The 72,089-nt window shown below is 41.9% G+C and overlaps 2 protein-coding genes across 2 annotated transcripts in view; both read right to left on the bottom strand.

Moving 5' to 3' along the window:
- Positions 1-3,716, bottom strand: part of diablob (diablo, IAP-binding mitochondrial protein b) — a 10,098-nt gene extending 6,382 nt beyond the window's left edge. The window contains exons 1-3 of the mRNA XM_029700773.1: positions 3,593-3,716; positions 3,149-3,281; positions 2,865-2,990 (exon numbers count right to left, since the gene is read on the bottom strand). Of these exons, the coding sequence (XP_029556633.1) occupies positions 2,865-2,990; positions 3,149-3,281; positions 3,593-3,633 (300 nt within the window). The 5' untranslated portion in view covers positions 3,634-3,716. The remainder of the gene's footprint in view (positions 1-2,864; positions 2,991-3,148; positions 3,282-3,592) is intronic.
- A 38,439-nt stretch (positions 3,717-42,155) lies between these two features.
- Positions 42,156-68,841, bottom strand: LOC115154498 (protein phosphatase methylesterase 1). Its single transcript, XM_029700771.1, has 14 exons — positions 68,546-68,841; positions 67,886-67,979; positions 60,063-60,155; positions 57,447-57,504; positions 57,288-57,339; positions 56,636-56,790; positions 56,330-56,420; positions 56,157-56,222; positions 55,957-56,086; positions 52,433-52,562; positions 52,270-52,314; positions 52,022-52,086; positions 43,122-43,189; positions 42,156-42,611 (listed from the first exon to the last, which is right to left on the bottom strand). Exons 1-14 carry the CDS (start codon positions 68,629-68,631, stop codon positions 42,608-42,610), a joined length of 1,137 nt encoding a protein of 378 aa, XP_029556631.1. The 5' UTR covers positions 68,632-68,841; the 3' UTR covers positions 42,156-42,607.
- Between the last annotated feature and the right edge of the window lie 3,248 nt (positions 68,842-72,089).

The following is a 72,089-nucleotide window of genomic DNA, read 5'->3' as shown; positions in this document are numbered from 1 at the left end:
TTCCATGGCCAAGCAGCCGCACACAAGCCTAAGATCACCATGCACAGTGTCAAGCTAGGCTCCTTAGTTCAAGTGAAGGGAAATCTTAACGCTACAGCATACAATTACATTCTAGGCGATTCTGTGCTTTAACTTTGTGGCAAAAGTTTAGGGAAGGCCCTTTCCTATTTCAGCATGACAATGCCCCTGTGCACAAAGCAAGGTCCATACAGAAATGGTTTGTCGAGATCGGTGTGGAAGAACTTGACTGGGCTGCACAGAGCCCTGCCCTCAACCCCATCGAACACCTTTGGGATGAATTGGAACGCAGACTGTGAGCCAGGCCTAATCACCCAACATCAGTGCCGACCTCACTAATGTGCGTGGCTGAATGGAAGCAAGCCCCTGCAGCAATGTTCCAACATCTAGTGGAAAGCCCTCCCAGAAGAGTGGAAGCTGTTATAGCAGCAAGGGGGTGACCAACTCCATTAATAATGCCCATGATTTTGGAATGAAATGTCCGACGAGCAGGTGCCCGCATACTTTTGGTCATGTAGTGCATGTCAAAAAAATGTAAAATGATTTTCACAAAGTCAAACGAATGTACTGTGTTATAGGTTTCATGATGCCTGTATCTAAACCAAAGTAGATAGAGATCCCAACTGATGAAGAAAACTATAAGCCACAATATGAGGTCCTAAACCTATCATGAAAGTGCATCCTGGTAGCTGTATGGGCTAATAGTAAAAATGCTTGCCTGGGGGTAAGTTGAGCCAAAGGCCACCATTCAAATTATGATTATATTTTGTCTGTTTTATGCATAATATTTTTGCAATGAACTCAAGATTTGCATTGTTACAGAGCAAACATCAGGCCCCATGTATACTGAAGTAAAACAAGCCCCCTTCAAGGTTCTTGAGAGAGCAGCCAAAGAAGTGCAGGTAGTCCACTTGAGCAGCAGCAAGATCACTTTTACTGAATGACACAGATAAATTGACAATAAAACATGTACTTTGCGAAAGAGGCTATGACAGTAGCACACAAGGTCTTATCCGATGCCATGGAGCTTGCTAATCCTATCAAGAATCTCACATGGGCTTAGAAAAATGTAGATTAATTTCCTATGAATTGGCACATCCCTGTCCCAGACAACTGGTCAAGAAATGTAAGCGAAAATGATATTGAACAGCGAGATCTATATCTGAATGTAGGCATACATTTAAGATATACAATATATCACACCGACATTCCATTAATTAAACTGACCTACCAGCACCCTCACTCACTTATCCCAATGCGGCTCAACTTACCCTGTCCCTATGCTTAACTTACTTACCCGGGGTAGGTTGTGCCAAGAGACCATATGTTTCAGAAAGGATACACAACATCCTGAAAAATATGTAGATAGCTTTGTTCGAAAGAATTCTATACTTTCCTTGACTTAGTGATGTTGAATGTAAATGGCTAAACATACTTCACTGTATTAGGGGAGAGTGGGGTATGCTGAACACTGGCCTATGAGAATCACTTTTGTGACATATGAAGGGGGTTAGGTGACAAACAATGGACAATATGAAAGAACTTTACAAAAATATCAATGTGATAGTTAAGACAAAAAAATATTTTGATAACATTGTGGCAGTTGCTACCCATGACAAAAAAAATCCCAATACTGCACATTATGATATTTACACGATATGAGCCCAAATGTAAAGCAAGTGCCGTGCTAAGGACTTTCAAATCTGTTTTGTGAAACCCACGAAATTGGTGAGTTAATATTTGCGATGTGTATTCCTCAACCTGTCATTCAGATGTTTTCAGAGATGTATGGGTTGTCAGGGATTGGTCCAAATTCACCTTTAGCCACCCTCATTTTTATGACAAGTGCCAGCTGCGTGGGAGTGCCTGACGCCGTTGGCTGAGGCAACAAGCCGGGTAAGAGGCAGAGTCGTGTGGCATTGGCTGTATTGTGATGGTTTTATTCTTTAAAGTAAAAACTACCAGAATTCAGTAGCAAAGCCCTACAATCGATAAAAACATAGCTAAATGCCAGTGAATTGAAAATGTGTCCTATCTACATTATCTTACTGTGAAGCTGGCTGTCGCTTCTGTGCCTAGGCAAATTATTTGCTGCAGTTAAACCTCCCATGACCAAGAGTAACTCAAACACCAAAAATAACATTACGATGTAACCCAACAGGTAGGCCTACCTTAGAAGTAAGCTTTTAGACTAGTGGCCTTCTGTGTTGAAGTTCAGACTTAGTGAGAAGTGTGCATCTGTTAGGCTGTGTGTGAGATGGTGTTTGTGTAGGTGCTGTGTGGTGTGTGTATTAAGTAACTCATTTCCATAAATGTGTACAAAAAGTTGTATTCTAATTTCATGAATTGTTTCAAATTGTTACAAACTCAGGTTTGCATAAAGCATTCAGATGTTAATATTACCACCCTACTTTAAATTACTGAGCTTAAATTACTGTAAATACGTATTCCATACGGACTAATTTCTATATTACATGTCTAACTTGAATAAAATACAATTTCAATAAATTATACTTTTATTTGAATCATCCCTGCTCTACATCAGCCCTGAAAATGTAATTACAATATGACCACGGTATATTGAAAAAAGATGTGTTGAATTTAAGAATCCAGACAGGTGATTTGGAGCCACAATTAACTAAGGATTAACATCGACCTGTCCATGACCTTATTGAACTTTTCTGATAACTTGAAAATAAGATCTCAGCTATGGTAAGTCCTATCCTAATGAATCAACGTGTTTTATGTTCCTGCAAAGTTTCTATATAGCATGGGATAACAAAGTATAACATCAGAACCAAAGTTTAATTGTCTCCTAACACATGGGAATGTGAAAAAGTGGTTACCTTAACGTACTGTGTGAATGAGTCTACGAGTGCCAGGGTGGTCTGAGAGAGAAAGGTGTTGGTGCTATCTGTGACCAAAGAGGATGCCCTGCGGACCAAGGCCTCATGAGACAGGTTGTCTTGTTTCTAGAAGAGGGCATAGAGATGGATGGTTAGCTTAGCTAGTCTTATTTTTGGTTTAGTTTTCCACTGAATTGGAACATGCAACTGATGAAGGAATCTACAACTGGCTTACAAGTCTGCATGACTAGCTAACTGTATATCGTTTAAATGTGTAAAACAACCTGTGAGAAGGGCACTGCACATAGGCCACCAATAGCAGACAGAGATATCCAGTTCTTCCGGATCACAGTGGGGAATTTCATGACTTGTCGGCGCACCAACGCCCCACTGAGTCTCCCCAGGTTTGAGGCATAGCTAGAGGACAGAGAGAAAAACATGTAAATCACGAAGTGAATTGCCATTTCAAGATACCACAACCTACGTGTAATTTAGTAGCCACGACAAGTAACGTTAGTTAGCTAAGAACAGTAACATTAGCTAAACAATCATATCTAGCTAATGTTAGCTAGCTCGCATAGCTAGTTTTGTTTCGACATATCCAAACGCTAATTAACGTGAACCCTTTGGAAATACACCGGCCTTACATAGCCTAGCTGTTTATATTAGGTCAAACTTGACACACTTATAATTTACTACGTGAATTAGCTAATAGCTCGGCAACTTACCTCAAACCAATACAAAAAACCCCTCTCCTGAACGCCGACATATTGGTCTGACGCAAGAGGAAGTTATTCTGTCTTCTATGGTATTTTGACGATTGCACAATTTAATGTGCATTTGCCACCTACTGTGCGGGAAGGAAACAGGATTCCCCAAAATACCAACCAAAACTATAAAAAAAACGACAAAAAAAATCTACTTAACTAAACAAGAAAATATACATAATAAAAAAATCTGATCCCTACACAAGCTCAAGGAAAACCGGAAGGGCGGGTCTTCCGGCGCAAGTAACCCCGTTTGCAAGTCTTCAGGTGTAAAATCCCCAAAACTGTTCTGCCGCAGACACAATAATATCCAGTTTCTTAGATTTATTTGAGACTTGTGCCGTACAGTTTATAACTGTGGCAATGAACGCCACAAAATCCACCTTTTTAACACAGAGGGTATCATTTGACTGGCAGCAAACATTTACTACAGGCTCTGGTGCGCCCACAACCATATCTTCACTAGTTTTCGCAATTCTTTTAAATCAACTCTGCATAGGAGATTCGATTGACGGCTCTAACTTTTGCCACCTCAATCTCCTTCACCCTTACAGGGCACTCCAGGAAACTTAGGAATTTGTAGAAGATGGAGCCAGAGAGGATGGCTGCCGTTTTATGGGCTCTTAACCAACCGTGTTATTTTGTTTGTAACTTATTTTGTACATAATGTTGCTGCTACAGTCTCTTATGACCGAAAAGAGCTTCTGGACATCAGAACAACGATTATTCACCTTGAACTGGACCAATAATCTTTCTTTAATGAGTCAGACGAGAGGGATTTACTCCAGTCACCCAACAAGGCCCTCATCCCTGTCATTCGCAGGAGAAAGAGACAGAGATATTGGGGTGCCTTGTAAGGATCCGGCAATGAGTAGCAAATCTGCTTGTGCCATCAGTATTATTCAGAGGTGTGGACTTGTCACATGACTTGGACTCGAGTCACAAATATGATGACTTGCAACTCGACTTTGACTTTAACACCAATGACTCGTGATTTGACTTGGACTTGAGCCTTATGACTCGACCTGACTTGATACCCTCCCCAAGCCCAAATATAAAAAATGATGCTATTAAAAAAAGTGTGCAGCGCATCAACTCTTCATTTAACGGATTACAATTTGAGCCAATCAAATTGTGCCAGCTGAGAAAAAGTTGTGCGTGGCAGTGCAGAGGAACGTCGGCAGCTGAAAAAAGGATTGCAACTTGCAAAACATGCGGGACGAAAATTACAGACGGAGGTGCAACAATTTCCAACTTTGTTCGACATTTGAAGCTGCACAAAGAACGATAAGTCGTGTCTAATATAGCCGACAGCTATATATTTTATTACTTTATTAGTGTATCATGTAGGCTAACGTAACGTTAAATCAATGAGCCTCCACACAGTCAGTCAGTCAGTGCGGAAACGTGATCATTGCACAAAAAGATTGAGCTACAACTGGCTAGGCAGTTGGTAGCCTGGCTGCCTGATGTTTCTGCTGTTGAGAGAGAGAGAGAGAGAGAGAGAGAGAGAGAGATGGGCAATTGTATACAAGCCTACATTGCCCGATTGCGATAGTTGATCACTATTGGGGGTGGGGGGTCTTTCTCATGGCTACCCATGTATTTCCATGGAAATATAACATTTATTTGGAAAGTAATAAATATATAGATATTTTTAAAAGCATTCATGATTTGCGTAATTGTAATATACTATTACTCTTGTTAAATATGAAATGGTATTACATTTGGTGAAGAGCACATTATGACTTATTTAGGACTCAAAACTCAAAGTTTAGGACTTGAGACTTGACTTGATACTCGACGGTCTTGACTTGAGACTTGACTCGGGCTTGCCTGTCTTGACTTGGGACTTGATTGCTAAGACTTGAGACTTACTTGTGACTTGTAAAACAAGGACTTGGTTCCACCTCTGGTATTATTGGCCAACGTACTATCATTGGATAATAAAGTGGACAAACTACAAGCATGTATATCCTACCAACGGGACATTAAAAACTGTAATATCTTATGTTTCACGGAGTCATGGCTGAATGACAACATGAATAACATACTGCTGGGGTGTTATACACTGTATCGGCAGGATAGAACAGCAGCCTCTGGTAAGACAAGGGGTGTCAGTCTATTTATATTTGTAAACAACAGCTGGTGCACGATATCTAAGGAAGTCTCAAGGTTTTGCTCACCTGAGGTAGAGTATCTCATGATAACCTGTAGACCACACTATCTACCAAGAGAGTTTTCATCTATACTCTTCGTAGCTGTCTATTTACCACCACAAACTGATGCTGGCACTAAGACCGCACTCAATGAGTTGTATACGGTCATAAGCAAACAGGAAAACTCGCATCCAGAGAGAAACTTAAATCTGTTTTACCACATTTCTACCAGCATGTTAAATGTGCAACCAAAGGGAAAAAAATTCTAGACTATCTTTACTCCACACACAGAGTACAAAACTCTCCCTCGCCCTCCATTTGGCAAATCTGACCATAATTTTATCCTCCTAATTCCTGCTTACAAAGCAGGAAGCTCCAGTGAAAATAAAAATGGTCAGATGAAGCGGATGTTAAGCTACAGGACTGTTTTGCTAGCACAGCCTGGAATATGTTCCGGGATTCTTCTGATGGCATTGAGGAGTACACCTCATCAGTCACTGGCTCAATTAATACGTGCATCAATGACATCGTCCCTCACAGTGACTGTACATACATGCCCCAACCAGAAACCATGGATTACAGGCAACATCCGCACTGAGCTAAAGGGTAGAGCTGCCACTTTCAAGGAGCGGGACTATAACCCGGAAGCTTATAAGAAATCCCGCTATGCCCTCCGATGAACCATCAAACAGGCAAATCGTCAAAACAGGACTAAGAACGAATCGTACTACAGCGGCTCCGACGCTCGTCGGATGTGGCAGGGCTTGCAAACTATTGGACTACAAAGGGAAGCACAGCTGCGAGCTGCCCAGTGACACGAGCCTACCAGATGAGCTAAATTACTTCTATGCTCACTTCGAGGCAAGTAACACAAACATGCATGAGAGTATCAGCTGTTCCGGATGACTGTGTGATCACGCTCTCCGTATCAGATGTGAGTAAGACCTTTAAACAGGTCAACATTCACAAGGGCGGATTACCAGGACGTGTACTCCGAGCATGCGCTGACTAACTGGTAAGTGTTTTCACTGACATTTTCAAGCTCTCCCTGTCTGTAATACCAACATTTTTCCAGCAGACCACCATAGCCCCATGTACCCATGACCACTAAGGTAACCTGCCTAAATGACTACTGACCCGTAGCACTCACGTCTATAGCCATGAAGTTCTTTGAAAGGCTGGTCATGGCTCACATCAACACCATTATCCCAGAAATCCTAGACCCACTCCAATTTGCATACCACCCCAACAGATCCACAGATGATGCAATCTCTATTGCACTGCACGCTGCCCTTTCCCACCTGGACAAAAGGAACAGCTATGTGAGAATGCTATTCATTGACTACGGCTCAGCGTTCAACACCATAGTACCCTCAAAGCTCATCACTTTTATTTTATTTTTATTTCACCTTTATTTAAGCAGGTTGGCCAGTTGAGAACAAGTTCTCATTTACAACTGCGATAAGATAAAGCAAAGCAGTGCAACACAAACAACAACACAGAGTTACACATGGAATAAATAAACATACAGTCAATAACACAGTAGAAAAGTCTATATACAGTGTGTGCAAATGAGGTTAGATAAGGGAGGTAAGGCAATAAATAGGCCACAGTGGCAAAATAATTACAATTTAGTAATTAAACACTGGAGTGATAGATATGCAGAAGATGAATGTGCAAGTAGAGATACTGGGGTGCAAAGGAGAAAAAAAATAACAGTATGGGGATGAGGGAGTTGGATGGGTTATTTACAGATGGGCTATGTACAGGTGCAGTGATCTGTGAGCTGCTCTGACAGCTGGTGCTTAAAGTTAGAGAGGGAGATATGAGTCTCCAGCTTCAGGGATTTTTGCACTTCATTCCAGTCATTGGCAGCAGAGAACTGGAAGGAAAGGCGGCCAAAGGAGGAGTTGGCTTTGGGGGTGACCAGTGAAATATACCTGCTGGAGCACGTGCTACGGGTGGGTGCTGCTATGGTGACCAGTGAGCTGAGATAAGGCGAGGCTTAACCTAGCAAATACTTATAGATGACCTGGAGCCAGTGGGTTTGGCTACGAATATGAAGTGAGGGCCAGCCAACGAGAGCATACAGGTCGCAGTGGTGGGTAGTATATGGGGCTTTGATGACAAAACGGATGGCACTGTGATAGACTGCATCCAATTTGCTGAGTAGAGTGTTGGAGGCTATTTTGTAAATGACATCGCCGAAGTCAAGCATCGGGAGGATAGTTTTACAATGGGATGTTTGGCAGCATGAGTGAAGGATGCATTGTTGCGAAATAGGAAGCCGATTCTAGATTTAATTTTGGATTGGTGATGCTTAATGTGAGTCTGGAAGGAGAGTTTACAATCTAACCCGATACCTAGGTATTTGTAGTTGTCCACATATTCTAAGTCAGAACCGTCCAGAGTAGTGATGCTGGACGGGCAGGCAGGTGCGGGCAGCGATTGGTTGAAAAGCATGCATTTAGTTTTACTTGCATTTAAGAGCAGTTGGAGGCCACGGAAGGAGAGTTGTATGGCATTTAAGCTCGTTTGGAGGTTAGTTAACACAGTGTCCAAAGAAGGGCCAGAAATATACAGAATGGTGTTGTCTACATAGAGGTGGATCAGAGAATCTCCAGTAGCAAGAGCGACATCATTGATGTATACAGAAAAAGAGTCGGCCTGAGAATTGAACCCCGTGGCACCCCCATAGAGACTGCCAGAGGTCCGGACAACAGGCCCTCCGATTTGACACACTGAACTCTGTCTGAGAAATAGTTGGTGAACCAGGCGAGGCAGTCATGTGAGAAAGCAAGGCTGTTGAGTCTGCCGATAAGAATGTGGTGATTGACAGAGTCGAAAGCCTTGGCCAGGTCAATGAATACAGCTGCTCAGTACTGTCTCTTATCAATGGCGGTTATGATATCGTTTAGGACCTTGAGCGTGGCTGAGGTGCACCCATGACCAGCTCAGAAACCAGATTGCATAGCGGAGAAGGTACGGTGGGATTCGAAATGGTTGGTGATCTGTTTGTTAACTTGGCTTTCGAAGACCTTAGAAAGGCAGGGTAGGATAGATCTAGGTAATAGTTTGGGTCTAGAGTGTCTCCCCCTTTGAAGAGGGGTATGACCGTGGTAGCTTTCCAATCTTTGGGGGATCTCAGACGATACGAAAGAGGTTGAACAGGCTAGTAATAGTGGTTGAAACAATTGCGGCGGATAATTTTAGAAAGAGAGAGTCCAGATTGTCTAGCCCGGCTGATTTGTAGTGGTCCAGATTTTGCAGCTCTTTCACAACATCGGCTATCTGGATATGGGAGAAGGAGAAATGGGGGAGGCCTGGGCAAGTTGCTGCAGGGGGTGCAGGGCTGTTGACTGGGGTAGGGGTAGCCAGGTGGAAAGCATGGCCAGCTGTAGAAAAATGCTTATTGAAATTCTCAATTATCGTAGATTATCGGTGGTGACAGTGTTTCCTAGCATCAGTGCAGTGGGCAGCTAGTAGGAGGTGCTCTTATTCTCCATGGAATTTACAGTGTCCCCAGAACCTTTTAGAGTTTGTGCTACAGAATGCACATTTCTGAAAAAGCTAGCCTTTGCTTTCCTAACTGCCTGTGTATATTGGTTCCTAACTTCCCTGAAAAGTTGAAAATTGCGGGGGCTAGTCGATGCTAATGCAGTACGCCACAGGATGTTTTTGTGCTGGTCAAGGGCAGTCAGGTCTGGAGTGAACCAAGGGCTATATCTGTTCCTGGTTCTACATTTTTTGAATGGGGCATGCTTAATTAAGATGGTGAGGAGAGCACTTTTAAAGAATAACCAGGCATCCTCTACTGACGGAATGAGGTCAATATCCTTCCAGGATACCCAGGCCAGGTCGATTAGAAAGGACTGCTTGCTGAAGTGTTTTAGGGAGCGTTTGACAGTGATGAGGGGTGGTCATTTGACCGCAGACCCATTACGGACACAGGCAATGAGGCAGTGATCGCTGAGATCCTGGTTGAAGACAGCAGAGTTGTATTTGGAGGGCAGGTTGGTTAGGATGTTATCTATGAGGGTGCCCGTGTTTACAGATTTGCGGTTGTACCTGGTAGGTTCATTGATCATTTGTGTGAGATTGAGGGCATCTAGCTTAGATTGAAGGACGCCCACGGTGTCTCCCGACCCCTCCTGTCTCAGCCTCCAGTATCTATGCTGCAGTAGTTTATGTGTCGGGGCTAGGGTCAGTCTGTTATATCTGGAATATTTATCCTGTCTTATCCGGTGTCCTTTGAATTGAAGTATTTTCTCTCTTTCTCTCTTTCTCTCTCTCTCGGAGGACCTGAGCCTCAGGACTACCTGGCTTGATGACTCCTTGCTGTCCCCAGTCCACCTGGCCCGTGCTGCTGCTCCAGTTTCAACTGTTCTGCATGTTGCTATGGAACCCTGTTCACCTGATGTGCTACCTGTCCCAGACCTGCTGTTTTCAACTCTCAAGAGACAGCTGGAGCGGTAGAGATACTCTGAAGGATCGGCTATAAAAAGCCAACTGACATTTATTCCTGAGGTGCTGACCTGTATTATTATTTGACCCTGCTGGTCATCTATGAACATTTGAACATCTTGGCCATGTTCTGTTATAATCTCCACCGGCACAGCCAGAAGAGAACTGGCCACCCCGCATAGCCTGGTTCCTCTCTCGGTTTCTTCCTAGGTTCTGGCCTTTCTAGGGAGTTTTTCCTAGCCACCGTGCTTTTACACCTGCATTGCTTGCTGTTTGGGGTTTTAGGCTGGGTTTCTGTAAAGCACTTTGTGACATCAGCTGATGTAAAAAGGGCTTTATAAATACATTTGATTTGATATGGCATAACTCTGCAGACTATCTCTGCAGTAGATTGCAACTACGTCCCCTTTGGCAGTTCTATCTTGTCGGAAAATGTTATAGTTAGGGATGGAATTTTCAGGGTTTTTGGTCTTCCTAAGCCAGGATTCAGACACGGCTAGGACATCCAGGTTGGCAGAGTGTGCTAAAGCAGTGAATAAAAACTTAGGGAGGAGGCTTCTAATGTTAACATGCATGAAACCAAGGCTTTTACGGTTACAGAAGTGAACAAATGAGAGTGCCAGGGGAATGGGAGTGGAGCTAGGCACTGCAGGGCCTGGATTAACCTCTACATCACCAGAGGAACAGAGGAGGAGTAGGGTAAGGGTACGGCTAAAGGCTAAAAGAACTGGTCGTCTAGTGCGTTCGGAACAGAGAGTAAGAGGAGCAGGTTTCTGGCATGGAAGAATAGATTCAAGGCATAATGTACAGACAAGGGTATGGTAGGATGTGAATATAGTGGAGGTAAACCTAGGCATTGAGTGACGATGAGAGAGGTATTGTCTCTAGAGACACCATTTAAACCAGGTGAGGTCACTGCATGTGTGGGAGGTCGAACTAAAGGGTTAGTTAAGGCATATTGAGCAGGGCTGGAAGCTCTACAGTGAAATAAGACAATCACTAACCAAAACAGCAATAGACAAGGCATATTGACATTAGGGAGAGGCATGCGTAGCCGAGTGGTCATGGGGTCTACTGAGTAGCTAGGCAGGCTGGAGACACGACGATTCAGACAGATAGCGGGCCGGGGCTAGCAGAAGGGCCTTAGGTGGACGTCGCGACAGAAGAGTCAGTTGTAGCCCCCTCGGGCGGTTACGTCGGAAGACCAGTCGTGATGGATCGGCAGGGCTCCGTGTAGTTAAAGGGTCCAGGCCAATTGGCAAAATATGTATTGTAGCCCAAGAAAATTGGCTGATGGACCTCTTCAGCTAACAGTTTGATATGATCTAGACAGCTAGCGGGCCGCGGCTAGCAGGCTAGCAGATGGGCATTCAGGGGACGTCGCGACGGAGGAGCCTGTTGAAAACCCCCTCAGGCGGATTACGTCGGTACACCAGTCGTGAAGGATTGGCTAGGCTCCGTATCGGCAGTAAAAGGGGTCCTGACCAATTGGCAAAATAGGTATTGTAGCCCAAGGAGTGGCTGCTGGACCTCTTCAACTAGCCGGGAGATGGGCCTAGCATAGGCTAGCTCCAGGCTAATTGGTGCTTGCTTCGGGACAGAGACATTAGCCAGGGAGTAGCCACTCGGATAGCAGCTAGCTAGCTGTGAAGATCCAGGTGAAAAGGTTGAGCTTATGGTTGGAATCCGGAAATGTGGGGAAAAAGAGTCCGGTATGCTCTGGGTTGAATTGCGCTGTGCAGACTGGCAGGAGTTGTCCGGGCTAAAGGTTAGCTGATGACCGCTAGCTGACTACTAGCTAGTAGCTAGTTAGCTGGCTAGCTTCTTTTGGGGGTTCCGGTTCTAAAGTAAAGAAAGTAGCAGATCCATACCACTTTGAGTGATGCGGGTTGCAGGAGAGTATGTTGGAGTTGAGGTTAAAAAAACATGAAAAAAATATATACGAAATATATGCGAAGAAAAAATATATATACACGGGACACGACAAGACAAAGCCAAAGACGCCTGACTGCTACGCCATCTTGGATTCACATCACTAAGCTAAGGATCCTGGGACTAAACACCTTCCTCTGCAACTGGATCCTGGACTTCCTGACGGGCCGCCCCCAGGTAACGACACATCCGCCATGCTGATCCTCGACATGGGGGCCCCTCAGGGGTGCGTGCTCAGTCCCCTCCTGTACTCCCTGTTCACCCATGACTGCATGGCCACTCCAACACCATCATTAAGTTTACCGATGACACAACAGTGGTAGGGCCTGATCACCGACAACGCTGAGACAGTCTATAGGGAGGAGACCTGGCCGTGTAGTGCCATGACAACAACCTCTCCCTCAACGTGATCAAGACAAAGGAGATGATTGTAGACTACAGGAAAAGGTGGACCGAGCACGCCCCCATTCTCATCGACGGGGCTGTAGTAGAGCAGGTTGAGAGCTTCAAGTTCCTTAGTGTCCACATCAACAACATACTAACATGGTCCAAGCACACCAAGTCAGTCGTGAAGAGGGCACGACAAAATCTATTCCCCCTCAGGAGAATGAAAATAGTTATACAGCTGCACCGTCGAGAACATCCTGCCTGGTTGCATCACTGCCTGGTATGGTAATTGCTCGGCCTCCGACCGCAAGGCACTACAGAGGGTAGTGCGTACGGCCCAGTACATCACTGGGGCCAAGCTTCCTGCCATCCAGGACCTCTATACCAGGCAGTGTCAGAGGAATGCCCTAAAAATTGTCAAAGACTCCAGCCATCCTAGTCATAGACTGTTCTCTCTGCTACCGCATGGCAAGCGGTACCAGAGCACCAGGTCTAGGTCCAAGAGGCTTCTAAACAGCTTCTACCCCCAAGCCCTAAGACTCCTGACCATCAAATGGCTACCCAGACTATTTGCATTGCCCTCCTTTTACACTGCTGCTACTCTCTGTTTATCATCTATGCATATTCACTTTAATAACTCTACCTCCATGTACATACAGTTGAAGTCGGAAGTTTACATATACCTCAGCCAAATACATTTAAACTCAGTTTTTCACAATTCCTGACATTTAGTCCTAGTAAAAATCTCCTGTTTTAGGTCAATTAGGATCACCACTTTATTTTAAGAATGTGAAATGTCAGAATAATGGTAGAGAGAATGATTTATTTCAGCTTTTATTTCTTTCATCACATTCGCAGTGGGTCAGAAGTTAACATACACTCAATTAGTATTTGGTAGCATTGCCTTTAAATTGTTTAACTTGGGTCAAATGTTTCAGGTAGCCTACAGTGAATTATAAGTGAAATAATCTGTCTGTAAACAATTATTGGAAAAATTACTTGTCATGCACAAAGTATGTCCTATCCGACTTGCCAAAACTATAGTTTGTTAACAAGACATTTGTGGAGTGGTTGAAAAAGGAGTTTTAATGACTCCAACCTAAGTGTATGTAAACTTCTGACTTCAACTGTATTACCTCAATTACCTCGACTAACTGGTGCCCCTGCACATTGACTCTGTACACGTACCCCCTGTATATAGCCTCGCTATTGTCTATTTACTGCGGCTCTTTAATTATGTTACTTTTATTACATTTTTTTTTAGGTATTTTTCTTAAAACTGCATTGTTGGTTAAGGGCTTGTAAGTAAGCATGTCCCTGTAAGGTCTACACAATGCCCATCCAACCCGGAAGCCATCCGCGCCAATGTGTCGGAGGAAACACCTGGCGACTGTGTCAGCATGCACTGCGCCCGGCCCGCCACAGGGGATGCTAGTGCGCAATGAGACAAGGATATCCCTGACGGTCCTCCCGGTCATGGCCGGCTGCGACAGAGCCTGGACTCGAACCCAGAATCTCTAGTGGCACAGCTAGCACTGCGATGCAGTGCCTTAGACTACTGCGCCACTCGGGAGGCCCGTGACAAATACATTTTGATTTGATCACGATCCCCACCACAATTGCAACACCGTCGTCCTTCTACACACCGTTCTTCAACATACTCTGTCCATCAGCACACACTTGAAACATGGCAAAATCCTTTACAATTCTTACACTGCAATGGTTTAGGGACGAAAGCTCTTACAGCGTATCTTACATAACCAAGCTTCACATGCGTAGGTATTTGTTCTTTATCAAAAAACAACAGGACTGACAGAAATTCTTCTTTTCTCCATTCACCCAGTGGGACAGACGCTGGGCACCAACCACACCAGGAACTCTCTTCGGGGATTTAACCTGAACATTCTTCTTCACCCCTTAGATGACTCCTTTTTGACGGCTGCTCATCTCCGAAGTTCAAAACACAAAACTACTGTGTTCCGGATTCTTTTGAGGATCACTGCAATCTTCCTCTGTTCTTCAGAAATACAATTAATCAAAGTAAGACCACTGCCGGCCACTCTGACAGACTCCACTTTTCCCAGCGCATACTTCACCATTTTCGACACCCCAAACGGGTCTCCTACATATGCATCCTTACTCAATAAACACATCCTAACAAGAAGCGATTCATCATCATTCATACACGTATCCTCCACTCCAATTTTAGACAATTTCCTTTTTGTTTCAGTTTTCGATACTAATGTTGTCTATTCAGAACATTTGTCTTCAACTTTGCTAGAGGTGCTGCTTGATTCAAACTCATCATCCACTTCCGCCATCTTTCCCTGACACGCCTTTTCCTCCTGCCCTTCTACTTTTGATTTGATATACAGAAGAATATACATAACTGTCTTATGATTTATATTATCTTGTTTGATATTGTAAAAACCTTTCAGTAGAGAATCGAATTAATCTGGTTTAGTTACCTAAACTCGTCTGATTCTGCGCTTTACCCTGAATGTAGCCATATTTTCCGGTTCAGAGGCCTCAGGAAGTTCTTTCTTCTTCTTTGATGACGTTTAACGGCAGTTGGCATCCAATAATAATGATGCATTACCGCCACCAACTGGACGGGGTATTGAACGAGAAAATAAAAATCTGTTGCAGGAAAGGGGGAAGAATTACATCATACAAAATACAAAAAATGGACACCTCAACAAACAATATGCATCCCACTATTCAATCACAGTTCATTCCATAATACATCCCTACACTGGATAAAGGGCCAGTGAGGGCGTAACACTCACCAACAGGATTACTTGCAAGTCCTTGGCTGTGAAATCACGAAGTCCCAAGAAACGTTCAGCTGCATTCACAATGATTCCAATTTTCTCAGACTTCTTCTCCGCTTGTGCTGTACAGTTTATGACCATTGCAATAAATAAAAGTCCACCTTTTTAACATGTAACATTTCACGATCCCTCGGTTGATGAGAATCCTCCGCTGGTCGTGGTGGCTCTACTACCATTGTTTCTTCCCTGCCACTCGTTCCTTCCACTCTTCTCATCGCCTCCAGATAGGAGACACGCTGTACACCCCCTACTTAATCAATCACATTTGTTTATAACGCATCAGCAGATGTCACACAATGTTTATACAAAAACCCAGCCTAAAACCCCAAAGAGCAAGCAATGCAGATGAAGAAGCATGGTGGCTAGGAAAAACTCCCTAGAAAGGCAGGAACTTAGGAAGAAACCTAGCCTCTTCTGGCTGTGCCGGGTGAAGATTATAAGAGTACATGGCCATTCTTCAAATGTTCATAGATGACCAGCAGGTTGAAATGATAATCACAGTGATTGTAGAGGATGCAACAGGTCAGCACCTCAGGAGTAAGTGTCAGTTGACTTTTCATAGCTGAGAATTCAAAGATTGAGATGGAGAGAGAGAGGGTCGAAAACAGCAGGTCCGGGACAAGGTAGCACATCCGGTGAACAGATCAGGGGTCCATAGCCGCAGACAGACCAGAAGAATCAAGATCAGCAGCATGACCAGGTGGACAGGGACAGCCAGGAGTCATCATGCCAGGTAGTCCTGAAACATGGTCCTAGTGCTCAGGTCATCCGGGAGGGACTTTTAGGGAACCATAGTAAAACGTTCTCAAACTCCCTGCAACTTAAAAATGTACATTCCCAGACCAAGTGAAATGTTAACTTCCATTCTCAGAAAGTTTAAAGTTGCAGGGAGTTTGAGAACTTTTTACTATGGTTTCCTAAAAGTTTTCCTGCAAGGTTTTATTAACGTTCTGAGAATGGAAATTATAGGTTATTTGAAGGTAATTAAATGTCATTCTGAGAACATGTTTCAATAAGACTTTTAATAATGCTGTTTTGAACTCCAAACAGAGATAGGACACATGGAAATTAATTTGCTTAGGCATTAATTATTGTGGCACGTCATCAGTGAGATTGGAACCTATGATCTTCTGTTCTCTACCCATGGAATTAGTCCTATGCACCACCAGGATGGAGCTAGCTTGTTCATTTTAGTTTGTTCAAACAGACCCCCTTTCAAAGGAAACAAGCACTCATTAAGATCAGGTGTGGCCAATTAGTGGGCGTGTTCAACACACCTGAACACACTTAAGAGAGGATAGAGTTTTGTTGATGCTGAGAACGGAATGTATATGTTTTTAAATAACATTCTTAGAATTATTTTGGAACGTTAATGTTTTTATGGAAAGTTTTGTTAATTGTCTGAGAACATGACTTTAAACATAACCATGAAGAAACCTGCAGAAAATGTTATGCTGAAGTACTGAAATTCCCACAGAAGAACAATGTTTCTTAACGTTCTCTGAACAATTTGAGAACATTACTTTCAATAAAACCATGAGGAAAAATGTAGGAAACGTTATGCTGAAATACTAAAATTCCCATCTAAGAAACGTATGGTTCTCAGAAAGTTATGTGCTAGCTGGGTATCCTGCAACATTCCCAGAATTTGTAGGAAGGTTGTATGCAAAATAACCATAGGACAACCACGCTCTCACCAAGATATAAGAAACATATGGTTCTCCAAATGTTACAGTGGGGGTAAAAAGTATTTGATCCCCTGCTGATTTTGTACGTTTGCCCACTGACAAAGAAAGGATCAGTCTATAATTTTAATGGTATGTTTATTTGAACAGTGAGAGACAGAAAAACAACAAATATCCAGAAAAACGTCAGAAATGTTATAAATTGATTTGCATTTTAATGAGGGAAATAAGTATTTGACCCCCTCTCAATCAGAAAGATTTCTGGCTCCCAGGTGTCTTTTATACAGGTAACGAGCTGAGACTAGGAGCACACTCTTAAAGGGAGTGCTCCTAATCTCAGCTTGTTACCTGTATAAAAAGACACCTGTCCACAGAATCAATCAAGTCAATCAGATTCCAAACTCTCCACCATGGACAAGACCAAAGAGCTCTCCAAGGATGTCAGGGACAAGATTGTAGACCTACACACAAGGCTGGAATAGGCTACAAGACCATCGCCAAGCAGCTTGGTGAGAAGGTGACAACATTTGGTGAGATTATTCGCAAATGGAAGAAACACAAAAGAACTGTCAATATCCCTCGGCCTGGGGCTCCATGCAAGATCTCACCTCGTGGAGTTGCAATGATCATGAGAACGGTGAGGAATCAGCCCAGAACTACACGGGAGGATCTTGTCAATGATCTCAAGGCAGCTGGGACCGTAGTCACCAAGAAAACAATTGGTAACACACTACGCCGTGAAGGACTGAAATCCTGCAGTGCCCGCAAGGTAAGTCGCTCTGGATAAGAGCGTCTGCTAAATGACTTAAATGTAAATGTAATGTAAATGTCCCCCTGCTCAAGAAAGCACATATACATGCCCGTCTGAAGTTTGCCAATGAACATCGGAATGACTCAGAGGACAACTGGGTGAAAGTGTTGTGGTCAGATGAGACCAAAATGGAGCTCTTTGACATCAACTCAACTCGCAGTGTTTGGAGGAGGAGGAATGCTGCCAATGACCCCAAGAACACCATCTCCACCGTCAAACATGGAGGTGGAAACATTATGCTTTGGGGGTGTTTTTCTGCTAAGGGGACAGGACAACTTCACCGCATCAAATGGACGATGGACGGGGCCATGTACCGTCAAATCTTGGATGAGAACCTCCTTCCCTCAGCCAGGGCATTGAAAATGGGTCGTGGATGGGTATTCCAGCATGACAATGACCCAAAACACACGGCCAAGGCAACAAAGGACTGGCTCAAGAAGAAGCACATTAAGGTCCTGGAGTGGCCTAGCCAGTCTCCAGACCTTAATCCAATAGAAAATCTGTGGAAGGAGCTGAAGGTTCGAGTAGCCAAACGTCAGCCTCGAAACCTTAATGACTTGGAGAAGATCTGCAAAGAGGAGTGGGACAAAATCCCTCCTGAGATGTGTGCAAACCTGGTGGCCAACTACAAGAAACGTCTGACCTCTGTGATTGCCAACAAGGGTTTTGCCACCAAGTACTAAGTCATGTTTTGCAGAGGGGTCAAATACTTATTTCCCTCATTAAAATGCAAATCATTTTATAACATTTTTGACATGCTTTTTTCATTGTTATTCTGTCTCTCACTGTTCAAATAAACCTACTATTAAAGTTATAGGCTGATCATTTCTTTATAAGTGGGCAAACGTACAAAATCAGCAGTGGATCAAATACTTTTTTCCCCCACTGTATGTGCTGACTGGGTTGTCTGTTTTCTGTTTGTGGGCTTTCTCTTCCCCTTAGGAGTAATGTGGTCCCTGGGATATGCTGCAATTTTATTTTCTGTTGTGAATTATTGATGAACCTTCTGTAATGACTTAGGCCTATTCTTAATGACTTGGGCTACTCTTCAGTAATGACATATCCTAATTGCCTTTACAGTATGTGAGAAAACAAGTGTCAAAGGTTAAAGGAAAAGCATTTTTTTTGCTGATATCAAATAGTCCTTTATTAATCATCAATGGTCTGGTAAATTGAAGTGTATTACAGTGTAATACTGTTGTTACATTTTAGTCATTTAGCAGACGCTCTTAGCCAGAGCGACTTACAGTAGTGAATGCATACATTTCATACATACCATACTTTTTTTTCTTCTCCGTACTGGTCCCCCGTGGGAATCGATCCCACAACCCTGGCGTTGCAAACACCATGCTCTACCAACTGAGCCACGCCTGTATTTCTGTGGAGGAAAACGGGTTTGTAGTGGTTTTTCTCCTTGCTTGCTCATCAGGGGTCAAATGTTAAAATGATTTAACCACATGGAAATGTAGAGTTGTCAAGCATATCCTGTCTTTCACCTGACCTCCTAAATGTCCTTTGCTGTCATCCAAAATTGACTTGTAAATAATCCTACAGCCATGTTGTGGACATTACATACAAGGGGTGGGGAATGTTACAGCATGAGACGCAAGAAGGCAGGGTAGGAGGTAGCGCAGGCTCTGAGACAGGCAGGTAGTAGGAATAATAGAAACATGTTTTAAATCAACAACAAAAAAATTGTTCTACACAGCAAATTAGCTATGTAGGAGAATGCTCTGTCACCACCAGCTCTGCAACAAGAAATCCAACATCCTGTGATCAGAGCCAACATAAAATATACTACAGTTTACTATAGAATACTACAGTACTTACTATAGAATTCTGTATTATACTGTAGAATACTAAACACTGTAGTATCCCTCGATCATGTGTAGTAGTTGGTATGTCATTTTGTAATATACTGTAGAATGCTGCAGTAAATACTACAGTATTATACACAAAAAACACTAGTTAATATAGAAATGTCTGCAAAAAAACCCACTTCATAGTAAATACTACAGTATTTAATTGGCATACAGTACCAGTCAACAGTTTGGACACACTTACTCATTCCATCTTTTCTTGATTTGTACTATTTTCTACATTGTAGATAATAGTGAAGACATCAAAACTATGAAATATCACATATGGAATCATGTAGTAACCAGAAAAGAGTTAAACAAATCAAAATATATTTTATATGAGATTCTTCAAAGTAGCCACCCTTTACCAGTTTTGCACACTCTTGACATCAAACTCATATAATATAATCTTCAGTCCACATTACGCGATGTATTTTGAGTCTGTGTACAGTTTCACACAAACCTGTCCCTTCCTATAAATCATTACATACATGCATCTTATCCATGCCTCTACCATAACACCCAATAGCTGTTGGTAGCTGGCTCAGCATTCTTCACTTTTCCATTTCACCACATATACAGTAGACAAGGTCTTATATGGTTGTTTATTATTTGAATTTCAGATGCAAATCCACTTCCATAGCACTATATCCAAAGAGTTAAAGACGATACCGAGGATATTGTACAGTGACCCTGATGTATGTGACAGAGGCCTAACTGCCATTTATCTCTCTCTCTGGGCCCTATCAGAGGTCAGCATCCACAGTGCCACAGATGAGCTCTGGCTTCAGGTAAACACAAACATAGCAGACATTAATGATGTAAATATTGACTGAGAGCATTAATGATGGCATAAAGGATTAGAAGGCAAATCATCACATTAAATATGTATGTGTGTATTAATGAGGGGGCAGGGGAGAGGGTCAGAGGGGATGTTTCTGATCGGCACCCTGGAGCTCTGCAATAGCAGCTCTCTCCCTCCCTCCCTCTCACAGCACAGACAGACACCAGGGCCTGCTGCAATACAGCCGCTCATGTGGCCTCACACTCATGATGAGGACTACAACTTCTTGAACTTTCACCTGCTCAGGTGCACAAGAGTGTTGTGACCATATACTTAGATGGAATGAAGTCTCGTCTTTGTATCTATGCCATTGTGGTGTATGTGACAGCATGGGCAGTGCCATTGAGGGTATCTCCATTTTAAAGTAGTCAATTTCCTTGTTTTGAGTTTGAAAAAAGTGGAAATCTAATATTGGTGATTTATGACTCCCTGCAGTGCTGGAGTCCTGAACCAAATTTTGTCATTAATTGATTGTGGCCATGTTAAAATGTATTATTTCCAAGTTGAGTCCTCTAGCTCTATGGTTGTGACCAATCAAACACGACAGGTGCCTATGGAGCATTGCGTAAGGTCAATCCTAGGATCCACCATGTGGAGTAAATCAAATCCCTCTTGATAACCATTAGTCCATACAGTATATCATACCAGAAAACACAACACTGAAAGGATCAGGCAGATATCTCTGCTTACAGGCCTGCCAACAAAAGGGAATAAATCCCCCATTTCCATAGAACAAGGCAGTAGAGTCACTTTACTCATCCACGCAAACTAGCACCAGGGGAGCTGATGATTAAGTTTGTTTGAATAGTTTGAATAATGATCTACTAATTCACACAATTCAGACAGAGGTTTTACAATTTCACCTCTGAGAATCTAAGTAGTGTCTCATGCAGATCATTCATATTTTAACAAATAATGGTGTTATTTAAAAAGATTGAATAGATAAAGGATTGATGAATGATTACTGGGGTTAGAGGGGAACTCATAGATCCTCCACACAGTGGGCCTCTGAAGATTGTTACAGGAAAGGAGCATTGAATAAAAGATTTTACTAACCCAACATTTAACTGCTCACTTAAATAGATTCATCAATAATTATTCTCTGTATTTTGAGACTAGTACCTGCTTGTCTTTGCCAGAACAGCAGCAGTGACCTTTGGCCCAGAGCTGAGGAGAGTGGTAGTGTAATTATGTACACTGAGAGTCTGGAAGCAAGTTCAAGGAGTGAACACATTTAATGAATAAAACAAGAAACACAAACAGCACACCGACATGAAACAGTGAATAATGACGGCTGGGGAAGAAACCAAAGGGAGTGACATATAAAGGGCAGGTAATCAAGGAGGTGATGGAGTCCAGATGAGTGTCATTATGCGCCTAACGCTGGTGACAGGTGTGTGACCTGACGAGCAGCCTGGTGACCTAGAGGCCAGAGAGGGAGCACACGTGACAGGTAGGGGAGGCCTGCTTTAGAAGTAGAAAGACACACTGAGGGCGTTTTAGACCTTCTGGTCATCTCTCCTCTCCATAACTTCAAATCAAATCCAATTTTATTGGTCACATACACAAGGTTAGCAGATGTTAATGAGAGTGTAGGGAAATTCTTGTGCTTCTGGTTCTGACAGTGCAGTAATATCTAACAAGTAATCTAACAATTTCCCAACAAATGCATAATACACACAAATCTAAAGGGGTATATGTACATATTAATATATGGATGAGCGATGGCCGAGCGGCATAGGCAAGGTGCAGTAGATGGTATAAAATACAGTATATACATATGATATGAGTAATGTAAGATATGTAAACATTATTAAAGTGGCATTATTTAAAGTGACATTGTTTAAAGTGACTAGTGATTGGGTCTCAATGTAGGCAGCAGCCTCTCTGAGTTAGTGATTGCTGTTAAGCAGTCTGATGGCCTTGAGATAGAAGCTGTTTTTCAGTCTCTTGGTCCCAGCTTTGATGCACCTGTACTGACCTTGCCTTCTGGATGATAGCGGGGTGAACAGGCAGTGGCTCGGGTGGTTGTTGTCCTTGATGATCTTTTTGGCTTTCCTGTGACATCAGGTGCTGTAGGTGTCATGGAGGGCAGGTAGTTTGCACCCGGTGATGCGTTGTGCAGACCTCACGACCCTCTTGGGAGCCTTGCGATAGAGAGCGTACCAGGCTGTGATTCAGCACCTATTCAATCTCCTTAGTGAAGTAGTAGTGAGCTCAATTCCCTTAACGCAGGAGTTATCTGGGGGTCATTAGTCGTGTTTTTACTCATGGCCCAGTCTCTGGGTGCGTTGGGTGATGTCAACGTCAGCGAGTGACACTATAGTAGCTAACATATTAAAAGGGATGCACCTTTTAGACCTTAAGATGTGGACCTGGCACCTCAGAGAGAGAGAGAGAGACAGTATCAGTGGAAGCTTCAAGGTGAGGATACAGAGGGATTTAAATTATTTTGCATAGTCTAATGATTAATAACCAGTTTTCAAAACGCTTTTAACATGTTGTGTTCAGTGTTAATTGTTGTTGATTTTGATTTTACTAGCTTTTGCAATACATGTTTAGCTTTAAATTGCATCAGATTAGTTCCTGAGACATGGTCAGCAGATCATATTTTTCAACTGGTCCCCTCCAGTGAGATTGGGCAGCATTGCAGTGTCACAGCTGGATGTGAAGAACACACATTATCATCAGGTATAGATGCTTTGTTAGGGATTGAAAAGGCAGTTTATGTCAACTCAATTTACCCATGACATGTTGTGCACTTTACTGTAAGCTTAATCTACAGTCAGCCTGAACATCACACCATCAGCCTGAACATCACACTGTCAGCCTGAACATCACACAGTCAGCCTGAACATCACACCGTCAGCCTGAACATCACACAGTCAGCCTGAACATCACACAGTCAGCCTGAACATCACACAGTCAGCCTGAACATCACACTGTCAGCCTGAACATCACACAGTCAGCCTGAACATCACACCGTCAGCCTGAACATCACACAGTCAGCCTGAACATCACACAGTCAGCCTGAACATCACACAGTCAGCCTGAACATCACACTGTCAGCCTGAACATCACACCGTCAGCCTGAACATCACACAGTCAGCCTGAACATCACACAGTCAGCCTGAACATCACACTGTCAGCCTGAACATCACACTGTCAGCATGAACATCACACAGTCAGCCTGAACATCACACTGTCAGCCTGAACATCACACAGTCAGCCTGAACATCACACAGTCAGCCTGAACATCACACCGTCAGCCTGAACATCACACCGTCAGCCTGAACATCACACCGTCAGCCTGAACATCACACAGTCAGCCTGAACATCACACAGTCAGCCTGAACATCACACTGTCAGCCTGAACATCACACAGTCAGCCTGAACATCACACAGTCAGCCTGAACATCACACCGTCAGCCTGAACATCACACCGTCAACCTGAACATCACAGAGTCAGCCGGAACATCACACAGTCAGTCGGAACATCACAGTCAGCCTGGACATCACAGAGTCAGCCGGAACATCACACAGTCAGCCTGAACATCACACAGTCAACCTGAACATCACACAGTCAGCCTGAACATTAGTGTGAATTTGACTGTACATACTGTAAAGTCTCAGCTCCCTTCTCACCCTGGTTGTATCTTCCTCCAACAGGAGCCTAAATGGCCAACGTGTCTGGGCCTCTGAGTCTGACTCATCTGCAGCTGCAGACCATGCGGCTGGCCACCACAGAGGAGCGTATCTTCAAGATGTTCCTGGTGCTGGGGACCCACGTGGTCTTTATCTACATCAACCTGGCCATGCTGTTCACCCTGTGGAGCAAACCCTCATTCCGCCACACCGCCCGCTACATCCTGTTTGCCCACATGCTGTTCAACGACACCATCCACCTGGCCATCACCCTGGCTCTCTACATGCTGGGGAACATCTATCTGTTTGTGGTCCGCGTTGCCTGCGCCTTCATGGTGCTGCTGTCTTCCTGCACTTTCACCAATGCCCCCCTCAACCTGGCTGTTATGTCCCTGGAGAGGTACACAGCCGTCTGCTTCCCGCTGCGGCACAGTGAGCTGGCCACGCCCAGGAGGACCCAGCTGGCCGTGGGGCTGGTGTGGGCGCTGGGCGTCATCAACGTGCTAATCGATGTGTGTGCTCTCTTCCTCACAGAGCCGTCCTTCTTCTTGTCACCTACGCTGTGTACCCTCGAGCATCTGCAGACAGCTGGGTGGCAGCGGGAGAAGGGTGTGGCCCTGAATACACTGCTGTTTGTGTCAGTAACAGCTGTGCTGGTTTACACCTACGTGGCCATCATGCTGGAGGCCCGGTCTGCCTCATCCTCTGAACCTGGGTCGGCACGAAGGGCCATGCGTACCGTGCTGCTGCACGCGCTCCAGTTGGGCCTGTCCATCATGTCCTTCATGTATGTGGTGCTGGAGTCCCTGCTGGCCAAACTGCCCCCAGCTGTCTACACACAGATGCGCTTTATCAACTTCATGGTAGTGCTGATCCTGCCGCGGTGCCTGAGCTCCCTCATCTATGGCCTGAGGGACAAGGCCTTCAGATCAGCCTTCAGACAACACTTCATCTGCTGCTCTGTTAGGAGGGTGGAGCCCCCACACAGATCCACTAAACACTAACATATAGGAACACACACTTCTATCTTTCATTTGTTTTGAACCAGCATGAGCGAATGAGGCCTAGATTCAATCCGGACTGAGGAAGATCTGCTTTATAGCACGCTTGACATTTAAAGGTAATTTCCGGTTGAGCAGCATTTACCGTGAATGCAAACTCAGAGAACGCATTTAACATTGCCTTTAAATGTAAATTGCGCTATAACGTGGATCTTCCGCGGTCCGGATTCTCTGTAAAATATATATTATAAGGGTTTGTGTGAATGTGCGTGTTTTCTTGTACAAACACCACTATTGTTTTTTTTATTTCCTTTTATTAAAAACCAACCATGCATTTTGTGTTTCTCCCTCACATCATGACTGCTGGGCAAGCTAAATCATAGGGATTTACTTTTTTATTTCCACAGAATGGACACAACAATGTCAACCTTTATTGCCCCCCAATAATATGAATAAAAAGTGAATCAAGATATTCTCAATTTAATATTAATACATTGTTAAATGAAAGGTGTAGAATTACGTTTCTGTTCATAGAGGGGACCTGTGCTTTGGCTGCTCTTACACTGTGGTCCAGGCCTGGTATGGTAAGTAGTCAAGTTCATGTGTCTGTAAATGTATTGTCTGTGTGTTTTCAGGACTCAGACACCTGGGGCGGATAGTGATGAGTGGAACAGAGCATATCAAGTCTTTATAGATGTGATTCTCTCAACATGACTGTCAATGAAATCCTGTAGTACGCTATGGGGGGTGGAGGAGAGAAACAGGCCCAGTTGAACCAGGTGTAGCAGTACTGTGTAGTGGGCCCTACTGGTGGAAGATTTCTCAGAGGAGGCTGACCTGGCCACCATCATTATAGCGAAGTAGGAGTAAATGATTATGAAACAAACTGATGTAAAGTAGATGGCATTGAAGGCTTTGTATATGTCCTCATACATCTTCAGTTCAAAACCACTGTGGACAGAAGTCCTGCATATACTGTTTAGGAGAGGTAGGGTCAATAGTGGTGAACACAAGCAGCTCAACGACAGTTTTCAGGATCCACAACATGACGATGGCCCAACCTGTGTTTATGCTGTTGACAAGCAAAGTGTGTCTCAGTGGGAAGCAGATGGACACGTTTCTCTCCAGTGACATCACTGCCAGGCTGAGAGGGGAAGCACGGGCTAAGACTAGCCCCAAAATGGCAAAAATGACACAATAATAGCAAAGCATTTAAAAATGGCCAGCGGCAAATATGTAAAACAACACGCTTAACAGCAGCTGAAAGGTGTCAATACAGAGGACATTGAGGGGATTCACAAAAGACTGGCTTGCTCCTCAGGGTCAAATCAAATCAATCAAATACCTTACATTGAAATGTTAACTTACAAGCCCTTAACCAACAGTGCAGTTTTTAAGTAAAAAATTGGTATTAGGTAAACAATAGATAAGTAAAGAAATAAAAATAAAAAAGTAAAAAATAACAGTAGCGAGGCTATATACAGGTGGAACCGGTACAGAGTCAATGTGCGGGTGCACCGGTTAGTCGGGCTATTTGAGGTAATATGTACAGTTGAAGTCGGAAGTTTACATACACCTTAGCCAAATACATTTAAACTCAGTTTTTCACAATTCCTGACTTTTAATCCTAGTAAAAATTCCCTGTCTTAGGTCAGTTAGGATCACCACTTTGTATTCAGAATGTGAAATGTCAGAATAATAGTTTAGAGAATGATTTATTGCAGCTTTTATTTCTTTCATCACATTCCCAGTGGGTCAGAAGTTTACATACACTCAATTAGTATTTGGTAGCATTGCCTTTAAATTGTTTAACTTGGGTCAAACGTTTCGGGTAGCCTTCCACAAGCTTCCCACAATAAGTTGGGTGAATTTTGACCCATTCCTCCTGACAGAGCTGGTGTAACTGAGTCAGGTTCATAGGCCTGCTTGCTCGCACACGCTTTTTCTGTTCTGCCCACAAATTTCTATGGGATTGAGGTCAGGGCTTTGTGATGGCCACTCCAATACCTTGACTTTGTTGTCCTTAAGCCATTTTGCCACAACTTTGGAAGTATGCTTGTGGTCATTGTCCATTTGGAAGACCCATTTGTGACCAAGCTTTAACTTCCTGACTGATGTCTTGAGATGTTACTTCAATATATCCACATAAGTTTTCTTCTATTTTGTGAAGTGCACCAGTCCCTCCTGCAGCAAAGCACCCCCACAACATGATGCTGCCCACCCGTGCTTCACGGTTGGGATGGTGTTCTTCGGCTTGCAAGCCTCCCCCTTTTTCCTCCAAACATAACAATGGTCATTATGGCCAAACAGTTCTATTTTTGTTTCATCAGACCAGAGGACATTTCTCCAAAAAAGTACGATCTTTGTCCCCATGTGCAGTTGCAAACCGTAGTCTGGCTTTTTTATGGCGGTTTTGGAGCAGTGGCTTCTTCTTTGCTGAGCGGCCATTCATGTTATGTCGATATAGGACTCGTTTTACTGTGGATATAGATACTTTTGTGCCTGTTTCCTCCAGCATCTTCACAAGGACCCTTGCTGTTCTGGGATTGATTTGCACTTTTAGCACAACAGTACGTTCATCTCTAGGAGACAGAACATGTCTCCTTCCTGAGTGGTATGACAGCTGCGTGGTCCCATGATGTTTATACTTGCATACTATTGTTTGTACAGATGAAAGTGGTACCTTCAGGCATTTGGAAATTGCTCCCAAGGATGAACCAGACTTGCGGAGGTCTCCAAAAAAATTCTGAGGTCTTGGCTGATTTCTTATGATTTTCCCATGGTGTCAAGCAAAGAGGCAATGAGTTTGAAGGTAGACTTTGAAATACATCCACAGGTACACTTGACTCATGATGTCAATTAGCCTATCAGAAGCTTCTAAAGCCATGACACAATTTTCTGGAATTTTCCAAGCTGTTTAAAGGCACAGTCAACTTAGTGTATGTTAATTCTGACCCACTGGAATTGTGATACAGTGAATTATAAGTGAAATAATCTGTCTGTAAACGATTGTTGTGTCATGCACAAAGTAGATGTCCTAACCGACTTGCCAAACTATAGTTTATTAACAAGACATTTTGGACTCCAACCTAAGTGTATGTAAACTTCTGACTTCAACTGTACATGTAGGATTAATTAAAGTGACTATGCATAGATGATAAACAGAGAGTAGCAACAGCGTGAAAGAGGGGTTGGCAGGACACACACACACACACACACACACACACACACACACACACACACACACACACACACACACACACACAATGCATAGTCTGGGTAGCCATTTGATTAGCTGTTCAGGAGTCTTATGGCTTGGGGGGTAAAAGCTTTTTGGTCCTAGATCAGTTTGCACTGTCCTGTGAAGGGAGTAGTACACAGCGTTGTACGAGATCTTCAGTTTCTTGGCAATTTCTCGCATGAAATAGCCTTCACTTCTCAGAACTGGAATAGGCTGACGAGTTTCAGTAGAAAGTTTTTTGTTTCTGGCCATTTTGAGCCTGTAATCAAACCCACAATGCTGATGCTCCACATACTCATCTAGTCTAAAGAAGGCCAGTTTTATTGCTTCTTTAATCAGAACAACAGTTTTCAGCTGTGCTAACATAATTGCAAAAGGGTTTTCTAATGATCAATAATTATTTTAAAATTATCAACTTGGATTAGCTAACACAACGTGCCATTGGAACACAGGAGTGATGGTTGCTGATAATGGGCCTCTGTACGCCTCTGTATATATTCCATAAAAAATCTGCCATTTCCAGCTACAATAGTCATTTACAATATTAACAATGTCTACACTGTATTTCTGATCAATGTGATGTTATTTTAATGGACAAAAATGTGCTTTTCTTTCAAAAACAAGGACATTTCTAAGTGACTCCAAACTTTTCAACGGTAGTGTATATTGGCTTTTTCAAAAGCTTTAGAATTTGCAGTGATCATGTTCAATGTTTTCAGACCAACAGAAAAAACTACAGAATACTTTTTCTTGCTATGACTGTGATATGTGGTTGTTTACCTTAGTTGAATCTCTGGATAACAGCGTCTGCTAAAAGCACCAAATTTAAATGTAAAAACTAACACTTGGAAAACATGCTGGGTATTATTCGAATGAGCTCCGCCCCCAAACAAGACCACATTTGCTTTGTCCAGACAGGACATCTATGTCTCACAAGATTGCACAGTACAGTACAGCAGAGAACACTACAGTAGAGTTTAGTACAGTAGGGTACAGCACAGTACAGCACAGTTTAGTTCAGTACAGTAGAGAACAGTAAAGTACAGTACAGTAGAATATAGTACATTCTACTGTACTTTACTGCACTCTACTGTTCTGTACTCTACTGCACTCTACTGTTCTGTACTGAACTGATCTAGGTTGTGTAAAAGAAGAAGAAAAAAAGAACATCTCATTGACTTCACAAACCCCAAACCCCTTGTTCTCATTGGCTACACATCAATTATACATGACCAAATGACCAAAAACACTCATCACAGTTTAGATAAACATGTCATATCTACATTTTGAAAACAAAACCATGCCTTTTAATTTTACAGAACTGAAAACAGGATAAATAGACTGTCACGTCCTGGCCAGTATATAAGGTTAATTGTTTTGTAGTTTGGTCAGGGCGTGACAGAGGGTATTTGTTTTATGTGGTTCAGGGTGGTGTGTTTTGTTAAAAGGGTGTTTGTTTTAGTAATTCCGGGTGTTGGTTTATGTTTAGGTATTTCTATGGGGAGTCTAGTGAATGTATGTCTATGTTTGGTTAATTGGGGTTGGGACTCTCAGTTGAAGGCAGGTGTTGTCTATCTGCCTTTGATTGTGATTTGTGGGGGATTGTTCTGTGTTCAGCCCTAGGCTTTGCCAGACTGTTTTGTTGTTCGTTCGTTTTCGTGGTTTGTTTGTTTTGGAGTGTTCTTTTGATTGTTAAATAAAAGTCAAAATGAGCATACACGTACCTGCTGCGTATTGGTCTACCTTTTCCGACGATGATTTCGTTATATCGTCAGACGAAGACAACCGTGACATAGACACAGAATAGCATTGGCTTCATTCAATGGTCACGGACCAAGGACAATGGTATGCCTTCTCCTAGTGGTAGCGCTAAGTATACATGTATATTAATGCAAACCCATGGAGGACTAGCTTGTATAATGTTGTGCACAAGAAAACTGATTTCATTTGGATCACAAAATATCGACATTTTAGAAACTACCTGTGCAGATGAATGTATAAACCGTATGAGTTTTGATTTGTCCCAAACATAGACGTCTATGTTGGGTTTAGATTTGGTCCGGTCTGGACCGGCGTTGATTTGGTCCAAACATAGACGTCTATAAATTCAACTTTAATTCAGAACCTAAACTTAACCTGATTTCAACATCTGGAAAATACGTATTTTCCCCTTTCATTCAGAACCTAAAATGAACCTAACTTCAACGTCTGAAAATATGTATTTTAAACAACATTTTATGTGCTGTAACTATTTTAGATTTGCAGGGGTATAGGAGGAGGGCGCCAATCATTTTTTGTGTCGCCTTGGGCGGCAGAACAGCCAGGACCGGGCCTGCCATGATCTATTGTATTGAATTGATGCCTAACTATGCCTTTTAAAGTAATAACATTTGACAACTGGACTCCAGACAAATAGTAAAACAAACAATAAACGTGTTATAGAACAAACTGCTGCCAGGGAGGAGGAAATAAAAGTACTGTACAATAGAGAAAATATTGTATTTGTAAAGTAAATGTAAACAAAATGTTTTAACCTTTATTTATACCGGATTTTCTCATTGCGATAACATCTCTTTTCCAAGAGAGACCTGATCCAATAGCAGCAGGGGGAACAACGTTTCAGACAAACAACTTACATACACTAACACAACATTAAACACAACTATAAACACACATACACTAACACAACATTAAACACAACTATAAACACACATACACTAACACAACATTAAACACAACTATAATCACACATACACTAACACAACATTAAACACAACTATAAACACACATACACTAACACAACATTAAACACAACTATAAACACACATACACTAACACAACATTAAACACAACTATAAACACACATACACTAACACAACATTAAACAAAACTATTAACACACATTCAGTACAACAAAAACATTTTTCAAAACACGCAAGTCTTGACTAAAAACAGCTGTCCTAAAGACAATTACACTCTTCTATGGTATATACATCGATCAAGTGTTTAAACTCCATCAACGAAACGAGATCATCACATTTTAAAATGTTCAGGAGAGAATTCCAGGACCACTGAGCAAAGTAACAAAAACTATTTCTACCATGACCTGTTCTAATTTTTGGTACTGTTAGAAACAAATGAGAATGGGACCGTCATTTATGTTTATTTACCGACCTGACTAATAAAGAACGGAGATAAAATGGCATTTTACCCAATATGGCCTTATAAATCAGTGTATACCAGTGTTAAAACCTACGCAAGGTCAATGACAACCAGCCAACAGCGCCGTAGAGATCATAATGATGTGTAATGAACCTGAGGGCTGCATGATACACTGAATCAAGTGCTCTCAGGGTAGTGGCTGAGGCCTGCATATATATATATATATATATATATATATATATATATATATATATATAAAAAAAACATCACTAAAATCTAAAACCGACAGTAATGTATATAGTACCAGTTCCTTCCTGGCCTCAAAAGAAAAACAAGCCTTATGCCGGTAATAAAAACCTATTTTCAGCTTGAGCTTCCTTATCAAGTTCTCCACATGCAGAGTGAAGCTCAGCTTATCATCAACACACACACCCAAATATTTGTACACTTTAACTTGCTCTATAGTATGTCCAGCCAATGTAGCAATGACATGATTAGTAACATGCCTGGCATTTGAAAATACCATGCATTTTGTTTTACCGGAATTTAGAACCAGCTTTAAATCATACAGATTCTGTTGTATGATGTTAAATGCTCTTTGGGCATTTTTAAAAGCTAAAGATAAACTATATAGCCTCAAAATATGGTTAAAACTTAAATGTTGATATCATGGATGGTCAGTCCTTGCATTCATAGCTCTGTCTATGATTTTGAGAATGGTTACATTTCTCCAGCCCCATCCCTCAGCATTACACAGAAAAAGCTGAGGCCGGGGAATGACAAATTAAAAGTTTTAGCTTAACTGTTGAAAATGGCGCCAACAGAGAGGGCTGCTGTGCTTCTAGCTCTTAGGGAACTTTGCAGTATTTCGTTTTTTTATGTATTATTTCTTACATTATTAGCCCAGAATTGTTTGGGTGTTATTACATACAGCCAGGAAGAACTATTGGATATCAGAGCGGTGGTAACTCACAAGCACTACCAGTATTACGGCCAGGAATATTACTTCCAGAATCAGATCCTCTGGGGCAATTGAACCGATTCCAGAGGCTGACCCAAAACACTGCTGGCAGCGGAGAGCATCTCTGAGTGGTCTTCTAGTCCGACTTAGGAGGCGCACACACCACCCACCGCTTCCGGAGTTTATTACTCGCTAATGTTCATTCTCTGGAAAATGAAGTTGACGAGCTCAGGGCGAGGATTTCTTTCCAGAGAGACATCAGGGATTGTTACATACTCTGTTTCACGGAAACATGGCTCTCTCGGAATAAACTGTCTGAGTCCGTCCAGCCAGTTGGGTTCTCAGTTCATCGCGCAGAGAGGAATAAATATCTCTCTGGGAAGAAGAAGAGCGGGGGTGTATGTTTCATGATTAACGACTCATGGTGTGATTGTGGTAACATACAGGAACTCAAGTCCTTTTGTTCACGCAAACTAGAATACCTCACAATCAAATGCAGACCATATTATCTCCCAAGAGAATTCTCTTCGGTTATAGTCACAGCAGTGTATATTCCCCCTCAAGCCGATACCACAACGGCCCTCAAATAATTGGACTTTATGCAAACTGGAAACCACATATCCTGAGGCTGCATTTATTGTAGCTGGGGATTTTAACAAAGCAAATTTGATAAAAATCCTGCAGAAGTTCTATCAACACATTGACTGTAGTACTCGCGCTGCTAAAACACTCGACCACTGCTACTCCAACTTCCGGGATGCCTACAAGGCCCGCCCTCCTTTCGGCAAATCTGATCACGACTCCATTTTGCTCCTCCCTTCCTATAGGCAGAAACTTAAACAGGAAGTACCCATGCTAAGGGCCATTCAACGCTGGTCTGACCAATCGGAATCCACGCTTCAAGATTGTTTTGATCACGCGGACTGGGATATGTTCCGGGCAGCCTCCGAGAATAACATTGACGAATATACTGATATGGTGAATGAGTTTAGCAGGAAGTGTATAGGAGATGTTGTACCCACTGTGACTATTAAAACCTACCCTAACCAGAAACCGTGGATAGATGGCAGCATTTGAACGCGGCAAAACTGAACGCGTGAACCACCGCATTTAACCATGGCAAGGTGACTGGGAATATGGCAGAATACAAACAGTGTAGTTATTCCCTTTGTAAGGCAATCAAACAGGCAAAAAGTCAGTATAGAGACAAAGTGAAGTCGCAATTCAACGGCTCAGACAATCACGGACTACAAAAGGAAAACAAGCCACATCGCGGACACCGACGTCTTGCTTCTGGACAAGCTAAACACCTTCTTCGCCCGCTTTGAGGATAACACAGTGCCACTGACGCGGCACGCTACCAATGACGCGGCACGCTACCAATGACTGCGGGCTCTCCTTCTCCGTGGCCGATGTGAGTTAGACATTTAAGCGTGTTAACCCTTGCAAGGCTGCCGGCCCAGACGGCATCCCTAGCCGCGTCCTCAGAGCATGCGCAGACCAGTTGGCTGGTGTGTTTACGGACATATTCAATCTCTCCCTATCCCAGACTGCTGTTCCCACATTCTTCAAGATGGACACCATTGTTCCTGTACCATAATAAGCAAAGGTAACTGAACTAAATGACTATCGCCCGTAGCACTCACTTCTGTCATCAGGAAGTGCTTTGAGAGACTAATCAAGGATCATATCACCTCTACCTTACCTGTCACCCTAGACCCACACAATTTGCTTACTGCCCCAATAGATCCACAGACAATGTAATCGCCATCACACTGCACACTGCCCTATCCCATCTGGACAAGTGGAATACCTTTGTAAGAATGCTGTTCATTGACTATAGCTCAGCATTCAACACCATAGTACCCTCCAAGCTCATCATTAAGCTCGAGGCCCTGGGTCTGAACCCCACCCTGTGCAACTGGGTCCTGGACTTCCTGACGGGCCGCCCCCAGGTGGTGAAGGTAGGAAACAACACATCCACTTCGCTGATCCTCAACACTGGGGCCCCACAAGGGTGCATGTTCAGCTCCCGCCTGTACTCTTTGTTCGCCCATGACTGCGTGACCACGCACACCTCCAACTCAATTATCAAGTTTGCAGACAATACAACAGTAGTAGGCTTGATTACCAACAATGATGAGACAGCATACAGGGAGGAGGTGAGGGCTCTGGGAGTGTGGTGCCAGAAAATAACCTCAACGTTGTTAGGTTCTAATTTGTCAGAGTAAATAGCTCATGGACACTAGAGAAGCTTAACCAAGTTTAATTCTTCCCAAAGGGTCGACACAGCTGTGTTCAGACAAAGACATTTTTCCATCATCACAAGTATATATACCCCACTTTGGACACCCCTCCTTCTCTCCAATCCTTACATCTTATGGTTCCACAGGAAGAGGGTAACAGGATAATAAACCATTATTTCTCCCTGAAGAGACAACACCCACTGAGGAGCGACTCACATCTCTCATTTTGCTTCCTCCACACCCCATAATTACTGTAGAAGTCCCTGGCTATATGTGGTTTCCTCCCCTCCAAAATGTGCTTTAATCTTTGTTCATGTCCTGCTGAACATTGTGGTCCAGAAACAAAGAACCTGGTTCTTCTATTTGAGCCAAGCTCTATATCACCGAGACCTATATCACCGAGCCCTATATCACCAAGCTCTATATCACCGAGCTCTATATCACCGAGCTCTATATCACCAAGCTCTATATCACCGAGCCCTATATCACCGAGCTCTATATCACCGAGCTCTATATCACCGAGCCCTATATCACCCAGCTCTATATCACCGAGCCCTATATCACCGAGCTCTATATCACCGAGCCCTATATCACCGAGCTCTATATCACCGAGCTCTATATCACCGAGCACTATATCACCGAGCTCTATATCACCGAGCACTATATCACCGAGCTCTATATCACCGAGCACTATATCACCAAGCTCTATATCACCGAGCACTATATCACCGAGCTCTATATCACCGAGCACTATATCACCGAGCTCTATATCACCGAGCACTATATCACCGAGCTCTATATCACCGAGCCCTATATCACCGAGCTCTATATCACCGAGCTCTATATCACCGAGCTCTATATCACCGAGCCCTATATCACCAAGCCCTATATCACCAAGCACTATATCACCGAGCTCTATATCACCGAGCTCTATATCACCGAGCTCTATATCACCGAGCCCTATATCACCGAGCCCTATATCCCCGAGCCCTATATCCCCGAGCTGTATATCACCGAGCCCTATATCACCGAGCTCTATATCACCGAGCCCTATGTCACCGAGCTCTATATCACCGAGCTCTATATCACCGAGCCCTATATCACCAAGCACTATATCACCAAGCCCTATATCACCAAGCTCTATATCACCAAGCCCTATATCATCAAGTCTTATATCATCAAGCCCTATATCACCAAGCCATATATCACCAAGCTCTATATCACCAAGCCCTATATCATCAAGTCTTATATCACCAAGCCCTATATCACCAAGCTCTATGAATCACCAAGCCCTATATCACCAAGCTCTATATCACCAAGCCCTATATCATCAAGTCTTATATCACCAAGCCCTATATCACCAAGCTCTATGAATCACCAAGCCCTATATCACCAAGCTCTATATCACCAAGCCATATATCACCAAGCTCTATATCACCAAGCCCTATATCATCAAGTCTTATATCACCAAGCTCTATGAATCACCAAGCCCTATATCACCAAGCCCAATATTATGACTGCTTTAATTCATTCATGATGCATTAAACTAGAGGTATCATTACTGTTACAATGAAAACACTTGTATCTGTGTGTGGTGCAGAACTCACACAGTTTTCAAAATACATGATATTTGTAGAGGCAAATTGTTAGGGTTGCAACAGCATATAGGTAAACGGGATTTACATTTACATTTTAGTCATTTAGCAGACGCTCTTATCTAGATCATTGATTTTATGAAAATAAACAAGGGTAAGTATAATAAGGAGAAACAGTTGTGAATTACAGTATCAACAATTTGGTGGGTTGGGGTGAAACATGGTTTTAGATTTGGTAGACATTTTATTTGTTGTAGGACATTATAAATAGTCGAATAACATTTGCTTAAAAGTGGAATATTTCAAAGATCATGATATTGTGGTCACTGTGTTGGTTGTCTTTAGAAGGTTAAAGGTCAGGACAATGAGGTAAACCTAAGCATCTTATGCAGTGTGTCAGAACAGTGCAGCACGAGCAGGTGAAAGGTCAGGAAAGTATGGCACACTTTGAACAGCTAAGTTAAAAGTTCAATAGGGTACATTGGAGAGTGTGAAAAGTGGGCCAACGTGTTAGTATAAAGGTGCAGCAAGCTCATTGATTGCATATTTGTCAGCAGTTATCTTGGCTAAACGATGTGCAACCAAATACTAGCTCCGGGGTGCCAATCATTTTGTCCATGCCACTTATCTTTTTTCTTCTTTTTATTTACAATAATAAAATGTATTCTGCATTGTTGAAAATCCAGTAACTTATTTTAGAAGAAATATGGAATTATTTAAGAAAAGTGCAAGGGTGTCAATGTATTTGGCCAGAAGAACTGTACATGTAGATGCATTTTGAATTTACCACCATACACAGTGTCCAAAAAATGTGTAACACCTGCTCTTTCCATGACAGACTGACCAGGGGAATCCAGGTGAAAGCTATGATCCCTTATTGATGTCACCTGTTAAATCCACTCCAATCAGTGTAGATCAGTGGTTCTTAACCTTGTTGGAGGTACTGACCCCCACCAGTTTCATATGCGCATTCACCGAACCCTTCTTAATTGGAAAGATAAAATTCAAAACATAGGTATATATTTTACTGGTGCACAAAATGAACCGTGCATCAACATCAGTGTTCAAAGAACAAAACCATTAAAACATGATTTTCACACAAAAACAAAAACATAATAATGAATATTTACTGCAAATCAGTGTGACTTCTGCTGTTGCCTTTCAGAGACCAGTTCAGAAATGCGCGGCTTCACCTTGGCAAGTGCCACTCTCATGTCATTTTCGCAACAAAGTCTGTTCCTTTTCTTCGTTTTTATGTCCAGCATCCTCGAAAAGGATTGCTCGCAAAGATATGTTGTAACAAACGGTATGAAAATCTCCAGAGCTTTCTTAGCAATAACAGGGTACGTTACCATTTGTTGACACCAAAATGTTGAGAGCGTTGTTGTTCTGAAGAGTTGCTGTTGAACCTGGCTCTGCTGAATTTCAATGATTTCATCGAGGTATTCATCATTGACATCTGTTGTCTCAACACTAAACGTGAACGGCTGTCTCACCCATGCTGGATATGACTCTCTTGTACGGAAGTATCCGTCGAGAGACTTTGCAAGCTCATCTAAGTGCGTGGCAATTGCTTGCTTCAGTTCTGCGGGTACAGAAATGTCTCCTATTCCAGATACATCTTCGATCTTACTTACACAGTCGTCCAGCAGGGGAAAGTTTGCGAAGTTATCGTTCTCTGTTCGTCGTTTCCATAACGGTAGCTTTTTTTGAAAAGCCTTCAGGTTTTCTTCCGCTTCGATGATGTTGACTCCACCGCCCTGCGTCTGTTGATTGAGATGATTGAGAGCTGCGAAGATATCAGCCATGTACGCTAAAATGAGAATGAACTCAGAATATTTTAAGCAATCTGCATGACGATGTTGGTGCTCTTGCAAAAACAGGGCTAATTCCACACGCACGGCAAAAACACGATTCAGCACCTGTCCCCGGGATAACCACCGAACGTTAGAATGGTACAGAAGTACCTCGAATTCAGAGCCCATTTCTTTACACAGCTCACTGAAGATGCGGTGCCTCAGAGCGCTATTTCGCACATAGTTCACGCATTCCACTACAATTTTTAATACTTCTGCCAGTTTTGGAGGCAAGGTTTTTGTTGCCAACGCATGCCTGTGCAGAATACAATGCGTAACAATGATGTGTGGTGCATCGGCTTTCACTAGCGCACCAAAACCAGACTTTCTTCCCAGCATGACTGGAGCTCCGTCCGAACAAACTGCAGAAACCATATCCCACGAAAGATTGTTGTCTTTGAAGAAGTCATCCACAAGTTTCTTCACATCGGCTGCCTTAGTTGTTGTCGTAAGAGGCTTACAAAATAAAAAATCTTCCTTTATCACGTCGTCTTTCACATAGCGCACAAATACAGCAAGCTGGCTTAGATTGGAAACGTCTGTGGTCTCGTCGAGTTGAAGGCTGAATTTTGCCGGGCTTGAAATCAGATCTGCAACTACTTGAGCCAAGATGTCTTTGCTCATGTCCTCTATTCTGTCGCTAATGGTGTCATTTGAAAGAGGAATTTGGGATAACTTAACTTCAGCCGCTTTTCCCAGCATGATATTCGCCATCTTCAACACAGCTGGTTTTATGAGTGTTTCACCAATGGTGTGTGGTTTGCCCTGCTTTGCGATCAGGTAAGCAATTTCGTACGATGCTGTGAGGATCGGTTTGTTGATGGGTACAAAGCCGAGAACAGGCAGAGTAGCCTTTTCATCGAATCTGGCTCTCTTCACCTTGAATTCAGCGAGCGTTGTGTTCTTGTATTGTCCATCTCCATGCAGCTTAAGGAAGTGTTCTCTTAGTTTTGCCGGTGCTAGACTAGAATTGCTCAACTTGGCATTGCAAATCATGCAGTTAGGACGCTGACTCTCATCACGTTCCGTTATACATGTGAATCCATATTGTACATATTCGTCCGACCACTTTCTTTTTTTGCTCAACATAGTTAGTATGAAGGGATTAAAATATTAAGAAAGAAATCACACGACGTACCATCACGACAGTCACAATTCGACTACTGAGCGCGCCAAATTCCCTGCAGCACAGATAGGCCAAGCGATGTTGCGTGATCACCTGCAGCCAATGATGGCCAAGCGGGGTGTGTCATCACGAATCATATGAGTCGGGTGTGTGTCTTGACCTCCGCCGAACCCCTGAGACTGACTCACCGAACCCCTGGGGTTCGATCGAACCCAGGTTAAGAACCACTGGTGTAGATGAAGGGGAGGAGACATGTTAAAGAAGGATTTTTAAGCCTTGAGACATGGATTGTGTATGTGTGCCATTCATAGGGTGAATGGGCAAGACAAAAGATACCCCATTCAAAAGTGCCTTTGAATGGGGTATGGTAGTAGATGCCAGGCGCACTGATTTCAGTGTGTCAAGAATTGCAACGCTGCTGGGTTTTTCACACTCAACAGTTTCCCACGTGTATCAAGAATGGTCCACCACCCAAAGGACATCCAGCCAACTAGACAACTGTGAAAAGCATTGGAGTCAACATGGGCCAGCAAGCCTGTGGAACGCTTTCGACACCTTGTAGAGTCCATGCCCCAACGAATTGAGGCTGTTCTGAGGACAAAAGTGGGTGCAACTCAATATGTTTTGTACAATCAGTGTATAGTTCAATATATCATATTTTTGACAACTTTTACTTCACCTCATTCCTAAAGAAAATAATGTAGTTTTTACTCCATACATTTTCACTGACACCCAAAAGTACTTATTACATTATGAATGTTTAGCAAAACAGAAAAATGGTCCAATTCACACAGTTATCAAGAGAACATCCCTGGTCATCCCTACTGCCTCTGATCTGGCGGACTCACTAAACACATATTCTTCATTTGTAAATGATGTCTGAGTTTTGGAGTGTGCCCCTGGCGATCTGTAAATAAAAAAACAAGAAAATGGTGCCGTCTGGTTGGCTTAATATAAGGAATTTGAAGTGATTTATACTTTTACTTTTGATACTTAGCTATATTTAAAACCAAATACTTTAATAATTTAAATCAAGTAGTATTTTACTGGGTGCCTTTCACTTGAGTCATTTTATAATAAGGTATCTTTACTTTTGGGTACTTTTTCCATCACTGCCTATACGGTGCTACTGAAGTAAGCTGGGAGAATGATCAGTAAGTTGTCAACTGGCCATCTCTCCTCTCAGATCATTCTGTTCTTGGGGAGTATTGGTACCCATCTCATATGTGTGTGTGTGAGTGAGTGAAAGGGTAGCCCAATCAGTGATTATCTTTACCTTAGGGTCAATGATGTCACTGACATCATCCATTTATAAATACAGAGCTCAACAGCACAACAACAGTCCGAGGAAGGCTCTCTCAGTCCTACCAATCACAAAGGTTTGTATTTCAGATTTCGGTGTACAGATCTATGAATGACTTGTTAGAACTGTCACCACTTAATTTCATTTTTTTTACAGATTTTATGTTAATCAGATAAACATTCATGTTTAAGTTTCTTGTAATAATGATGTTCTAATAGGTTCTCCTCTTAATCTCTTTCTTTTCAAAGGCACTCAGTATGGCAGTAACCAATGAAACCTTTCAGGAGACTTCTTTTATACATGAACAGATGATCATATTTGAGATGAATGAGAGGACTATGGTTAAAGTGGCAGTGGCAATCCTGATGGCTGTATTTTTTATCTACATAAATTGTGTGATGATTTTTGCTATGAGTAGCAGAATGACTTTTATGGAAATTTCCCGCTACATTCTCTTCACACATTTGCTATTAAATGACTCCATGCAGTTGCTGGTCAGCTGCCTTATGTATGTGTTTGCCTTGGTTTATCTACGATTGGTAAAGGTTGTCTGTGGACTGTTTGTCATGTTTGGCAGTGGCATGTCCCGTGTTGCCCCACTTAACCTGGCGTTGATGTCTCTAGAACGCTATGCAGCCATCTGCCTCCCTCTAAGGCATAGTGACATAGCCACACCCAAAAGATCTGGCATTGCCATTGCTGTCATCTGGTTTGTCATACTCATAAATCTTATAATTGATATGCTTTATTCTACAGCAAAAGATCCCGGCTTTTTTGTTACCCCGATATTTTGCACACGGCAGAAGTTATTCTTTGCGTTGTGGCAGATGCAAGTGTTTCAGGGGTTCAATGCTTTTTGCTTTGTAGCTGTGTCTCTCATCATCATTTACACATACATTGCCATAATTGTCACAGCCAGGGCTGCCTCTTCTGACAAAACTAAAGCCAGTAAGGCCCACAAGACAGTGCTGCTGCACCTGGTTCAGCTGGTCCTGTCGCTCTCCTCTTTTCTGTACACACCCATAGAAAGTGCACTGGCCAGTGTAGGCAGTAATACCATCTTCATTGACCTGCGATACATCAACTTCCTCTTTCTCATCATCCTGCCAAGATGTCTGAGCCCACTCATTTACGGGTTGAGGGATGACGCCATACGACCCCTGTTCCTACACTACTTAACTTGCAGAACTAGAAAGGTCAGGGCTGCTGTGATGGTACAATAGAAGAAAACCTGTCACTATTTTTCTTCATATTCCTTCGAGCCAGATAACTGACCGGGCAGGTTAAGACAATTGGGAGCCCATCGTCAGTCTTGTACACTGGCAGAATAGTCCCTAATGGGTGTCTCTGTTCACCATGGAAGTAAACAGTGCATAAACCAGACATGCAAAAGAACAGAAATGAATCTGTAGAAATTGTCCTATTGCATTTTTAATCATCATTCTTAAAATCCAACGATGTTAAACACATAGCACAACATGGAGTTGAACAAGAAACAGGCAAGCCATTACAGGAAATGAAAAGAAAAAAAGGTTGAGTGGGATGGGTGAAACCAAATCCCTGCATTTTAAAAAAAACAAAAAGGCAAAGTCATATTGGCAAAAGATCTACATGTACATTTCGCAAAGTAATAATTAATTACAAAAGCTAATTTAAATGTAAGAACCAAAGTACTGAGAATTTTGCAGTTGTATAGTGCTCATGTTTATTTAATTTATCCCAATCCATTTTCTTCCAGTTGGGAGTAATTGGCAGAAGATGGTGTCCATGAGGCTCCAGGCAACTCCTCCATAAGTGCTGTTTGGGTCCAGGGCAAAACTGGTTCTTTTCTATGTAGATTACTATTTATTTGGATCCCATTCCCATTAGCTGTTACAATTTGACAACAAAAAAACAAGAACACGAAAGCATCAACACATGCCTTTTGGTTTTCCTGTACCAGTTAGCATCCCATTAGATATCAAAAATAATTACTTGTCAAAACAGACCTTATAAAGTAACTACCAATATTGGTGTCAGCAATTGTTACAAAACCTTATATTGTATGATGTCCATAATTTATGAGTTGATTTAAAAAAAATGTATATATACACATTGAGGGTTTTGTTTTTTATTTCACTGAGGAGAGAGATAGAGTTAGTCACAAAGGCAGTGGGACGGATTTGTATCCCCGCCGGCACCGGGCAAGCATGTGTTGTAGGCAGCAGTCCTAACAGCTAGACCACCCAGGCCACAAATCATGTGATTTTAACAGTGCAGAAAAGCGATACACGCTTATGCAGGTCTTAACAATGAGATTGTACAAGCAGACTTAAAAGTAATAAACAATGTTGTAAACAAATGTGTGATGTGCTTCTATTCGAGTTAAATGAGTCTTACCACAGGAAACCCTCCTTGAGTTCAGTGAACTTGTGACGGACCATGAACGAGGCCAGAGCGTCTGCTACCTGGGGAAACAAAAACAATGTGGGTTTAGTTCCCAGACTTGACTTCCCAGACATTGAGAATAGGGTTGGGCGGTATACTGTATTTAACTATATACACCGGTATTTATGCACGGACCGGTTTGGGTTTTTACTTTACCTTCTAACGGTATTTGAATGTTTGGTTTGTTAAATGTGATATGCCGTGTGTAACGTCCATTTGTATAGTTTACTCCGCTACTTGAGTCATCTCTCTCTGCTCCCTCTCTCCATGACGCTTTCCACACAGACCTAGTCCCATCCTGTCACTCAAGGACCGCATGTTGTTGTTGCTTGACCACGAGACACATTCGTTCAGTCTGCATGGTCAATGCAGCACATGCAACAATGTTGATGACAACGATGCTGTTTCCACTTTGATCTTAATATAAATCCACAAGCGTTCTATAATTACAATTCGTTTTTGTTTCTTACATCTGCAAACAGCTAGTTTGTATTTTCTTAGCAAGTTAAGCTAAATCGTGTTAGCCACTCATGCTAAATCGTTAGTTAGCTGGCTATGGTAGGAGACTAAACTCAGCAAAAAAGAAGTGTCCCCTTTTCAGGACCCTGTCTTTCAAAGATAATTCGTAAAAATCCAAATAACTTCACAGATCTTCATTGTAAAGGGTTTAAACACTATTTCCCATGCTTGTTCAATGAACCATAAACAATTAATGAACATGCACCTGTGGAACGGTCGTTAAGACACTAACAGCTTACAGACGGTAGGCAATGAAGGTCACAGTCATGGAAACTTAGGACACTAAAGAGGCCTTTCTACTGACTCTGAAAAACACAAAAAGAAAGATGTCCAGGGTCCCTGCTAATCTGCATGAACGTACCTTGGGCATGCTGCAAGTAGGCATGAGGACTGCAGATGTGGCCAGGGCAATAAATTGCAATGTCCGTACTGTGAGATGCCTAAGACAGCGCTACAGGGAGACAGGACGGACAGCTGATCGTCCTCGCAGTGGCAGACCACGTGTAACACCTGTACAGGATCGGTACATCTGAACATCACACCTGCGGGACAGGTACAGAATGGCAACAACAACTGCCCGAGTTACACCAGGAACACACAATACTTCCATCAGTGCTCAGACTGTCCGCAATAGGCTGAGAGAGGCTGGACTGAGGGCTTGTAGGCCTGTTGTAAGGCAGGTCCTCACCAGACATCACCGGCAACAGTGTTGCCTATGGGCACAAACCCACCGTTGCTAGACCAGACAGGACTGGCAAAAAGTGCTCTTCACCAACGAGTCGCGGTTGTGTCTCACCAGGGGTGATGGTCTGATTCGCGTTTATCGTCGAAGGAATGAGCGTTACACCGAAGCCTGTAGGTGGAGGGTCCGTCATGGTCTGGGGCGGTGTGTCACAGCATCATCGGACAGAGCTTGTTGTCATTGCAGGCAATCTCAACGCTATGCGTTACAGGGAAGACATCCTCCTCCCTCAAGTGGTACCCTTCCTCAGGCTCATCCTGACATGACCCTCCAGCATGACAATGCCACCAGCCATACTGCTCGTTCTGTGGGGTAACATCTCACAGCAAGAACGGGAAAATCTGGTGCAGTCCATGAGAAGAAGATGCTGCATTAAGTACTGCAGTGCTGGTGGCCACACCAGATACTGACTGTTACTTTTGACCCCCCCCCCTTTCTTCAGGGACACATTATTCCATTTCCATTAGTCACATGTCTGTAGAACTTGTTCAGTTTGTGTCTCAGTTGTTGAATCTTGTTATGTTCATACAAATATTTACACATGTTAAGTTTGCTGAAAATAAACGCAGTTGACAGTGAAAGGACGTTTCTTTTTTTGCTGAGTTTATAAAACAGTGTTAAGTACCTTAATGGACCGTAAAGGTAATCACTTCACAAACTATCACCGTGCCCTTAAGGAAAACACAAATATTATGGACACATTAGAAATAGTGGATATTTGGAGACTAAAAAACCCCGACCTAGTGAGATATACGGAGGAGACTTAATCAAGCTAGTCGTCTTGACTACTTTGTCTCTTTCTCTCGTGTCAAAGTTTTAAAAAGTTTTAATAGGAGACAGAATGTGATTGGATCATCATCTAATTGGCATTCACATAACTCTAATAGATTTTCCACGTGGACGGGGATATTGGAAATTTAATCAAAGTTTACTGGAGGACAACTTATTTTTAACTAAGACAAAATAACTTTAACTGAATTTTTCCAGTATAATGTAGGTTCAGCAAATCCCCTTATTGTTTGGTATACCTTTAAATGTACCTTCAGAGGTCATTCAAATCAATATTCATCAATAATAAAAAAGCAGTTTCTGGCTAAAGTGACAAGACTAACAAGGTACAGTGGGGGAAAAAAGTATTTGATCCCCTGCTGATTTTGTACGTTTGCCCACTTACAAAGAAATGATCAGGCTATAATTTTAAATGGTAGGTTTATTTGAACAGTGAGAGACAGAATAACAACAAAAAATCCAGAAAAACGCATGTCAAAAATGTTATAAAATCATTTGCATTTTAATGAGGGAAATAAGTATTTGACCCCTCTGCAAAACATGACTTAGTACTTGGTGGCAAAACCCTTGTTGGCAATCAGAGGTCAGACGTTTCTTGCAGTTGGCCACCAGGTTTGCACACATCTCAGGAGGGATTTTGTCCCACTCCTCCTTGCAGATCTTCTCCAAGTCATTAAGGTTTCGAGGCTGACGTTTGGCAACTCGAACCTTCAGCTCCTCCACAGATTTTCTACGGGATTAAGGTCTGGAGACTGGTTAGGCCACTCCAGGACCTTAATGTGCTTCTTCTTGAGCCAGTCCTTTGTTGCCTTGGCCGTGTGTTTTGGGTCATTGTCATGCTGGAATACCCATCCACGACCCATTTTCAATGCCCTGGCTGAGGGAAGGAGGTTCTCACCCAAGATTTGACAGTACATGGCCCCGACAAATGATGCGATGAAGTTGTCCTGTCCCCTTAGTAGAAAAACACCCCCAAAGCATAATGTTTCCACCTCCATGTTTGACGGTGGAGATGGTGTTCTTGGGGTCATAGGCAGCATTCCTCCTCCTCCAAACACGGCGAGTTGAGTTGATGTCAAAGAGCTCCATTTTGGTCTCATCTGACCACAACACTTTCACCAGTTGTCCTCGGAGTCATTCAGATGTTCATTGGCAAACTTCAGACGGGCATGTATATGTATTCTTGAGCAGGGGGACCTTGCGGGCACTGCAGGATTTCAGTCCTTCACGGCGTAGTGTGTTACCAATTGTTTTCTTGGTGACTATGGTCCCAGCTGCCTTGAGATCATTGACAAGATCCTCCCGTGTAGTTCTGGGCTGATTCCTCACCGTTCTCATGATCATTGCAACTCCACAAGGTGAGATCTTGCATGGAGCCCCAGGCCGAGGGATATTGACAGTTCTTTTGTGTTTCTTCCATTTGCGAATAATCGCACCAAATGTTGTCACCTTCTCAACAAGCTGCTTGGCGATGGTCTTGTAGCCCATTCCAGCCTTGTGTAGGTCTACAATCTTGTCCCTGACATCCTTGGAGAGCTCTTTGGTCTTGGCCATGGTGGAGAGTTTGGAATCTGATTGATTGATTACTTCTGTGGACAGGTGTCTTTTTTTTACAGGTAACAAACTGAGATTAGGAGCACTCCCTTTAAGAGTGTGCTCCTAATCTCAGCTCGTTACCTGTATAAAAGTCACCTGGGAGCCAGAAATCTTTCTGATTGAGAGGGGGTCAAATACTTATTTCCTTCATTAAAATGCAAATCAATTTATAACATTTCTGACATGCGTTTTTCTGGATATTTTTGTTGTTATTCTGTCTCTCACTGTTCAAATAAACCTACCATTAAAATTATAGACTGATCCTTTCTTTGTCAGTGGGCAAACGTACAAAATCAGCAGGGGATCAAATACTTTTTTCCCCCACTGTAAATCCATGTACTAATAGTACAGATAGATAGAAATAAAAACGATATTACAGAGATACAAAATAAGTTAGAGGAAAAACAAAAATAACTTTAGGAACTTTTTCAAGAACAATCTAATGTAATCTATTACAAAAATAAAGCAAAAGATCTGAAAAATGCACAAAATTCTTCCTGAATCTCCAATACAGGAACGCTAACAAAAAGAATTTGCACACTCGCTACTTAATACGGAGTTATCTATGATTCTCCAAATTATATTTTAAAAGAGGAAGCTAATTATTTTAGACAGATGTTCTCTTTTCCGTCTCATCCTCTCCCACTGAATGGAGCTTACGGTAAGGAATTATTTCCAAATAATATTTAAAAAAAAAGAAAATTAACAAAATGTATAGAAAGATCAGTGTGAAGGCCAAATTACGGAGGAATAACTTTGAGGCTATTAAATCCTTTCACTCTGGAAAAACTCCAGGGCTTGATGGCATACCGGTAGAGGTATGTCAAGCCTTTTTTGATATACTAAAAGCTCCATTGTTAGATTGTTTTAACTACTCCTATAGAAATGGTAGTATGTCAGTGATTCAGCAGGAAGGTCTGATTGCTCTATTACTGAAACAAGACCCAGATGGCAAATATAAAGACCCAGTCCATCTAAAAAACTGGAGGCCCCTTACACTTCAATGTTGTGATGCAAAAATACTAGCGAAATGCATAGCACTCAGAATTAAAAAAAGGGTTTTACCAGGTATTGTTCATCCTGATTAGACAGGTTTTTTACATGGACGATACATTGGAGATAATGTACGACAACTACTTGAAATAATAGAACATCATGAAACATCTAAGAAGCCAGGCCTGGTATTTATAGCGGATTTTGAAAAGGCATTTGATAAATTAAGACGGGATTTTATTTATAAACGCCTGGATTTTTTCAATTTCGGTAATTCTCTTATAAAATGGGTAAAAATAATGTAAGGCAACCCCAGGTGTAAAATAGTAAATAACGGCTACTTCTCAGAGACTTTTGTATTGTCAAGAGGCGTTAAACAAGGGTGTCCACTGTCACCATATCTATTCGTTATGGCCATTGAAATGCTAGCTATTAAAAATCAGATCCAATAACAACAGAGGATTAGAAATCCAAGGCTTAAAAACAAAGGTGTCCACATATGCCGATGACTCAAGTTTTATATTAAGTCTGGAAGCTAGATCCCTGCAATGTCTCACTGAAGATCTAGATAACCTTTCTGTACTCTCTGGACTTAAACCTAATTATGACAAGTGTAAAATATTATGTATTGATATTTAAAAAAAAATACAACTTTTACATTACCCTGCAGTTTACAATAAAATGGGCTGATGGTGAAGTAGACATACTTAGTATTCATATCTCAAAAGATATATATAAGCTCTCCACAATGAATTTCAAGAGAAAACTAGTAAAAATAGACAGGATCCTGCAACCACGGAGAGGTAAATACCTGTCTATTTATGGAAAAATTGCCCTGATTAACTCCTTAGTCATATCTCAGTTTACTCACTTACTTATGGCGCTGCCTACTCCTGATGGATAATTTTTCAAATCATATGAGCAAAAAATATTTAGCGTTATCTGGGACGCTAAACCAGACAAAATAAAATGTGCCTATCTATATAATGAATATGAATTGGGTGGGTTGACATTATTAAATATAAAATAACTAAACCGCTTTCTAAAAGCTTCACTTATTCAAAAGTTTTACTTGAACCCTAAATGGTTCTCAAATAGATTACAAAGAAAAGCTCATCCATTGTTTAAAAATTGCCTTTTTGCAGATTGCCATGTCTCATTTTCGATTAATTGAAAATGATACTTTGAAAAAAGTATCTCTCTTTTTCAAACGAGCATTGCAGAGCTGGCTACAATTTCAATTTCATCCCCCTGAAAAGAGAACAAATATTACAACAAATATTATGGCTGAACTCAAATGTGCTGGTTGATAAAATACCTGTATTTATGTGAAAGATGTTTGAAAAAGGTATTTTGTTTGTAAATTGGAATGGTAGAGTTATGTCCTTCATGGAGTTTGACCTTCCCAGAATTGTACGGGAAGGTCTGCTCAATCCAAGAGTACAACCAATTGATAACAGCATTACCCCAAAAATGGAGGCGGCAGCAGAAGGAGGTAGGGAACTGGTCTGTCTGCCCAATATAAAAGATCAAAACTGGCGGAAGCATAAATAGGAAAGTATGCCAGTTTCATTTGAGGACCAGGATGTTGACAACTGTGCCATACAGATTGCAAAATAGTTGGGAAGAGATTATTGATGTACCGATTCCATGATACAGGGTGTATGAGTTGATATATAAAACGCAAGATTCAAGACTTTGTGCTTTTCAGCTAAAATTATTATATAGAATTCTTGCCACCAACAAAATGTTGAATATTTGGGGCATAAAATCATCGAAGCTCTGCAGATTTTGTTGTGAGGATACAGATTCAATAAACCATTTATTTTGGTATTGCCCTCAGGTAGCCTGTTTCTGGTCTCAGGTTCAGGAATGGCTGAAAATGCATAGCATTGATCTAAAATTGACCCTAGAAATAGTATTGTTAGGAGATCTGGAGAAACCGGGCCAGTCAATTACTAATACTCTTAGCTAAAATATTTATCTTAAAACTGTGGATTCTATTCGTTTAGATAGATTGAAATTGTACGTTAAACATCACAGCATAGTTGAAAGATATGTGTTGCGTAGAAATCCAAAGAGGGTGGCCAGCAGAGATAGATGGGATGGGCTGAGGGAAGATGAGGATTGGGATGTGGAATTGGAGACAAGTGGGAGTGGAGTTGCTGTGCGGGAGATATGATTGTCAAAGTAAAAAAAATAAAAAATAAGTTTAAATAAAAACATAATAAAAAGTACGTTTGAATGACACTGAGGGGGCGTGTTTTTACAACAACTAATGCCGGTTTGCCTGAGGCTGATGCCGTGCAGGTGTTTGTATACATGCATATATACACACTCTCATTCAAATAAACGCATACAAAAACACACACATACATGTAATAATGCCAGACATGCACACAAACATATACAGTTGGCATTGCTGTTATGATTTTAGTTGTCCTTGATGTCCTTTGTTTAATTTTTGTTTTTGTTTAGTTCATTTAAAAAAAAAAAAGTGCATTGTTGTTTGCTGTTTTCTTCTGTCTTTCTTTCTCTTTAGTTCATTCTCTTGGTTGTTGGTGCATTGGGGGGTTTATTTTTATTATTGGGGGGGATGACTGTGGGAGGGGTCTCGAATGGTTGAGGAACAGCTATTGGGGAACTGTGGAGGGGATCTTGGAGGGTTCGGGTTCACGTTTTTTGGCCTGGTGGGAGATCTGTCAACGTGCCCTTGAGCAGGGAATTGACCCTGGATGCTTCTGTGTGTCTCTCTGAATGGGAATCTGTTGGATGACTGGTATGATGTAGTTGTTGAGCGGCTTCACTGCAAGTACATTGTATGTTTCGGATATTCAATAGAGCAAACGTAGCTAGCTAATACAGCCTGATACCAGTACTGGTGGAGGCTTAAAATCAGCATGTTGTTTGTGCAACAGTATCTTCTAAATCAAAGAGGAATAGGCAAAGCATGAATATGTTGGCTGTATGAATAAATATTTAATGTAGCCAAAGATTGTAGGGTCCCCTAGCAAACACTGAACATCACTTTGGTTCCTACCCTGTCACAATAACTCATCCATGGCATTTTCATTCGTTGTCATGTCAAACAACACTGTACTCAGTGCCCACTATTAATTATATTCTATCTATATAATTATAATAAATATTCTATTTCCATGATTCCAAAAGTTCACCCAAGTGTTTTGATCTAAATCGCAATTGCAACATTTGGTTAAAAATAAGGTCAAGTATTTTTGCCCATATCGTGGCAGTGTGGAAATGATCTCAAATGACTGCAGGAAATGCAGAAATTGATGGAAAGGCAGGAAATTACCTTTATTTAACCATGCAGGCTAATTGAGAACAAGTTCTCATTTACAACTACGACCTGGCGTATAAAACAAACCGAATGGAGAAAGACCCATTGAAATAATTTGGAATATGTGTTGCCACCCTATGGTCACGCACTACTCATAAAAGCAAATTTAGAACTTTTATTAATTAAAAACATAAAATACCGTAAAAAAAAGTAAAATAACATGATATTTTGGCCATATCAACGAGCCCTAATTGAGAATAGTATTTTGTGTACAATATTACTTGGCCTGAACCTCTACTATCGCAACAAAATGGGAAAGAAAGACATGCCAACTTGATCTCATAGTTTCACGTCGGGAGTTGGATGAACGTACATTTTTTAACCATTCATTCCACATGGTTCAAATCAAATCAAAGTTTATTTGTCACGTGCGCCGAATATAACCTTACAGTGAAATGCTTACTTACAGGCTCTAACCAATAGTGAAAAACAACAGTAAAAAGACAGGCTATATCCAGTAGCGAGGCTATAAAAGTAGCGAGGCTACATACAGACACAGGGTTAAAACAGAAACAACTCAACTTAAGTTTAGGCATTAATTCCTAGTGGTCAAGGTTAGGGCTATGGTTTGGGGAAAGCATAATTTTTTAAAACAAAATTAAATAAAAACTCATCAAGTACTCTCCGTGCTTGCTAGACAATTGTGAACTGCCGGGCGCAGTGGTCTAAGCAGCGCGCTCTGGGTCTGAGCGTCGTGTGTTCCAGCCCAGAGTGATGCCGTAGTTTAACATTTTTGGGGTGAGCGCCGAGGACGTCCAAAATCGACATGTGTTTCTAGTGACCTGCCTGCACATTCACCAAGCAGTTGTTCAGCCTCATACCTTCATATCCAGACGGTTAAAACCCACTCACTTTTTCAGGGGCGTCCTCATGGACAGCATGGCCACACTGAGGGAGCACCTGCATCTGGAACTTCCCTGCACACAAACAGAACACAAATCTTCATGTGCAACACACTTCTATTGGATTTAAAGGATGTGACAGTAAACCAACAAGGAGTGGGTGGGGGAAGATCTACAGTGGGATTTCACGGTCACTATCGGAGCCATAATTGTAAACAACCAACCAACCTAACACACAATCTATGAGGCCGTCCTCACCTTGCATCTGTCCAATTGTGAGATCTTTATCAAGCCTGTCCACACCTGTAAAGAGGGAAATGTTATATCAACAATGTGTGCTCTAGTCCAATGTCAAAGACGAAAAATATTGAAAACAATTTAAAGTCATGTGGATTAAAACTGACTTAACTAAGGGACTCACCAGCGAGCAGGAGCAGTTTTGGCACAGGGCAGGAGAGGAAGAGGGCAGACAGGCCACTGAACCAGCCCTCCCAGTACTTCTCTGTCTTTGACAGATCAATCTGCCAGGTATAGAGGCTCTCCTTCTTCACCTAAAGAAGCTCAAGAGACAGTTTATTTAACTAGGCAAGTCAGTTAAGAACAAATTCTTATTTACAATGACGGTCTACCCCGGCCAAGCCCTAACCCGGACGACACTGGGCTAATTGTGCGCTGCCCTATGTTAATTTACTCTTCATGTACACACTACAACAGACTGTGTAAAGGTGGGAAATGTAATACACACTTCCCCAAGATGACATATGCACCCAGATGAATACACCAACTGGGTTGTTCCAAGAAAAAAAAACTGCCTTTTATATTTTAAGTAGAAATTGTGCACCAATATGGAATTTTAAAAGCCTGATATATTAAATAAAGTTCCCTTTAATATAGACCACATGGAGAACTCGATACAGATTTTTTTTTATATATATATATATATACACTGAACAAAAATGTAAACGCAAAATGCAACAATTTCAATGATTTTACTGAGTTACAGTTCATATACGGAAATAAGTCAATTGAAATGAATTCATTAGGCCCTAATCTATTGATTTCACATGACTGGGCAGGGGCACAGCCATGGGTGGGCATAGGCCACAAAAGGGCTTTATTACAGACAGAAATACTCCTCAGTTTCATCAGCTGTCGGGTGGCTGATCTCAGACGATCCCGCAGGTGAAGAAGCCGGAAGTGGAGGTCCTGGGCTGGTGTGGTTACACGTGGTCTGCGGTTGGATGTACTGCCAAATTCTCTAAATTGACATTGGAGGCAGCTTATAGTAGCAAAATTAGCATTCAAATCTCTGCCAACAGCTCTGGTGGACATTCCTACAGTCAGCATGCCAATTGCACGTTCACTCAAAACTTGAGACATCTGTGGCATTGTGTTGTGCGACAAAACTGCACATTTTAGTTGCCTTTTATTGTCCCCAGCACAAGGTCCATCTGTGTAATGATCATGCTGTTTAATCAGCTTCTTGATATGCCATACCTGTCAGGTGGATGGATTATCTTGGCAAATGAGAAATTCTCACTAACAGGGATGTAAACAAATTTGTGGACAACATTTTATAGAAATAAGCTTTTTGTACTCATGGAAAATTTGGGGGATCTTTTATTTCAACTCATGAAACCAACACTTTACATGTTACGTTTAAATTTTTTGTTCAGTATAAATAAAGGCTCGCTAAGGGGGCAAAATTCAGTATTTTGACATGTCTCTTCGTCAACACTATCCCTTCCAATAAGATTTTAACCAGAATTGAAAAGCCCTAGTTATTTTGTTGCTTTCGAATCATTTCTTAAGAGTATTATTTATTTCATGTGATTAGTTATTAATTTGTCCCTCATTTTATGGTCACCCCTGTAATGTGAACTGAACTCTTGTTTTAATATGGTGAAACCGTTCATAAAAATAAAATAAAAAGTCTAAAGAAACAAGTTACACTTCTCAACATCAATTTGTGGAACGGCCCAACCACTAACGCCTAAGAAGACTCATGCATAGAAACCCACCTGAATACATACAGTGCATTCGGAAAGTATTCAGACCCTTTCCCCACATTTTGTTGCGTTACAGCCCTATTCTAAATTTATTAAATACAATGTTTTGTCATCAATCTACACACAATACCCAGTAATGACAAAGCAAAAACACATTTAGAAATTTTTGTATTCAAAATGTAAAAAACCCCAGATATGCCTTATTTACATAAACACTCAGACACTTTGCTATGAGACTCAAAATTGAGCTCAGGAGCATCCGGTTTCCCTTTTATCATCCTTGAGATGTTTCTACAACTTGATTGGAGTCCACATGTGGTAAATGTAATTGATTGGACATATTTGGAAAGGCACACACCTGTCTATTTAAGGTCCTACAGTTGACAGTGCAAGTCAGAGCAAAAACCAAACGATGAGGTCGAAGGAATTGTCAGTAGAGCTCCGAGACAGGATTGTGTCGAGGCACAGATCTGGGAAAGTGTACCAAAAATGTCTGCAGCATTGAAGGTCCCCAAGAACACAGAGGCCTCCATCATTCTTAAATGGAAGACGTTTGAAAATACGTACTCTTCCTAGAGCTGGCTGCCCGGCCAAACTGAACAATCGCGGGAGAAGGGCCTTGTCAGGTAGGTGACCAAGAACCCAATGGTCACTCTGACAGAGCTCCAGAGTTCCACTGTGGAGATGGGAGAACCTTCCAGAAGGACAACCATCTCTGCAGCACTCCACCAATCAGACCTTTATGGTAGTGGCCAGACAGAAGCTACTCCTCAGTCAAAGGCACATGACAGCCCGCTTGGAGTTTGCCAAAAGACACCTAAAGGACTCTCAGACCATGAGAAACAAGATTCTCTGGTCTGATGAAACCAAGATTGAACTCTTTGGCCTGAATGCCAAGCGTCACATCTGGAGTAAACCTGGCACCATCCCTACGGTGAAGCATGGTGGCAGCAGCATCATGATGTGGGGACGTTTTTCAGCAGCAGGAACTGGGAGACTAGTCAGGATCGAGGGAAAGCAAAGTACTGAGAGATCCTTGATGAAAACCTGCTCCAGAGTGCTCAGGACCTCAGACTGGGGCGAAGGTTCACCTTCCAACAGGACAGTGACCAATAGTACACAGCCAATACAATACAGGAGTGGCTTCGGGATAAGTCTCTGCATGTCCTTGAGTGGCCCAACCAGAGCCCGAACTTGAACCCGATCGAACATCTCTGGAGAGACCTGAAAATAGCTGTGCAGCGACGCTCCCCATCCAACCTTGAGAGGATCTGCAGAGAATAGGAGAAACTCCCCAAATACAGGTGTGCCAAGCTTGTGGCGTCATATCCAAGAAGACTGTCGTGGAAATTCAGTACTGAGAGACTTGGTCTTGGTAATTTCTTCAAACAATCATCTTTATTTAATATCGATTAATTATTGCAATAATGAGACCGTCAGCCCACCAGTCTTGACTGACTGTTAGGCTGAGAGTCTAGCCTTTAGATGATGCACAGTTTTTCTATAGCTGATACCAAGATTGCTTAGTCAGTCACTTCTAACCTTCCCATAAGCCACCTTGGTTACCTACACAGGATGGTATTTTACTTAGTTTCCCAGATGCTAGGAAGATGAGACACACTCTCTCTCTCTCTCTCTCTCACCACATCTTGTCTATAGAATGCTAGCTTTTAGGTTTTTATCACCAACACAAATCAATTGTCAGCTTCAAGCGATCTCTAGTACAACCCATGTCCTCAACATCCAGACTAGCTGCTAGAGTGGAGACCATAAAACACAGCATTAGCAGATTTCATTTATTATTTTTATATCAATTTGTAAACATTTCTGGAATGTGGAAAAAGTCAAGGGGTCTGAATACTTTCCAAATGCACATATAAAATGTAGTTATGTTTTTAAATCAACAACATTTCCCACTAATCAGCCCAGCCCTGACCTCTTGGTCGTCCTCCTTCTTTCTCTTGTGATTGGATTCTCCTTCCTCCTCCTCCTCCTCCTCCTCCTCTTCAATGATGACTTCACCGATGCTTTTGGAGACACCTGGACTGTTGAGGGGTTCCTCACATCTATGGAGGAGGTAAAGACTTATATTTAGTTACAGGTCCTGAACAGTCACATCTTAAAGTCCAGACTTACTTTTTCACCTGGCCTCCCATGGACACCCGGGCTGACTCAATGTTTCGGATCTGTCCACTCTTCACACTGATGGGGGGGGTGGACAAGTTCAGAGAACACATTACTTGGATTATGCTCTAATAGTAAAGCATTTGAGTATTTTTACACTTCAGCGTGTATGGACAGCACCTCACCTCCACTCAATGGCATTCTCCACAGACTTAAAGGTCTTTGGTCGACTCCTGAGGAAATTCTGCATACTGTTCAAGGCATCCATTGCTGTGCCTGAATAAACACAATAGCATAAATATGATTAACTAATCAGTCAATCAATAAATTGATGAATACGCCTAGCTGTGTCATATCACTTTACTAGAAGCATATAAAACAATGAATTAATCAATTTTCTCTTTTGTCAGCTCCCCAACTGCTGCTTGTTTGATCATCAAAAGACAAGTCCCGATCATGGGACAAAACAAAAAAACAAGTACTGTAATCACCTTCCACAACGTCAATGACACAAAGGCCAAGTAACGACGGCACGTGGTTGGCTGCAGCGGTGTGAACTGCTATAGCTCCACCCATGCTGTGTCCAATCATCATGATCGGAGGCGGGTTTTCTCCATAGAGTGCTTCAACCACTTTGCCAATGTCCCTGGTGGAGACAACACCAGCATCAACCAACTGCAGGAACAATCTCACTCATACAAACCAGCCTTATCCAGCTCCTCAAACAACCACAGACAACAGAATATGGACAATATAGGAATCTCTGTCCCTTATCTCTTCCTGTCTCTGCTCTGGAAGCTGTCAGTTTCTTCCCACTGGCACTTTGTTGATATAAACACTATTTTGGGGGTGCAGCAAGCCTGTTTTCTCTTTGCATCAAACAGCAGATCAGTGTCTCAGTGGGAGGCAGCAGCAGCAGATGGTTCATCTGACTCAGTCCTCTCTCTCCAGCAGGTTCTCTTCACCCCCCTGCAGTGCACCTACACCACTGCCTCCTGTCCTGTCCTGTTCCCTCCCATACCATCTCAACAACACAATACCTCCCTCATCACTCGCCCTGCATAACACTCATCTCTGAATGACAGAGCGTGTGGGTAATTTTATCTGTAAATGTTAGTAGCCCAAAAATTCCTGACAACTTACTTGGCCATTGTTTCCGCTGAGAGATCGTCAGAATTCTTTACTTTGGTGTCACCTGTGTGGGACAGAAAAGAAAAAGAAAAAAAGGAATACTATTGAGATGATGAATATGAGGTAACCAGATGAAATGTGTGTTATCATGAGGAAGAGTTAGCCACTCACCATGGGCCCTGAGGTCCATAGCCACCACCCTGCAGTTAATTCTGCTATATATCACCTCCTGAAAACACAAACCCACTCTGTGTAAACTGTTAACTCTGGCCTGAATGCAGTGTCAATCTGTGCTATAAGGCAGGCTCACAAACATACTGCTCCATATTCAACAGTCACTTAACACAACCTTAAATGCAGGACATGTTGTGATGGTACAGTGGTTCCTCCTTTAAAAGTTGCGTCATACTGCAGCACACCTTGCGGGCTGCTGTAGCATTCTATGGCACGTTATTTAATTGTCAGCCATTTTTTACGTTAATGCAAGTTAGTGCTAGTTTGACCACCAGAGGGCAACTTTGAGAAGCATTTGATAATCTCCCTTATTGGCATTACTAGATAATTGAAAACCTTTTTTGTAATAACATAGTATATGGGATTGATTAAGAAATTTGGCTTAATTCATTTGATTCATATTATGGGGTTTCTATTCCGAGAAAAACGAAACCCTCAGGGTTTCCGTTAGGATTGAATGGAAAATATCGCGCTGTACAACGTGACGGTCGGGAGTTGGCTACAGCATAAGAGGATTGGAGGATTGTAAATTAATATCTAAAGGGGCATAACATTTCCACACCCTAATTGAAGTGTAACCAATACTCATTTCGCCTATGGTAGGCATACAGTATATCTACAAATATTTTTTTCAATGACGAGACTTTCCGCCAATAAATACATTTAGAGGATTTGAGGATTCTATATTAATATCTAAGGGTCATTTTCCGTTAGAATAATATAAAATATAATATTCTCACAGATCCTATATTAATTAATAATAAATCGCTTGTTTAAAAAGTAAAGATATTTTGGAAATTTCGTTTTCATTTAACCTAGCGTGAGCGAGAAAAAGGCAATTCTTGAACATGGGGTGAAACATTCTCAACAATTTGTAAATAAAGGCAGTTTGTTATTTAGAATTACTTATTTCTGGAGAAACCTAACTTGATTATTTAGCAGACATCACTTGCTTATATTCTGTCAACACATAGATCTTAAGAATATCATGGAATATAATTGAACATTTTCATTTCTCCATGCTTGTCACAGAGCAGCGAGAAACACTGCTGAAATAGATGTCCACAGCGGGAAGGCGCATGCATACAACGTGACCATGTGTGTTTGAAAGAGTATTTTCCAGTAAGCAACAATTTATTTGCCTTCATTAGACAACTTTGTTCCAATATTTCTGTAATTCAGTGATATTTATTCCCATAGTAATTTATTATGGATCCATAACTAAATCAACATCTGCATTTTGAAAGAGTATTTGTATCTTTATTTTATTAATGACAGTATAAAGATGCTGATGAAGAAATACAGTACTGTACAGTATATGCTTTACATTTGGATAATAAAGCATTTTGAAGATATAAGCCACCTGCATTTGTTTATTAGGCTACTGTGCAGTCTGACAAGTAAACATAGCCTACAGTACATACTGTAGTAAACATGGGAAAGTGCCTAATTCCTTACATAACGGAGAATAGGCCATGTCCAGACTTTCCCAGTGACCTCAAGTACCTTCAATAATGGCTGTCATAGAGAATGCGGGCAAGCGGGAGACCAAGGTTCAATTCACCGATGGGGAGTATGGAGTAGACGGTCCTTGTAAATAAGAATTTGTATTTAACTGATTCCATATGTGTTATGTCATAGTTGTGAGGTCCTCACCATTATTCTACAATGTAGAAAATAGTAAATATAAAGAAATCCTGGAATGAGTAGGTGTGTCCAAACTTTTGACTGGTACTTGTTTAATTAATTTGATTAATATTATGGTGATTGTATTCCAAAAAAAACAAAAAACCCTCTGGGTTTCCGTTAGGATGGAATGGAAAGTATGGCACTGTACAACGTGACGGTCAGCAGTACAGTACCGGGCTATTTAGCTGAAGAATCCCCATGTTGTGCGGCCAGGGCACGCGGGAGACCGGGGTTCAATTCCCCGACAGGGAGGAAGGAGTAGGCTGTCCTTGTAAATAAGAATTTGTTCATAACTGACTTGCCTGGTTAAATAAAGGCTACACTAAGAGCATAACATTTCTATTTTCTAATCCTAGTCTAACCAATACCCAAACGGAGATTCAGTGAAAATAAAAATCTCATTGATTTATCAAGACAGCACGAAACGGTGCTAAAATAGTTGTAGGCTATTGCGTCTAACTTCAATATGCTCTTTAAATAAATAAGACCTAAACCACTTTTAACAGCACAGTAAGAGCAAAATAATCCTAACAAAATAAAAACCTTAGTGTAACAACAGTTTTAGTAAGTAATACTGAAGTCGTGCACAAATATCAGTTTAACTGACAGCCGCAACTTTTTATTTTATTTTTAGGTTTATGTCGTCCATTCATTGTCAGAGACACAGTAGGACCCAAAAGCATAATCAGAACTCTCCCTTGTGCTGGTCTGGAGCAATGACGTGGTGACGCAGGGTACCGTACTAAATCACAAATTACCTCTAAGTCCCGCGGCGTAATGTCGCAACATTTAAAGGAGGAACCACTGTAGTGTGTGTACATAAAACAGGATGGGTGCTCTCTGCTATTTGATAGTATTACTCACAGTGAACACAGCCCAGGAGAGAGCAGAGTGGCCTCCTCCATGGAGCAGTAGAAGCACAGGACCATGCTGGCCACTGCTATAGATTCTGAACGTGTGCAGAGTAGTCAAGGAATATAGAGTACAGACACATCAGGGCTTCTGCTAAAGCCGATAAAACTTGCCAGGAGAAAAAAATATATCCTATGGCAAAATAATGCTATATTCAATGATGGAAATACCAATTGATGGAAATACAGTAGACCCTCATGCTTATCGGTCTATAGGATCATTTCCACAACTTTGTGGAATTCGGCCTCGAGTCATCGTGTATCTTATTTATCCAACAATAATCACAACTAAACTCAGCAAAAAAAGACCGTCCTCACACTGTCAACTGCAGTTATTTTCAGCAAACTTAACATGTGTACATATTTGTATGAACATAACAAGATTCAATAACTGAGACATAAACTGAACAAGTTCCACAGACATGTGACTAACAGAAATTGAATAATGTGTCCCTGAACAAATGGTGGGGGGGGGGGTCAAAATCAGAAGTCAGTCAGTATCTGGCCAGCTGCATTAAGTACTGCAGTGCATCTCCTCCTCATGGACTGCACCAGATTTGCCAGTTCTTGCTGTGAGATGTTACCCCACTCTTCCAACAAGGCAGGCACCTGCAAATTCCCGGACATTTCTGTGGGGGGGGGGGGGGGGGCTAGCCCTCATCCTCCGAGCCAACAGGTTCCAGACGTGCTCAATGGGATTGAAATCCGGGCTCTTCGCTGGCCATGGCAGAACACTGGCATTCCTGTCTTGCAGGAAATCATGCACGGAACGAGCAGTATGCTGGAGGGTCATGTCAGGATGAGCCTGCAGGAAGGGTATCACATGAGGGAGGAGGATGTCTTCCCTGTAACGCACAGCGTTGAGATTGCCTGCAATGACAACAAGCTCAGTCCGATGATGCTGTGACACACCGCCCCAGACCATGACGGACCCTCCCCCTCCAAATCGATCCCGCTCCAGAGTACAGACCTCGGTGTAACACTCATTCCTTTGACGATAAACGCGAATCCGACCATCACCCCTGGTGAGACAAAATCTCGACTTGTCAGTGAAGAGCACATTTTGCCAGTCCTGTCTGGGTCCAGCGACGGTGGTTTTGTGCCCATAGGCAACGTTGTTGCCGGTGATGTCTGGTGAGGACCAGCCCAGCCTCTCAGCCTATTGCGGACAGTCTGAGCACTGACGGAGGGATTGTGCATTCCTGGTGTAACTCGGGCAGTTGTTGTTGCCATCTGAGAAGTAAACATAGCCTACAATACATACTAGAGGTCAACCGATTAATTAGGACCGATTTCAAGTTTTCATAACAATCGGTAATCGCCATTTTTGGACACCGATTATGGCCCATTACATTGCACTGCGTGGCAGGCTGACTACCTGTTATGCGAGTGCAGCAAGGAGCCAAGGTAAGGTGCTAGTTAGCATTAAACTTATCTTGTAAAAAACAATCAATCAATCTTAACATAAATCACTTGTTAACTACACATGGTTGATGATATTACTAGTTTATCTAGTTTGTCCTGCGTTGCATATAATCGATGCGGTGCCTGTTAATTTATCATTGAATCACAGCCTACTTCGCCAAACGGGTGATTTAACAAGCGCATCCGCGAAAAAAGCACTGTCGTTGCACCAATGTGTACCTAACCATAAACATCAACACCTTTCTTAAAATCAATACACAAGTATATATTTTTAAACCTGCATATTTAGGTAATATTGCCTGCTAACATGAATTTCTTTTAACTAGGGAAATTGTGTCACTTCTCTTGCCTTCTGTGCAACAGAGTCAGGGTATATGCAGCAGTTTGGGCTGCCTGGCTCGTTCCGAACTGTGTGAAGGCCATTTCTTCCTAACAAAGAGCCAACTTCACCAAACGGGGGATGATTTAACAAAAGCGCATTTGCGAAAAAAGCAAATCGTTGCACAATGTACCTAACCATAATCAATTTAGTTAGAAGAAATTAATGTTAGCAGGCAATATTAACTAGGCAAATTGTGTCACTTCTCTTGCGTTCATTGCACGCAGAGTCAGGGTATATGCAACAGTTTGGGCCGTCTGGCTCGTTGCGAACTAATTGTGCAATGTAACAGCAATATTTAGACTTATGGATGCCACCCGTTAGATAAAATACAGAACGGTTCTGTATTTCACTGAAAGAATAAACGTCTTGTTTTCTAAATGATAGTTTCCGGATTTGACCATATTAATGACCTAAGGCTCGTATTTGTGTGTTATTACATTATAATTAAGTCTATGATTTGATAGCGCAGTCTGACTGAGCGGTGGTAGGCAGCAGCATGCTCGTAAGCATTCATTCAAACAGTACTTTCCTGCGTTTGCCAGCAGCTCTTTGCAATGCTTCAAGCATTGCGCTGTTTATGACTTCAAGCCTATCAACTCCGGAGATTAGGCTGGCAATACTAAAGTACCTATTAGAACATCCAATAGTCAAAAGGTATATGAAATACAAAATGGTATAGAGAAAGAAACAGTCATAACTAACCTAAAACTTCTTACCTGGGAATATTGAAGACTCATGTTAAAAGGAACCACCAGCTTTCATATGTTCTCATGTTCTGAGCAAGGAACATAAACGTTAGCTTTTTTACATGGCACATACTGCACTTTTACTTCTCCAACACTTTGTTTTTTCATTATTTAAACCAAATTGAACATGTTTCATTATTTATTTGAGGCTAAATTGATTTTATTGATGTATTATATTAAGTTAAAATAAAAGTGTTCATTGTTCATTCAGTATTGTTTTAATTGTCATTATTACAAATATATATAAAAATTGGCCGATTAATCAGTATCGGCTTTTTTTGGTCCTCCAATAATCGGTATCGGCGTTGAAAAATCATCGACCTCTAATACATACTGTAGTAAACATGGGAAAGTGCCTAATTCCTTACATAAGGGAGAATAGGCCATGTCCAGACTTTCCCAGTGACCTCAAGTACCTTCAATAATGGCTGTAATAGAGAATGTGGGCAAGCGGGAGACCGGGGTTGAATTCCCCGATGGGGAGTATGGAGTAGACGGTCCTTGTAAATAAGAATTTGTTCTTAACTGATTCCATATGTGTTACTTCATAGTTGTGATGTCTTCACTATTATTCTACAATGTAGTATTGGATTCAACATTTTGAACATTAAGATATGAAATAAATGATAGAGAAGAAGCATATTATGAGTGAAAGAGACGACTGGGTTTTATGTCAGAAGTTAATGGTTTTCCGTAGAAAGCCAGATGGCGTTGGAATGTGTTGGGGGATGGGAGGAGAGCACCGTGTTGATACAGGAAAGACAGATGGACATCTGTGGATTAGGTAACGTCAGGAGGTGAGGTCAGATCCCCTTAAGGGAGTAATAAGGGTTTGGTATCCTGTTACCCTTTTCCTGTTGAACCATAAGATGTAAGGATTGGAGGGAAGGAGGAGTGTCTTAAGTGGGATGTATATAACTGTGATGGTGAGAAATGTTTTGCTGTCTGAATACAGCTGTACAGAAACTTCGGGAAGTATTAAACTTGGTTAAGCTTCTCTAGTGTCCGTGAGTTATTTACTCTGAAAAATAAGAACCTAACAGTAGAAAATAGTAAAAATAAAGAAATCCTAGAATGAGTAGGTGTGTCAAACTTTTGATTGGTACTTGCTTAATTAATTAGATTAATTACAGAAATGTCGCAACAGTTGTTGTTGTACCTGTCCCGCAGGTGTGATGATCGGTTGTACCAATCCTGTGCAGGCATTGTTACACATGGTCTGCCACTGCGAGGACGATCAGCTGTCCGTCCTGTCTCCCTGTAGCGCAGTATAAACAGTATGGACATTGCAATTTATTGCCCTGGCCACATCTGCAGTCCTCATGCCTCCTTGTAGCATGCCTAAGGCACGTTCACGCAGATGAGCAGGGACCCTGGACATCTTTCTTTTTGTGTTTTTCCAGAGTCAGTAGAAAGGCCTCTTTAGTGTCCTAAGGTTTCATAACTGTGACCTTAATTGCCTACCATCTGTAAACTGTTAGTTAACAACCGTTCCACAGGTGCATGTTCATTAATTGTTTATGGTTCATTGAACATGCATGAAAAACAGTGTTTAAACCTTTTACAAATGAAGAACTGTTAAGTTATTTGGATTTTTACGAATTATCTTTGAAAGACAAGGTCCTGAAAAAAGGACTGAGTTTATGTGCACAACATACAGAACCTATTTTAAAGGGGATTTATTTTGCTTCTCCAAAGCCCATTGATTGCATAAAAATTCTAAAAGCAATTGCCTGTTAAGAACAGTTTCTGTGCATGATAAAAAATAGCTACCATTTTTATTGGTAATTGAAGCACAATTAAACTGCCGGCAACAGGCTATCAGCGCATCACCCACCACTTTACAACGTGAACTTGAAGCAGTATGCATTTTGCAAAAAAAAACAAGTAAATTATTTGAAACCTGAATGTTTTAATTCATATGATGAGGCATGTCTTAGCTTGCTTCAAAGTTGCCTCTCTCTGTAGCGCTCCACCAATCAGAGTGGTGACGAGAGTGGACAGACGGAAGCCACTCCAGAACAAAGTACTGAGAGATCCATGATGAAAACCTCAGACTGGGGCGAAGGTTCACCTTCCGACATGACAACGATCCTAAGCACACAGGCAAGACAACGCAGGAGTGGCTTCGGGACAAGTCTCTTAATGTCATTGAGTGGACCAGCCAGAGCCCGGAGTTGAACCCCGATCTAACATCTCTGGAGATCTGAAAATAGCTGCGCAGCAACGCTCCCCATCCAACCTGACAGAGCTTGAGAGGATCTACAGAAAAAACTAATGGAGACACTCGCCAAATACAGGTGTGCCAAGCTTGTAGCGTCATACCCAAAAAGACGAGGCTGTAATCGCTGCCAAATACCTAAGTAAAAAGCTGTAACGTAACACAAATGTGGAAAAAGTGAAGATGCATCTACCGTAGCTTTGATTGGACTGTCAATATCATACTTTCAAAATCTTAGCAGGCAAGCAGTCATGAATCATGTCGACAATCTACTGGCAAATTCTTTTCAATCCTTGTCATATGAAGATAAATTTAGATAAAACGTATCGATGCTCATCGGCCATTGGACAAACATTAAACAACAAATTGGAAATCGCAGATTCAACAATGAGTGGTTTGGAAGAAATCAGTGGCTAACTGCAAGCGTTGTAAAGCAATCACTATTTTGCTTCCCCTGCCTGCTATTCGGTGGAGGGCGTGTGGTCCAAGTCTGGGTTTAAGGGTGTCTTTTCCAAGCTTAAAGGATTAACATTCACATGCAACACTATAGCCAGAAAAAGTTGAATACATTGGTCATGCTGTCAATCCAGCATGACTTCTGCCGCGTTCAAAACAAATGGAAACTCGGAACTGGGTAATTTCAGACTTCAGTGAGTTCAAGACAAATGGGAACTCTGGAAAAAAATTTGCTCCAACTGGGAAAATAGGTTTTGAACGGTGATCCAACTCAGAATCATAAGTCGTGAACTCAGGCCTCTAGTTTTTTTCTGAGTTCCCAGTTGTCTTGAGCACCACAAATCTAGAGAAAGCAAGACTTTGATAACGTTTCATGTCAAAATTTGCCCAAAATATGGAGTGCCGCGCCAACTTCCTGTTCAAGTGAGCGCAGCACAACGATGAATCCAAAAATGTATTGTATACTGCTGCATAAATTATATAATATGCCAAGGAGATACGTATACTGTAGCTAAGAACATAATACTAAGTGTATGTTGTGTATTAAGCTGTTAGTAGCCCATGTGCTTCACCCTAATAATTTGGTCCCTTTCCCCCTCAGAATTTAGCCTACTGTTCTGACTTGGTGGTGCACATGTAGCCTATAGCATTTAGATTTTAGTAATTTATCAGACGCTCTTATCCAGAGCGACTTACAGTAGTGAATGCATACATTTCATACATTTTTTTTCTTCTTTACTGGTCCCCCGTGGGACCAGTACAGAAGTCTCTAGCATGTTTTAGAGAAATGTTATCATCGAATATTGAAAGCTTTCATTGTCTGCTTATATGACCCCGTTATTTATACCACGATTCTGACTTGGTGTACAGGGAGAAAACTAAGAACGGCCCATGTTCTGAATTCTGTCGCTGTACATTTCAAAAGTGCCGAACAAATAGTTATATTGACTACGTCCGTCTTAGCTCGCTCATTAATGTCCTAATCGAAATTACAGATTGCCTCTTATCTCCTCATCATTCCCTTATGCCATAGTTTGTACATCTCAATTGTAAGTAAAAACCACATTTGTTTAAGCAAGTCAGCTATATCAGCTGTTTTTTTTATAAAAAAAGGCAGTAAATGAGGCTAAATGAACTGCTTCGCTGCCAGACAAGGCTCTGCTGAAAGCCAGGTGTAGCAGTGATAAGAAATCACTCCATGGTGCTGAAAAGAAAGCTCTGCTGTTGGGACAGCTTTATGTAGGCCTTAACAGTTTGTGGGCACCGTTTGTCACCGTTATAGTGCAATTCATGTATTGTTTAGCGGCTTTGCTGGCATGCATAAGTATATAAAAAAAATATTTAAAAATGTTAAAGGAGTTTGCCCCACCAAGATTTACATGCCAAAATCGCCACCGTTCAAGGCACATTATCTTCACATATATTTAAGATTCTGTTCACTGAAAGCAGCAACTCAATAATCAGCTGGGACTATTGCCACCAGCGCTGCCCAAATTATGGGCACCCCCAAATAGGCATAGGTCTACGAGTTTATGATTTAAAACAATTCACAGCTCTTTTTCTTTTTATAAGTTAATGATTATCGATTCCGCTGTGGCCAAGTCATATTTCCATTTACTTTCCTATTGGATCCACCGCTATGCCATTTCTCTCCTGTTCTATTGGTTTTCATCTCAACTTTCTATTGCTGTCCAGAGGCCAAAGGCACCATACTGTACTAGTCATAATAGCAACCCATCCTAGTTGTTGCATCTTTAGATTAACCCTCTATTCTTAGTTTCTAACATATGGAACCGCTATGAGGTTTGCTGTTTAGAATGTTGTTTTCCCACGAATTGCATTTTGGCAATTGCTTGAAAATGAAGTTTTATTGGCTGCTTCATCACAGGAGTTACACGTTCTGTTAAAATGCATTAACATAATCCAAATGTGATGCATGTCATTCTGAGCACCATGGGTGGACGTCCTAATGGGTTCTTAAAGGCGCTGCATGGTCAATCCGCTGTCTGTATTGGCAGTGCAGCATTTACAGCCACTGCAGAAGGCAGAGCATTCATACCTCTTGCACTTCACGGAGAAGTGCAGAGCGGTTGTCAAGGAAGTGAGTTTGTGTTTCCAGGACCTCCTGTCCCCTCCTACTGTCAACCAATCATGTCAATGCAGAGCTATATGGAGCCCACCGCATTGTTACAAAATGTGGGCAGTGCATGGTGATGCAGTACAGAGCTCAATAATAATAATAATAATAATCTGTATGCCTCCTGAGGCTCGGCAATTTACACATCCTCATATGGAGTCTCTGACCACATTTTCGGTTCAAGCATAAATTGTCTCTTACAATTTAAATTTCTCAAATGGCCGGTAAATTAAAATCTTCCCGGTCACGTTGTCCAGTGCCACATTATATGCTCATGATGCACTGGATCAGGATTTACACTGTATGAAAGGCCTTTTATTATTTTTAAAAAATAAGATACATTTTTCATGGTTCTATTCAATGTGTAGAAGTACAGTAGCAAGCTTATGGCCTACGCAGTAAAGGATATATCTTTGCCGTTATCGTTATCCACTTCAACATCTTCCATCGTTTCAAAGTATTGACTCCAGGACAGAGGGGAGAAGTCTCTCTTCCGTCCAGGTCTGTGTCAGGTGAAGTATAGAAACAGGAAGATTATTTTAAACAAACAGTGTAGTCAGTCCTACATTATCCCCTAGTTCAAGCCCAGTAGTACACACTCAAATAACAATAGTGAAGAATATGGAGGCAGCACAACCCATAAAAGAGTCGTAGCTAGCAAGCTTAGCAACTGCTTTCAGAACGGTCACTTGACTCGACTCAAGTTACTGATGACAGCCTTCTGACCTGTCAAAACCAGCTGTCTGTCGCACTTGAATGGAACAACAAGTGAATACGAGCATTGTTCGCGACAAGATAATACAATTGAAACGCCTCACTAGTTTCAGTACCAAATGTCAACTGTCAGATAGATTGAACTGTTACTTTAGCTAGCTTGCTAACGTTACCCATTTAGCTTGCTAGCTATGTTGTGAACTTAGCTAGCTAGCTTTACCACAGTTAAAAATAGAAAGAGACTGTTGTTGGCTCATGTTAGTTAGCTATGCATTCTCCAGTTGCAGTGCTTAGTCACAACTATCAGAGAAAACCTCGCTAAGCACCTCAACTACTGTACTGACTATGAACTCACCCCATTCTCATTTTAGACCCAGACTGCAAACCTCCTGGCACGGGAGGTCTGGAGGCTAACAAATTCAAATGCAGCTGTTTCTCCATTCAGTCGAACGCGGGGCCAAGGCCGTTCAGTCAACTACCAAATCTTGCCCCTCCTTCGAACCAACCATACGCTACGATTTTTCTTCCAATACCGGGTAGCTTTTTCGCAGCAACAAATTGAAAAGAAATTTGCAAATGCAGCTAAGATTGTTCTCCTTTCAGGACACAACCAATCCTCTCCACCAACCCGTTTGCCACATTGCACTATGGGACATGTTTGCACACTGTACACCATTCTCAACTAAAACATCAAGATACAGACATACAAAAACTACATTTCCCAGAAAACATGGCTTGACGTATGTAAATAGTAAAAGATGACGTAATCAGTTTTACCGAAATTGTAATCATTATCATAATACCAACGGTTATAATCATAATAGTCATAACTGGAAACCTAATCATCATCATCATCCCTGGGGTGCAAGTTAATGTAATACCTCTATGGGTGAAAGGCATCAGTTCCCTGCATAGAGGTATGTACATCTTTGTGTGCAAGTGTGCATCAATAAAAGAAGGTAAAGTATATTACTGGTGGGCACTACCATACAGTAACCAGTAGAAGGCAGTGTGATGCAGGGCAGAGATGAGCAGTGTCCTTTTTATACACACCTGACTCCTCAGTCCTTTTTATGCACACCTGACTCCTCAGTCCTTTTTATACACACCTGACTCCTCAGTCCTTTTTATGCACACCTGACTCCTCAGTCCTTTTTATGCACACCTGACTCCTCAGTCCTTTTTATGCACACCTGACTCCTCAGTCCTTTTTATGCCCACCTGACTCCTCAGTCCTTTTTATGCACACCTGACTCCTCAGTCCTTTTTATACACACCTGACTCCTCAGTCCTTTTTATGCACACCTGACTCCTCAGTCCTTTTTATGCACACCTGACTCCTCAGTCCTTTTTATGCACACCTGACTCCTCAGTCCTTTTTATGCACACCTGACTCCTCAGTCCTTTTTATGCACACCTGACTCCTCAGTCCTTTTTATGCACACCTGACTCCTCAGTCCTTTTTATACACACCTGACTCCTCAGTCCTTTTTATACACACCTGACTCCTCAGTACTTTTTATACACACCTGACTCCTCAGTCCTTTTTATGCACACCTGACTCCTCAGTCCTTTTTATGCACACCTGACTCCTCAGTCAAAGCAATTTAGAAATAGCCTCAATTCTGACATGTGCAATGATGTGTGTATGTTCTGGTGTGTCCGTGGTAACAGGGATTGTTACACCATGCCATCATCATCATTGCTTCAATCTCCCCCATCATTCCCTTCCCCCCTGACCAGGATGAAGGTTGATATTTCTGAGATTCCCTTGGTGCTGAATGCCATGAGGTAACAGCACACATATCATGTAATCATGGAGAACACAGGCAACAACCCCGGTTACAGCTCTGTCCTTCAGTTAACCTTCTATACTCAAACAGATGTCTTCCTCTATCCTGAAAGTATGCAAACTGTCATTAATGCAAATAGAGTCATCCCCTATGTATATGGTCATGTCATCATCTATTCAATTACCTAGGTGACTCCTACTACTAGAGAATATCCCTCACTGCAACAAAGCACTAGAGGGCAATACAGAAGATATTATCAGAGCTCAACTACAGACCAGTATATCCCTGTAGAGCTCTCTCAGGAACAAACTGTCCTTGGCTACAGAGAGTGACTGAGTAATAGACAAATTCTTGTTTACGGTTCCCCTCTACACTGTACATAAAGTACATACAGTATAACACCCTCTGTTTCCGTATCATAACTCAGCAGACATAACAGTTGTTGGTGAAGTTGTGGCTTATTGATGTGATAGAGAATACAAAGCTGTGGTTTGGAAACTTCCTGGTACTGTTAACTTGAAAGAGGTGGTGGGAGACTATCATTGAGCACAGACATAAACACATACACACTCTCTTGCTCGCTTCAAGCACAAACACACACTCAAAAAGTATTTCAGATGTCAGCTGTGACGCTCTCCAGTGTTTAAAGGGCCTCTCATACTAGTAATACTAGTGACACAGAAGGAAATGAACCGTCAGGCTTATAGAATCAGAGTTTTACATGGAACAAACAAATCCCCAGTGTTCCTCAGAGGAACCTATTTCACTGTATCACAGCATTCACTTTCTGCACATGCAGCAGGTGCTCAATGTATCACATGTATACTGTCTGTACTTTTACCCATTACTGAATCAGCGTACAAGGCCTTGTAGACATTTTGATTCCAATATGTTTTATATAGTATCAGTGAAACCAAGTGCTGGCAGGCAGACTCTGGCTGCTATTGCCATGGTTTTCATGTAGAGATATAGTGCACAACACCAATCAGTAGGCCGTAGGTGCTGCCCTAAGTGCTTAGGAGACTGAACAAACACCTGCTTCCGAATGCTTGCAGAGCATCCATTTTCTAATATAGTGAGTCAAGAAACACCCTTCTCCTTTGTTTACTCAGTTTGCCATGTAGAGGAGCAGTGCTGTACTGAAGTGACTATTGCTACAAGAGGACATGATTTGATTTTAACAGACAGTACTAGTATCTGCCACCCCAGACTATTATTTATCCTCACTCAGTGTTGCTGTATTTTGTGCACATCACATCACTGCGCATTTATGTGAGTTTGTTTTGTCTCACCTTTTATTTATGCAAGAAGAAAATATCATTTTGGTTGACTCAATCTAATTCTGATGATTGATGTTTGTTCCAGTTTGTAAAGACCAAAACAGTGTTTCTCCTAATTTAGCCTCTTGACGGGCTGCAATTGTGTATACACATTCCACTTTTTATCTTGCCTTTCCTATGCATCAAGGGGAAGAATGAACAGATGTTGCTCTAAACCAGAGGTTCCCAAACTTTCAACCTCCAGCTGCGTACCTCCTCTAGCACCAGGGTCAGCACACTCTCAAATGTTGTTTTTTGACATCATTGTAAGCCTGCCATCAGTGTCTTAGGTGTTCCCTGTGGCTCAGTTGGTAGATCATGGTGTTTGCAACGCCAGCATGGTGTGTGCAACGCCAGGGTTGTGGGTTTGATTCCCACAGGGGGCCAGTACAAAAAAGAAAATGCATGAAATGTATGCATTCACTACTGTAAATCGCTCTGGATAAGAGCGTCTGCTAAATGACACATTTTTTTATTTTTTATTAAATGTTAACAGTGCGATTTGCCAAGGCAGGATACTCTGAGCGCAGCCCAATGCAGAAATCTGGCAGTGACTTCTGATTAAATACATTTTTCACAGAACCGCTTGTTTCAATTTCGATGAGGCTCTCTTGTATATAGATAACGAATCCAGTTGTTTGTGTCATCCGTTTCCAGAAAGGACCTTCGTAATTGCGCACCCAACTCAGGTGCTTCGCTATATCACATTTGACATTGTCCGTAAGCTTGAGTTCCTTTACACACAAAAAAAATCATACAATGATGGAAAGACCTGTGTTGTCCTTGT

This window comes from Salmo trutta, chromosome 19 (assembly GCF_901001165.1).
Source record: "Salmo trutta chromosome 19, fSalTru1.1, whole genome shotgun sequence".
Classification (NCBI taxonomy): Eukaryota; Metazoa; Chordata; class Actinopteri; order Salmoniformes; family Salmonidae; genus Salmo; species Salmo trutta.
The sequence above is the reverse complement of the archived record's forward strand: the minus strand, read 5'-3'. Positions and strand labels throughout refer to the sequence as shown.

What these genes read in the sequence shown, in the direction of transcription:
- LOC115154498 (XM_029700771.1), bottom strand. Translation starts at nt 68,631, where the DNA reads ATGGAGAAACAGCTGCATTTGAATTTGTTAGCCTCCAGACCTCCCGTG. An exon ending in AGAAGGAGGACGACCAAGAG is followed by an intron (nt 52,563 to 55,956) that starts GTCAGGGCTGGG and finishes GAGCTTCTTTAG; the next exon opens with GTGAAGAAGGAGAGCCTCTA. An exon ending in AAAACTGCTCCTGCTCGCTG is followed by an intron (nt 52,315 to 52,432) that starts GTGAGTCCCTTA and finishes CCCTCTTTACAG; the next exon opens with GTGTGGACAGGCTTGATAAA.